This window comes from Zingiber officinale, chromosome 2B (assembly GCF_018446385.1).
Source record: "Zingiber officinale cultivar Zhangliang chromosome 2B, Zo_v1.1, whole genome shotgun sequence".
NCBI lineage: Eukaryota > Viridiplantae > Streptophyta > Magnoliopsida > Zingiberales > Zingiberaceae > Zingiber > Zingiber officinale.
The window spans coordinates 97379807-97451895 of NC_055989.1; the positions used below are offsets into that span (position 1 = coordinate 97379807).

Below are 72089 nucleotides of genomic sequence, written 5' to 3' on the forward strand. Positions count from 1 at the left end.
CATGGGCCTGCTTCTTGACCAGCCGTGATTCTTCTGGGTCAGCCGGTAGGATACCTTGCCTAAGATAGTTGATCATGGGTGTCCGCCAATCAATAGTTGCTTCCCTATTATTCTGCAGATCCATTTGAGCTATAAGAAAGGTTTGCGCCGTTGACCGGTCCAACACCCAAGTGGTTAAGGAACTGGCCATTTTTGCTAGCTCATCTGCCTTCTCATTCTCCGCCCTGGGGATCTTGGTTACTGTGACTTCTGAAAATTCTTCTTTCATCTTATCATAAGCTTCCCGGTATACTTGCAATTTATCACAATTTATCACAAAGTTGTCGGCTACTTGCTGAGTTACCAGCTGAGAATCTGAATAAATAATTACCCGGGCTGCTCCTACATGTCGGGCTGCTTGCAGTCCTGCCAATAAAGCCTCGTATTCTGCCTCATTGTTGGTGGCTCAGAAATTCAATCGGACAGCCAATTGGAGTATATCCCCTTGGGGAGATATCAACAAGATCCCGACCCCGCTTCCTTGGTGAGTTGCCGATCCATCCATATAGACCTTCCAGGTTTCTTCAGTGCTAGTCTGATGAATTTCTGTTATGAAATCTGCCAAGGCTTGTGCTTTGATAGCTGTGCGTGGCTGGTATTGTATGTCATATTCGCCTAACTCCGTCACCCACTTAATAAGCCGACCTGCAACTTCTACATTAGGTAGGGCTCTTCCCATGGTGTTGTTAGTTAGGACTGTGATAGGATGCGATAAGAAGTAAGCTCTTAACCGCCGAGCCATAAGGACCAATCCATAAAACAACTTCTCCAGGGTCGTGTATCGGGACTCGACCCCTTTTAATAGATGACTGAAGAAATACACAGGCCATTGTACATTGTCATGTTCTTTAACAAGCATAGCCCCCACGGCCTCGGGGGTGGCAGATAAGTAGACCCATAAGGGTTCTCCAACAACTGGCTTGAATAAAGATGGTAAAGCCTCCAAATACTTCTTCAACTCCTCAAAAGCTTGAGTACATTCTTCATCCCATTGGAACTTGGAGGCCTTCCTTAGCACCTTGAAGAAAGGAGCGACCCGGTCTGCAGATCTAGAAATAAATCTTGACAGGACTGTTATTCTGCCGACCAGCTTTTGAGTCTCCTTCAAGTTTTGGGGAAACTACATATCACTTAATGCCTGAACTTTTTCTGGATTAGCTTCTATTCCCCGCTCAGTCACCAAGTAACCCAAGTGTAGGAGGATCGGTGGCCGGCTTGAAGGGGGGTTGGATAGACGGTGCCCCCAAATCCTTGCTTCCTATGATGTTAGCGCAGTGGAATACAAACGAATACAAATTGAAAGCTAAACACCAAATACAAGAATGGAAATGCAAACCGCTAACACGTTCGTTTACGTGGCTCGGAGATAACTTGCTCCTACTCCACGGCGTGTCCGTAAGGTGGACGATCCCTCAATCCGTCGGTGGATTAGTCCCTGGCAAACTTCGGCTAGCTCAACCTCCTTGTGGGTGGATAAACCTCACCACAACTGTAAAATACCGAAAATAGGCGAATATTAATAAGGGAATTTTTCCGGAATTTTTGGAAATTTTTCGGGAATTTTTCGGAGCTCGTATGGACGAGTTAACGGGGATGAAAACGGGGCCCGGAAAAGCCTGTTTAGGCTACCCAATTAAATGAGGAAAAGTTTTATTTATTTATTTCCTTTTCCTTTTCTTTTTTCATTTCCTCCGGTTTCCCTCGATGCCGAACCCGAGCCTTCTTCTCCGCGCGAACCCGAGCCCTAACCGCACGGCGGTTTCCTCCACCTTCTCCTTCATTTTCTTCCTCCTGAGCCGCACACCCGAAGCCTTCTTCTTCTCCTCATCTCCCTCGCGCGACGCCAACCCCAATCTGCCGGCGACAACCGAGCCCTAGCGCCGACACCGACCCTTTCCCCGATCCGCCGGCATCCAGGCCCCAGGGTCGGCCACTCCTCTTCTTCGAGCGCCGGCCACCAGATCGAACCTAGCGCCGACCACCGTCCCTCTGTGCCCTAGCATCTCCGTCGACGCCGAGCAGTGCCGGCCTTCCTCCTCATCCCTAGCGCCGGTCACGATTTTGTTCCTCTATGCTCGTGCCCTAGCTAGCCTCACTGTGCCGCCTCGCCTCTGCTTCTGCTGGTTCCTGATTATTACCGATCATCTTACCTGGCTGACGGCGTGAGCACGAAGTCGTCTAGCAGTAATCTTGGAGGTAGAAGATCTATTTGATTTCCAGTCATCTTCTTACTTGATTCTTTCCTTGATTTGATTGATTCCAGTGGGTTGTGATGTTCGGTGGATTTAGCAATTTAGGTGTTGTGGGTTGTTCCTGGTTCCGGCAGCAACTCCATCTAGCTACTCTCTTTGATTTCAGTAGCAAGAACCACTAAGAGTTTGAGGTAAGATGAGTAGATTTTGTTCTTGAACTAGGTTATTGTTGGTTTTGGATATTCTGTTCTTGACCCAAACAGTGTAGTTTGTTCCTAGCTATGAGTTGGATTTTGGGTTAGGTTTATGTGATTGTTGATTAGGGTTTTGCCCTAATTTAGTGTAAGAGATTTTTATTTAGCTATTTATAAGAGTGTAGCTAAATAAAATATTTATTTATTGGTGACTCAGGGGTTTGACGCGAGACGAGCATCTCGACGTCCGAGTTGGACCGGATTGATCTTTTCTATTGGAGGCGGGTACTTTTGACTTATGTCATTTGATATACATAGTAGTGAATTTAACAAGTTGCATTAATTATGTTCTTATTTGTTCCGGTTAATCACTACCCGATACTTGTTACATGATTGATTGATTGCTTGTTTTGCATCTCATGTATTCCTTACCTGTTGATACATGCTTATAGGGGTAGTGATATACCATGCTTCACCATGTTCAGGACCTAGGTTTTATACCTTCTGTGTACCTTTGATTTGATTTGATTCGTTGACCTATGATGCACTTTTATATATATATGGATTAGGTCAGGATATTTTATGGTTAGTGCCATGCATCATTTGCATGATTGCATGTTGTGCGATAGTCCGCTCCATTATTGTTGAGCACATCGCCAGTTACATGGATCTGCACACACCAACACTCATGGGTTAGTGGTCGATTCAGGCAGAGTGTGTTGCAGCAGGGACTCTGTTAGGCACCGTTGGTCCGCTCATGGGTAGTGTGACACAACGTGTTATCCGGCAGGGATTCCTCCCCGTCATTGTGTACCGAGAGATGAGAGCATTACGCTCCCCCATTTATGATTTGGGGTAGGAGGATAGGTGTACTCTGACAGCATCCCGTCCACTCGGTCACTCATCAGGAGTAGTGACGACAGAGTGCACGGTTGTCACAGCCCTACCCACTCGGCCTCACTTTTGTGTGAGATGGTTGACTGGCGTCAGGGGTGACCAGGACACATCATTGGCATCATATGCAGGATGCATTTATTGCTTGTGTTTGTGTATGCTGCATATTGTTTGGATACCTATGTTTGACATGCATACAGGATTTCTATGCCACTCGGACTGTTTGTCCTTATACCCAGGTCCTGGTTAGTACAGTTTCTCTCCTGTTTACTTCAGTTGTATTTTATCTTTCTTATATCAGGAGACTGTACGCATGATTAGTGCTAGGTGTTATTTCCCTACTTTGTATATCAGTTGTACCTGCTGAGTGTTGGACTCACCCCGCCTCCATTGTTGTTATTTTCAGGTTGATGCTGTCAGGAGAGAGTTCCAGTTGTTGGTCCCCTGTAGACCACGAGGACTTGTTGACTTTTTTTGTTCTTTTAGTTTTTCTTCTCATTTGACTATGTTTAGACTTGGTTTGTTTGATACTTGGATATTGTATGGATTCTTATGATTGATGAATTTTTGTATGATTTGGATTTGTTCTACTACATGCCTGCCTGGACGGCAGAAGAGGTGAGTTTGTCGGATTTATGTTTTATGAGTGTAGTAGAGTAGGAAAAATCGGATTTGAGTTTTATGGGTGTAGTGGAGTAGGGTTGTTTTCAAGTCATGGTATTACTGTTTTGTGTACTTATTGTTAAACTGCGTGGTTGTGTCAGCCAGAGGCTGAAATTTATATAAAAAATGCGTGGGTGATTGTTTATTTACTGTTATTATTCCAGCCGCATGTGGCTGAGATATATGGATATGTAGAAAGTTTCAGATTGTCCGCCGTACAGGGGAGATGCTGCCAAAATTTCTTCGGACAGGGACTCCTCTGGGGCGTGACAACAACACTCACCAAAAACACTTGGACACAAGGGAACCTTTGAGCACTTAATGACTACTAATTAGACTTTAACCAAGTCTAATTTCATCACCTTGGCCGGCCATCCCAAGCTCCTTCTTATAGAGCTTGGAAGAAATCAGTAAGCTGATTTGCCCGTTACCAGTCGACTGGTCCTTGCACCAGTCGACTGGTGCCAGCCCAACGGCACTCCAATGGCTATCTATCAGTCGACTGATCCCAGCCGTTTCGGGCACAGAAAGCTTCTGTGCTCACCACCAGTCGACTGATCCTAGTACTAGTCGACTGGTACAACCCTATACCTAGGGTTCCCATCCTGAGTACATTTCTCTCAGCACTCGGACCCTCACGACTCATTTGACTCTTCTTTGCAGCCTTGACCTCTTGCCTTCAAGCCTACTTCCTTTGGCTCTCGTCCCTTGGATGCATCCAAGCCCACGGCTCGTCCCAATGTCATCCTTCGTGTATGTCTCAAAGTTGCTTCCCTCGGCCATTGTCCTCGCTGCCTTGTCCACGGTCCCTCGGATGCTCCATCCTTCACCGGACCTGAAGCCGTCAACCTGAGTCACATGTTTATCCTGCAGTCCTGCACAACTCAAGTACACATATCAAATAACGAGGGCAATCATAACTTAAACCCTTTGCCCAAACACCAAAACACATGGTCCCGCGGACCATTTGGATTGCTCCAATAATCTCCCCCTTTTTGGTGTTTGGCAATACGTTTAAGTTAGGGAAAACAAATAGCAAATAACAATGCTAATAACAAATGAACTTACGTTGCTAAGGCTACACACTTGGACTTACACCGCCGAATGGACTTACGTTGCCAAGGCTACACACTTGGACTTACACCGCCAAATGGACTTACGTTACCAAGGCTACACACTTGGCAACCGCCGAAACAAAATACAACATGCATTAGAATCTATCGCAAGGCTCCCCCTACACCTACATTCCCCATTGAGCTAGGAATTTTCCACACAGGGATTTTTAAGAACCTATCCCAAGGCTCCCCCTACACAAAGGCACTAAGGTTTTCCCAACTAAACCTTACTTCTCCCCCTTTGCCTAACATCCAAAAAGTTCTCCAACAATATCCCAATTGTTGAAAACTTATCATCCAAACTGACCCTAAACTCATGTATTTATCCCCCATGGATCTCATACATCTAAACGAGTTGACATGGTCAAGATCAGCGCTGAAAAATACTTTCAGGCTGGTATCAGTCGACTGCCCCCTTCGACACAACCTTACAGAAGCATTCTGTGGTCGAAATCTACTGTTACCAGTCGACTGGTATCTGTACCAGTCGACTGCCCTCATCAAAATGAGCTTACAGAGCCATTCTGTGCTCAAAAACACTGTTACCAGTCGACTGGTATCTGTATCAGTCGACGGGTACCCTATTTTAGTAAAAATCAGTCTTTTCAGGCCAACTTCAGAAATGTACCAGAAATTCCCTAGAGCTCCAAAAATTCTCAAATTTTATGGAGAGGTCTATTGTGCCCTTGTCTACTTGGGAAAAATACATTACAAAATGTATCTATAACCAATCCCAAGATTGACACAAAATCCAAAACTAGCTAAATTGTTCAATTGAACCTTGACCTAAAGTCCTAGTTTTGACTTCCTCTTGATGTATTTGCCTATATCAACCCACAATGCATCCCTAGCATTGGTTTATATGACATCTATACATCCAAAACTAATTATCATGCAATATGACCCCAATGTCATATTTTCTTGCATGAAACACAATCCATGTGTGCCAATTAACTAGGTTTGAGACTCAAGTCCGTCTCTAAACCACTTGGCACACTCCATGGCTCCTTTAGACTCCCAAGTAAAATTCACTTGAGATCCATTTACCATGGATCCCAATTTGACTCTTTGAGCTCTCCCTAGAGCTCTTAGCCTTAACCATCTTCTTAGATACTTTCTCCATTATGGCTAAACCACAATGGTGCACCTTAGACACATCATCCTTGCCATAATCATATGCAACCCTAGCATATTTATTCTCATTGGATTTAGATGACTCTCCCTTGCCCTTATCATGTGCCACCCTAGTATATGGTCTCCTTTTGCCCTTGGAGGGACTAGATCGGTATCCCAAACCCGATCTATCATTGTTGGGTTTTTGGCTACCCAAAACCATACTTAATCCCTTAGATCCAATAGTGAATCTCTTAAGGAATTTCTCCAATTGATCAAGCTTTGCCTTCAAAGCATGATTTTCCCTTTCTAGGTTCCTAAACCTAGAATCAACATGTCCACCATGGACATTACTAGACCTACCCTTTCTAGGCATATATCTCCCCTTCTTGGGATTAATGCCTTGGTTCTCCTTAGGTTTACCATTTCTAGGTTTATCATGCATGGGTTTCCTAGGGTTTTGATTGACATTTATCCTATTTTTATCATGATATTTAAATCTAAAAATTTACATGGGCATACAATGATAATCAAAATCATTTCTCCTAGCATGCATGGGAACATAAGAATTTGAATTACATTTCAAGTTAGGGTATACCTCCCTTACTCTTGAAGCTCCCCCTAGACTCAAGCTCCTCCTCTTCTTCTTCTTCTCCCATTTCTTCAATTGCTCCAACTTCTTGAGCTCTCTCTTCCTTGGGCATTTCGTGTGGTAGTGCCCCATTTCACCACACGTGAAGCATCTAATGTGCTTCTTCTCCTTCTTCTTCTTGGCACCATAATTTCTACAACCCACATTAGTATCTAAAATAATTTGAGTGGGTTTAGGAGTTACCTTCTTCTTACCCATAGGACATCTACTCTTGTAGTGCCCCTTTTCATTGCACCCGAAGCACACAATGTGGTCCTTTAACTTTGCTTCGGTGGAGGTATTCACTAGGCTGACTTCTTCCAAGATTTCTTCTTCATTTGTCTTGGACTCTTCTTCAACCCTTGAGGATGTAGATGCTACCTCATCTTCCTCATCCACACTTGTGGATGGCCTTTCTTCATCCTCCTTGGAAGTTGAGCATGAATAGACTTCCGGTTGCTCCTCCTCTACTTGAGCCACTACATCATTTTCTTCGGATTTTCTTTCTTCTTGTGTAGGTAAAAGTTCTTATCCTAGAACTTTCTTTACTTTGCTCCACAATTCATGGGCGTTCTCATATTTACCTACACGACTCATAACATCATTAGGCAACATATCAATTAAAATTGATATTACCTTTGAATTTGCCTTTGATCGTGAGATTTGCTCCTCCGTCCAATATCGTGGTCAGAGCTTCTTCCCTTTCTTGTCTCTAGGGACTTCGAACGGGTCCTTGATCACCATCATGGTGTCCCAATCCGTGTCGAAGAAGATCTCCATCTTCATCATCCAATATGTGATGTCCCCAAGGCTTCCTCCTTCAAACTTTGGAGGTTCAATCAAGCCAGTCATCTTCTTAAGCGTTGCTCTTCTCGGCGGTTAATCCGATGGAGAGCGTCCTCGCTCTGATACCAACTGTAGGAGGATCGGTGGCCGGCTTGAAGGGGGGTTGGATAGACGTCGCCCCCAAATCCTTGCTTCCTACGATGTTACCGCAGCGGAATACAAACGAACATAAATTGAAAGCAAAACACCAAATATAAGAATGGAAATACAAACTGCTAACACGCTCATTTACGTGGTTCAGAGATAACTTGCTCCTACTCCACGACGTGTCTGTAAGGTGGACAATTCCTCAATCGGTCGGTGGATTAGTCCCCGACAAACTCTGGCTAGCTCAACCTCCTTGTGGGTGGAGAAACCTCACCACAACACTCACCAAAAACACTTGGACACAAGGGAACCTTTGAGCACTTAGTGACTACTAATTAGGCTTTAACCAAGTCTAATTTCGTCACCTTGACTGGCCATCCCAAGCTCCTTCTTATAGAGCTTGGAAGAAATCAGTAAGCTGATTTGCCTGTTACCAGTCGACTGGTCCTTGCACCAGTCGACTGGTGCCAGCCCAACGACACTCCAACGACTATCTATCAGTCGACTGGTCCCAGGACCAGTCGACTGATCCCAGCCGTTTCGGGCAAAGAAAGCTTCTGTGCTCACCACCAGTCGACTGATCCTAGTACCAGTCGACAGGTACAATCCTATACCTAGGGTTCCCATCCGAGTACATTTCTCTCAGCACTCGGACCCTCATGACTCATTTGACTCTTCTTTGCAGCCTTGACCTCTTGCCTTCAAGCCTACTTCCTTTGGCCCTCGTCCCTCGGATGCATCCAAGCCCACGGCTTGTCCCAATGCCATCTCGCGTATGCCTCGAAGTCGCTTCCCTCGGCCCTTGTCCTCGCTGCCTTGTCCACGGTCCCTCGGATGCTCCATCCTTCACCGGACCCGAAGCCGTCAACCTGAGTCACATGTTTATCCTGTAGTCCTGCACAACTCAAGTACACATATCAAATAACGAAGGCAATCATAACTTAAACCCTTTGCCCAAACACTAAAACACATGGTCCCACGGACCATTGGGATTGCTCTAACACCAAGAACTTTCCTCCTTTAGCCCCGAACAAGCATTTCAAGGGATTCAACTTCAGCCCATACTGCCGGAGAGTCTTGCAGGTTTCTTCTATGTCTTTGACCAGGTTCATAGATAACGGGGACTTAATAAGTATATCATTTACATAAACCTCCACATTGCGCCCGATCTGCTCCCGGAATATTTTATCCATCATTCTTTGGTAGGTGGCTCCTGCGTTCTTGAGACCGAAGGGCATAACAGTATAGCAGAAGGTACCATCAGCTGTAATGAAGCTAACCTTTTTCTGATCCTCCACTGCTAAAGGTATCTGATGATATCCCTGGTATGCGTCCAGCATGCAGATCCTCTCACAGCCGGCAGTAGAATCCACCATTTGATCGATCCGGGGTAGGGGATAACAATCCTTAGGACTAGCTTTGTTGAGATCTCAAAAATCTATGCATACTCTCCACTTATTATTGGGCTTCTTCACCAAGACCACATTGGAGAGCCATGATGGGAATTGCACCTCTCGAACATGACCCGCCTTCCTGAGCTGATCCACCTCCGCTCGGATTATTTTGTTCTGGTCAGCTGAGAAATTCCTTTTCTTTTGCTTGATGGGTCGGGAGTCTAGAAATAAATGCAACTTATGTTCGGCCACTTCCGGCTTGAGCCCGGGTAACTCCTCTGTAGACCAGGCGAAGACATCCCGGTTACAGATCAAACATTGAACTAACTCTTCCTTAAGAAGAGGGGGCAGATCACTCGCCAAGCGAGTTAGACTTTCAGGGCGGTCAGCATATAGTTGCACCTCTTCCCAAGGGACGAGTTCTTCAACCATAGGCAAAGGCTCTTCTTGGACAGCATAAATGTCCCCATCTTGCATCCTTTGATTCTTCCTGGCCTCGATCCGCACCATATCAATGTAACAGCGGCGAGAGACCTTCTGCTCTCCCTTGACTTCCCCGACTTGCTCGCCCACAGGGAATTTGATTTTTTGATGAAAGGTAGAGACAGCGGCCCTAAATTCGTGCAGGGCGGGCCTTCCCAAGATGACATTATAAGAGGAGGGGGAGTCTACTACTATAAAAGTGCTCCTTCGTGTGCGCACCAACAACTCGGTGCCTAAAGATATGGCCAACTTAATCTGACCCATTGGCTTCACCTCATTGCCTGTAAAGCCATATAGAGACGTAGCTACAGGCTGTAGCTCAGCTGCATCAATCTGCATCTCCTCTTATGCAGCTCTAAACAAAATATTAACCGAGCTCCCGGTGTCAACGAAAACCCGAGCAACTCGGCTATTGGCGATGATAGCCTTGTTGATCAGGGCATCATCATGAGGCAGCTCTAGACCTTCAAGGTCTGCGGGCCCAAAGCTGATAACAGGGCCCGCAGCCTGCTCTTGACTGCATCCCACAGCGTGCACTTCCAAGCGCCGCACGTGGGACTTGTGCGCTCTTCCTGAGTCTCCATCAGTTGGTCCTACAAAGATCATACTGATCTCTTAGACAGTGACGTTGCCTCTATTCTCGGCTTCCCGCGCTCCTTCTGGCTCTTTTCCCCGACCAGGTGGCTGAGTACTGGGTCCTGCTAGGTTGGGGCGGGGTTGCCCGGCCTGTCCAGCCGCGGCTTGTTGCCCTTCCATCATCTTGAGCACTTGAGGGGCTAGTTCTGGTGGTGGTAATCCCAACTCTGCAGCCCGCTTGGAGTTCCGAGTAAACTAGAAACAATGATTAGTATCATGCGTGTGAGATCAATGATAGGTACAGTACCGAGTGTTCCACGGTCCAGGTCGGGGGGCATGCACGGCTGCGACTCGGGGGGCTGGTCTGATTTCTGGCCCGGGATGAAAAGCAGACCTGACCTCCCTAACTCGCGGCAAAGGTTAAGGAGGTGGTTGAGGTACCATTCTTTCTGGCTTGTTGGTGGAAGGAGGTGGTCTTTCGGCTTTCCTCTGAGCTGCTTGTGCTTCTTCCACTTTGATATAGCAAGCAGCTTTCTCGACCATCTCATCAAAGTTCCGAGCGAGATTTTTAATGAGATCTTTGAAGAATTCTCCTTCTCAAGGGCTCGACCATCTCCATGAGAAAAGGTGCTCATCAGAATTTTCGAAGTGGCAGTGGGTACATCCTGAGCCACTTGATTGAAGCGGTTGATATAACTTCTTAAGGGCTCGGTCGACCCTTGCTTAAGAGCGAAAAGATAGTGATATGTTTTCTGATATTTTTTACTACTGGTAAAACGACGAAGAAAGACCGTCTTGAAATCCAAGAAACAGGTGATGGATCCTTGAGGTAGCCCATCAAACCACTTCAAGGCAGAGCCAACCAAAGTGTTCAAGAAAACTCGACACTTGACAGCATCACTGTACTGGTGCAACAGGGCTGCATTTTTAAACTTGCGTAAATGCTCTTTCGAGTCTTTTCTCCTGTCATACTCTCCGATCGACGGGGCCCTGTAGCCCTTGGGCAATCTCTCGTTCAGAATCCTAGCAAAGAATGGCACTCTCTCGTCTGGATCTTCCGGGAATATTTCGGGTATGGCGAGAGCTTTCCCTTTTTTTGAGTATAGGGGCAAGGAACTCTCGGCCATGGAGACTTGAGGCTATTCTCTCTTAAAGCTGGGGCCCTGGGGCTCCGGCTGATAATAACCCCACGCCCGACTCGCGATGAGGAACCTGAGGAAACCCCTCAGGCTGTTTTCTCTTAGAGCCCCTATCTGAAATAGGGAGAGGCTCCTTGGAAGCTTCAATAGGAGCTTGGCGCGGTCGTGAAACAGTCGCTTGTCTCTTAGACGTCGCTCGCCTTTTGGCTTCCTTGAAAAGTTTATATTCTCCAGCAGTCATGGTGACGTTGATACGCCCGGACTCCTCCATCTTCACGTTCCGGATCAGGTTGTTGTGTTCCCACAGATGGCGCCAAATTTGATCCCGTCTGGAAGCTGAGTCGGATGAAGGCGGGCCTTGGTGTAATGGAAGTTGACGAAGAGTCGCTGCGACATTGAATCTACTTGGCACCCCCCGGAAAGGCGGCTGACGGGGGAAGATGATCAGGAAGGTGACAGTACAACTCTGCGCACACTCAGACGAGCCCACGAGTCGTTAGAGACCAGAAATCAGGGAAAAAGTCCCTGGGTCAGGCCCTCCGATGCTCAAGTTAGGTACTTTTTCCCCAGAAAACACAGAGAAAGGATGAAAAAGTAAAGAGAGTGAGAAATGACGAGTGAGCGTACCTGCGTAAGGGATAAGACATCCCTTTTTATACTGCAACGGATATTTCTGGAGCCTGGCGGATGTTAGGGAATGTCGGCTGGCAGGCTCTGTCTGCCTGTGGTCGACACATGGCCTCCTCCTATAGGCTGGCGAAGGAATCATGAAGCAAATGAGCCCCAAACCATTAGAATATTCTCTGCATAGAATATTCCCTGACATGTGATGATTATTTCCTGCAAAGCGGTTACCCTTCCCTGGCTTGCTCGTTTGTCCTGTAGTGCCTAGACCCTAAGTTTGTATTCCTTGACTGTATTCTGACCCACATCTGCTTGCTATTATCCGTGGCTTGCACATCCGGACCTGCACGCTGGGTCTGTCTCCCGACCCGTATCTGTCCGTTGTTACCACTGGCATGTACGTCCCGACCTGCGCGCTGGGTCTGTCTCCCGACCCATATCTGTCTGCTGTTACTCATGACATGTACGTCCCGACCTGTATGCTGGGTGTGTCTCCCGACCCGTATCTGTCCGCTGTTACCTATGGCATGTACGTCCCGACCTGCGCGCTGGGTCTATCTCCCGACCCGTATCTGTCCGCTGTTACCCATGGCATGTACGTCCCGACCTGCACGCTGGGTCTGTCTCCTGAACTGTATCTGTCCACTGTTACCTATGGCCTGTACGTCCCGACCTACACGCTGGGTTTGTCTCCCGACCCGTATCTGTTCGTTGTTACCCATAACATGTACGTCCCGACCTGCATGCTGGTCTGTCTCCCGACCCGTATCTGTTCGCTATTACCCATGGCATGTACGCCCCGACCTGCACGCTGGGTCTGTTTCCCGACCCGAATTTGTCCGCTGTTACCCATGACATGTACGTCCCGACCTACACGCTGGGTCTATCTCCTGACCCGTATCTGTCCGCTGTTACCTATGGCCTGTATGTCCCGACTTACATGCTGGGTCTGTCTCCTGACCTGTATCTGTCCGCTGTTACCTATGGCCTGTACGTCCCGACCTGCACGCTGGGTTTGTCTCCCGACCTGTATCTGTTTGTTGTTACCCATGGCATGTACATCCCGACCTGCACGCTGGGTCTGTCTCCCGACCCCTATCTGTCGGCTATTACCCATGACATGTACGTCCCGACCTGCACGCTGGGTCTGTCTCCCGACCCATATCTGTCCGCTGTTACCCATGGCATGTACGTCCCGACCTGCACGCTGGGTCTGTCTCCTGACCCGTATCTGTCTGCTGTTACCTATGGCATGTACGTCCCGACCTGCACGCTGGTCTATCTCCTGACCCATATCTGTCCGCTGTTACCTATGGCCTGTACGTCCCGACCTGTACGCTGGGTCTGTCTCCCGACCCATATCTGTCCGTTGTTACCCATGACATGTACATCCCGACCTACACGCTGGGTCTGTTTCCCGACCTATTTCGTTTCATCAGAGGCCTTTCCTTCGGTGCCTCTATCTGGCCAGTAGGCTTGCCCCTGAGTTTCACCTAACCCGTGGGTCCCGTTCTCAGCTGTATTTGGCCCTGTGGGTCGGTCATGTTCTTGATTTCTATTGAGGCCAGGTATGGCCCAACTCGTAACGCTATCCTTTGATTATCCCGTCAACCGAGGATTTGACCATAGCCACGTGAACCTGACTCTTGACCTCCATGTAAACTTGACTTCTGACCAACCACGAGGGTTGGACTTCTGATCGACCACGAGGGCTGGACTTCTGACCTCCATGCTGGCATGATTTCTGACCAGCCCTGGGGGCTGGACTTCTGACCTCCATGCTGACATGATTTCTGACCAGCCGCGGGGGCTGGACTTCTGACCTCCACGTTAGCACGACTTCTGATCCTTCCGTAGTCTTGACTCCGGGCCACATCATCTCACTAACCCCACGATAATATACCGTATCATAAGACATGTATATTTTATCATTTGAACCTTCTCTTGTGAAGACATGTATCTTTACTGGCTAACTAGCAAACGTGATGTCCTTGAATTTTTCTACCATTTGTGTAAGTATTTACATATCTCACTCAAGTCTCTCTTTGATACAACTCATTTTCATGGGTGTGTTCATTCTTGACCATGAACACATCTAGTTCTATGAGAAGTTCTAAAGAATTATGTCTTTTAATTCTCTTCGAAGCGACCCTATTTCTTTCTCATATAGGTGATCTCTCAAGAGTAATCCACGTTACTCCATTGCATCATTAAAAGTCACATATTTAACTTCCATCCTTTAAGGATATCACTAGTCCATTGAGTAGTTCCCCCACAACGATCTACTAGTAGGTGTAGTTAGGTTGTCCCATTGAACATAGTTGTTGGAATTTTTAGTTAGTATAGATTGAGTTTATTTTGCACCAACATATTTCATAGGCATCAATTTCATTCCTTGTGATGAGCTTGCAATTAACTCTCTATTTAACCTTTTAGTTAATGATTCTGCTAGGTTATCCTTTGACTTTAAATAGTCAATAGTCATAACTCCTATCGAGAATAGTTATTTAATGATATCGTGTCTAAGATGCATATGTCGAGACTTATCATTATACAAATGACTTTGTACTCGATCAATTGTCGATTGATTATCAAAATTATGAAAATTATCAGCATAAGTTTCAACCATCTATGAATATTTTCTAAGAATTATAGTAGGTATTCAGCCTCTTGATCACACTTGTTAAGGACATCAAACTTAGATTTCATCATGAATCTGATTATAACAGTCCGCTTAGAAGATTTCCACCACTATCTCAGATTTGAATCTATCAGGTTCACCATTGAGGCTACAACTCAAAGGTCTATCTTTGAAACTCTTCCGAGCTAGATTGGCCTCTCAATTCTTTCTCAGCTTTTTGCATTCCTGTGACCAACTCAATCACACTAGCAAAATGTCATGAGTGGCACAACATGTCCGAGTTTGGACTAGCATAGCCAATAACAGTCCATATCTCAAGCTGAGTAATAAACTAATTAGAATCATTACGCATCCAACCAGAGCAAGTCTGAGCTAGGACCATGAGCATAGTCAACCATGGTCCATGTCCCAAGTCATGTAACAAAAAAAAAACTAGAGTCATTTCGTATTCGACTGGAGCTCTCCATCTAGTCCCACAATTCCTTAGTCATTTTCTTTATGTTATACCCATTATATAGCGAATCAACAAGGCAAATGAGAAGCTGCTAAAGAGTACACCGGTGGACGAGAAGGACACTTGTGGCATATCCGAGAGAAGAGAAGCCGAGGAGGAAGTCTGCTCGAGGAGAAAGTCGAAGTTCGATTCCGGTGAGCTCAACTCCAAATAACTGGAGCATCACCCAAGCGAAGAAGAACAGCTGGAGGCTAATATGCATGTGGAAGGCACCTTCCATAGCTTATGGAAGGCGCCCTCAAATCCTTACGGAAGGCGCCTTCAATAGTAGTTAGCCGAAGATAAAATTTTATCTTCGGCGGATAAAACCTATCTTATTGAAGGAGTCTTGGACCATCTTGAAGGAGCCTCTGAGCAATGAATAATATTTTTCAGGAGCTATAAAAAGACCCCTTGACCTAGGATGTAAAATACCAAAAAAATGACAAATAATGATAAGGGATTTTTTTGGAATTTTTATAAATTTTTATGAAATTTTTCGGAGCTCATAAGGCTTAGGTTACGGGGATAAAAATGGGGCCTCGAGAAAGCCTATTTAGGCTACACCATTTAAATGAGAAAATGCTTGATTTTTATTATTATTTCTTTTTCTTTTTCTTTCTTTTTCTTCACAGTTTCCTCCCGTGCCCGTGCCCGTGCCCTAACCTCCTCGCGCTCTTCCTTCTCCTCTCACGCGGCGGTTCTTTTTTTTTTTTTTTCCCTTTGCCTCTTCCTCTTAGCATCTACCCTAGCGCCGGTGCCGCCGTTTCTCTTCTCCTCTGCGCGCCACTGTTGATCCATCGTCGTCGGCCCGAGCGCCACTCGGGAGTCGCCTTCCAGAACAACGCCGGTGTGGCGCTGTCTTCCCCGTGCCCTAGCGCTGGTGTAGATCCAGCAACTCTTCTTGAGCATGCCTTAACGTGGAATCCTTCGCCCTAGTCTCACTTCTCGTGCCCTAGTTCGTCAGTTCCAGAAGCCGAGGACCCTTGCAAGAGGTCGGTGATTTTCATCTCGTGCTCGCAAAGCTGCAGAGTTTTTCTCTCTTCCATCTCTAGATCAGTAGAAGCATCGCCGTGTCAGATTGCTGACGCCTTCTATTTGCCCTAACAGCTGAGGCCTCTTTCCGATCCAAGTCGCCATCTTTTGTCTGTCGACGACAGTAGGCCATGGTTTCTGTCGGCGGTTAGATCGGAGATATTGCCAGCAAAGATTGGCTGCTGATCCTTAGAGTGGAAGGGACTGTCGGCACAGAATTGGGTATATATAGTTTGTATCAGATTTTATGCTTGTTTGGTCAGTATAACTTTGGTTAATACTACTTACGGGTGATTCACAGTTCCGGTGATCCAGCTTCAGCGGTGAACTCCTTGGGTCGTATTCCACCAGCAGTAACAAGGTTGTGATTTGAGGTAAGAAGTATGATATCAGATTGGTAGTGATGCGAGTTTAATTTATAGTTGAAGGTTGTGATTGTTTGTCTACTAGCCTTTGTAGCTTGGCCATCATTGTTCACTGGCAATCCACAGCACCGGTCATTCTGTTTTGGGCAGGGAAACCCTTTTGACCGTGAGCCATCAGCGACCATCCTGGATTTTTGGTGAGTTCTTATGAATTGGTTTAGATTAGGTTGTTGTGATGGATTATGCTTATTACAAGTTCTAATTCGTATGAATTAGTTTAAGTCGGTTGAGGAGTTAGATGATCCAATTAGGGTTTATAATTGGATCTGGATTTATGTTAGCTTCTCGAGGATTTGATTTAGCTAATTAATTTATATGTAATTAGCTAAATATGTATATCATGTATTACAGGACTCTGATTCGAGACGAGCATCTCGACGTTGGATTTGACTGGATTGGACCTTCCTATTGGAGGCGGGTACCTTGACTTATCTTTGATAATGTCATGTTGATATGTTTAGTAGGTTATAGCCTTTAGTAATAACTATGTTCGTCCTTGTTTTGATTGGTCACTACCTGATCTGTTACATGCATGTTTGCTCCCCTGTTATGCATTTTATGATAGTACCCACATGATTGTATATATGCTCATAGAGGTAGTGACATACCATGCCTTATTGTGCTCAAGACCTAGGATTTTGATAACTTATCTGATCTGTGTACCTTTGATTTGGTTCATTGTCCTATGGTACACATTTTATATATTTATATATGGATATTGTTATGTTGTTCAAGATATTTTCATGTTTAGTGTCATGCATCATCTTGCATGATTGCCTGCTGTGTGATAGTCTGCTCCATTATTATCGAGCACATCGCCAGTTACATGTATCTGTACACACCACCACTCATGGGTTAGTGGTATATCAGACAGGTGTGTGACAGTTCTGCTGTTTGGCTCCGTTGGTCTGGTGACTCAGCGTGGTAGCCGGCAGACAGTTCTACTCTGTTTGGCTCCGCTGGTTTAGTGTAGCAGCGTGATAGCCGGCAGGCAGTTGGACTTTGTTTGGCTTCGTTGGTCCGCTCATGGGTAGTGTGACATAACGTGGTAGCCGGCAGAGATTCCTCCCCGTCATCGTGTACCGGGAGATGAGAGCATTGCGCTCCCCCATTTATGATTTGGGGTAGGAGGATAGGTGTACTCCGACAATATCCTGTCCACTCGGTCACTCATCAGGAGCAGTGACGTCAGAGTGCACGGTTGTCACAGCCCTACCCACTCGGTCTCACCATTGTGTGTGAGATGGCTGACTGGCGTCAGGGGTGACCATGTCATTGGCATCATATGCATTTACTGATTGTGTTTGTTGCACTTATATGCTGCATTTGGATGGATGCATATATTTGACATGCATACAGGATTTATGACATTCTTGGTCTGACGACTTGACTATTTCTGATAAGAGGCCCTGGTGAGTACAGTTCTCTTCAGCCTTTTCTATTGTGCATTTCCACTTTTTGTCCAGGAGACTGTACTCCATAGTTATTACTGTCTGTTATAGCTTACTATACATGTCAGCTGGTATCTGCTGAGTTGTTGAACTCACCCCCGTGGACACTATCTTTTTCAGGTAGCAGGTCATTATGGAGTCACTTGGAGTATCCTGTCTGCCGGTCCCCATGTCACATCAGAAGACCTGTCTCCGCTTTTGTTTATTTATGTTTTGGTTTATGAATTTGTGTATTTAGTTTTGTGTTCCAGCTTTGTTCCTGGAGTGTTGTTTTGTTGTGTGGTGTAAGCCTAGCCGGCTAGCAGTTTGTGTTTTGGTTTGTATGTGTAGTCCATTGTATTCTGTTGTGTTTGATTTTGGTACAGCTGAGTGGGCTGTTAGTTTTACATATAACTGCGTGGTTGTGTTTTATCAGCCGAGTAGGCTGCATATAAACTGCGTGGTTGTGTGTAGATTCCAGCTGCCTGTGGCTGAGGTATATTGTGCATGTAGAAATAATTCAGATTGTCAGCCGTACAGGGGAGGTGCTGCCGAAATTTCTTCTGACAGGGACTCCCCCGGGGCGTGACATATAAATTCAATAACAACTTTTGTATTAACTCCCTAGTTACTTTCTGAGTTATCAAAGAGTGTAAGAGGTTTCTCCACCTTTAACGAAAGAGAATTTTAGTGCACTTTCAACTATCTTTGATTAATAACCTCCTCGGTTGTAACAAAGTAATTTGTAATGTAAATTGTTTATGCTTAACTATTTTGCATCCTTGCTAAGTTCAAACAAGAGAAAATTCTAATTTTCGTTTCAGGGCTATCCCCCCCCCCCCCCCCCCAACACATAGACACAACCCCTCTTTAGCTGACTTAACGCGGATCAACAGGTAATGTCCTGAATTGATTGTTAAACTATATTAATCAATTTAAAAAAATTAATTTGTATTGTTGCTCTATTGTATATGAAAATAATGTTTGATGACATGGATGTAATTAGCAGAACTAGATGAACACATAGGATCAAGTTCTATGTCATTCTGAGCTCTCTAGGTCTATCAACCAGTTTCGTCCAAAACCTATTGATAGACTTGAAGAACTCGAAATGACATGGAACTAGGTTTCTTGTGTTTATCTAGTTCTCCTGATTATTTTTATACCCTCAAACATTATTTTCATATGTCATATTGAGATCAACAAATTTTTAAATATGAAATAAAATTTTTATACATATTTATGTTTATAAAATCATTACTCTCAATATAGTATGTCAAATTGATATTTGAATGTATGAATATAATCAGGAGAACTAGATAAACATATAGAACCTGATTCTATATCATGATGAGTTCTCTATGTTCATCAGCTGATTTTGGGCCGGTTTCGACCAAAATCGACTAATGGACCTAGAGAGCTCGGAATGATATGAAACCAAGTCCTTTGTGTTTATCTAGTTCTCTTAATTATATTTTGTTAGTGCAATTTCCCTAGGTCAAGGTTGACCAGTTTGACTAAGCTTGAGTTGACTTAAGATTGAGTTTTGATGTTTGAGTTTTGATATTTGACGATATATGAAAATTGCAAGTGTAATTGTCCATTTGGAGAGATTGGTCAAGGTTGACCAGTTTAATATGAAAAAAAGTCAAGTAGGTTAGGGTTAACCGGATACTTGACTGGGAAGTCCTAACTGGAGGTTAAGTAAGGGCAAGTTCAACGGGAAGGTTGACAGAAGAAGAAAATCAAAGTGGATCAATGTTGACAGGACACTTGGTGTGAAAGTCCTGGTGAGTGAAGCCAGACAGTTGAAAATTTCTAGTGAGTGAAGCTAGGTAGATGAAAATCTTGGTGAGTGAAGCCAGGTGAAAAGTCCTAGTGAGTGAAGCTAAGTAGATGAAAAATTCTAGTGAGTGAAGCCAAGTGAAAAGTCTTAATGAGTGAAGCTATGCAGATGGAAAATCCTAGTGAGTGAAGCCAGGTAAAAAGCTCTAGTGAGTGAATAGATGGAAAATCCTGGTAAGTGAAGCCAGGTGAAAAACCCTAGTGAGTGAAGTTAGGCAGATGAAAATCCTAATGAGTGAAGGTAGGTAATGAAAAGTCCTGGTGAGTGAAGCCAGGTGAAAAGCCCTAGTGAGTGAAGCAAAGCAATGAGTAAGTCTTGGTGAGTGAAGCCAGCCAGTTGAAAATCCAAGTGGGTCAAAGGTTGACTGGACACCCGATGATTGGAAGTCCAAGTGGGTCAAGGCTGACTGGATACTTGGCATAAGATGGTAAGTCCAAGTGGATCAAGGTTGACCGAACACTTGGCATGAGGAAAAAAGTCCAAGTGGGTCAAAGGAATGACCGAACACTTGGTGGAGAAGTCCCAGCAGGTTAATGTTAACAAGATGCTAGGCAATGAGGAGTCCCAACAGGTCACAATTGATCGGATGTTAGGTAGAGGAGCCCTAGACTTAGGTTTGGAAGTTAGAGTTTAGTAATTGATTAGGCTAATTGATTATCATAGCTTAAGTGATTACCCTAATCGCTTAAGCGGTTGATCGTAGAAACAGAATGGAACTAAATAGATTGGGTTAATCGATTCAACAAGCCTTAATCGATTAGGTTAATCGATTAAGGCAGATTCTATGAGGAAACAGAATGTTTGGTAAGCGATTAAGCAGGGAGGCTTAATCACTTACGAGGTTTCTCACGATCAAATAGAAGGTTCTTAATCGATTCGACTAATCGATTAAGAACGCTTAAGCGCTTAGAGTAATCTCTTAAAGTTGAAAATATAATCCTTCTAATTAGGCTAGAGAGGCATAAGTGATTAAGGAGATTTTTAATCAATTAAGATACCAACGGTAACTCTAGAAAAAGATTTTTCATGCACTGTTTCAAAAACTCTTCACTCCATCTTCTCCACCAGTTCTTGAAAGCTTAGGGTGAGGTGTTGCTGCCTTTCCGAAGCTTACAAGAGGCATTCACAAGTAATAAGGGATCAAGCAAGAAGATTTTTCATTTGTATTTGTGTATTTACTTTTTGTTTTGAGTTGTATTCCTTGTTCTTGAGTTGTAGAGGTTTCTCTACCTCTGAATTGTTTCGAGAAGGAGTGTATTTCATAGTGGATATGTGAGAGAGGGTCGGATCCTTAGATTAGTCACCTCCTCTTGAGGTGGATATCAAGTAAATCCTTATATTAGCATTGGGGAGCTTTGCTTCAAGTTTATTCGCTGTAACAACATCTACGAAGTGAGTAAGCGAGCGAGACGAGCTATTCACCCCCTTTAGCTCCGAAGTATCCCAACAAGTGGTATCAGAGCGAAGCTGCTCTTCACTGGACTCATCGCTGAAAGGGCAAAGAGCTAGAGGAAGAAGAAGAAGAAGAAGTTGAAACCCTAATTTCAACAAAGTCAAAGACTTTGTCAAAATGCTCAACTTCAAAATGGATTTTAAAGATGAACTCGAATATGACACAAGGATACCTCCACCATTCACATCTACAAGCTTTGATTCTTATAAATCAAGAATAAAAAACTTATTCATGATGGAGATAGAGTAATGATTTGCTCTAATGGAGGGATTTGAGGCTCCAATGGATAGCAAAGGTAAAATCCTCAAGAAAAGCAAATAGAGCGAAGAACAAATCAAAAGAAGCGAGGTCAATGACAAAGTGACCAAATTATTGGTCAATCTATTGTCGAGCAACATTTTGATTCAAATTGGAGACTATCAAGATGCCAAGGAGCTTTCGAGCAAGTTGGCAAGAATCCATGAAGAACCCTCCACTACACCAAATCAAGAAGAATACAAAGAGGGCAACTCATTGGATTAAGCGGAAGATGAAGAGGGTTCGGAGGTTGAGAGGTGCTCAACATCCAATGAGAAGATTGAAGAATGTTTTATCCTCAAGAGAGCACAAGGACAAAGGCAAAAGGGCATACTCTTTGTTTCACTCGGATAAGGAGGATGAAGAAATTAAAGAGGCCTCCACCTCAAGGTTGAGGGAGAGCGTCATTCATTGACATCAGAGCAAGAAGAGACTTCTACTTCCTGGTCAAATGGAGAGGAAGATGATGCTACATCCACAAGTTAAGCAAAATTAAATAGAGGATCAAGTGACATCCCTACATGTGAAGGTATAAAAATTTTAAATTATAATAATAAAAATCACATTTTATGCTTTGAGTGTAGGGAAAGAGGACACTACAAAAGTAAGTGTCCAAAGTTGACCAAGGAAAGGGGTCAAGTGGCACTAAAGGCTAAGGAGAAGTCAAGGAAGGTTGGCCCCATGATAAGGAAGGGCAAGGAACACATTGTGTGTTTTTTGTACAAACAAAATAGATATTATTAGAGCCAATGCCTGAAGGGGAAAAATTCGACCAAAGTCAAAGGAGGAAGTTCAAATCAAGGGGGAGCTCTCAAGAGCAAATCCAAGGTATCATTTGTTGAAGCTACTCCTTTAAATCATGATAAAAAGCATGTTAGATCATATTTATATCATTTTAATATCATTTATCATGAAAATAGGAAGCGTGATAGGGTTAAAGAAAAATATGCATCATATCATGCTAGAACAACTCTTCCTAAGGATAGGAAGTTAGAAAATGGGTCAGGCAATAACTCTAAGAATTTTAGGTATATACCTAAAAAGAAAAATGTCCAAGGGAATCAAGAAAAATCTAAATCTAAGGATTTAAGAATGGAAAACCAAGCCTTGAGGTAAATGCTTGATAAATTAGAAAAGACATAAAAATAATGAAAAATATCTTTAAGGAGTAAAATGAGCATGACCTAGGTTTAGGAAAGCAAGAGTCATCCAAAAGCCATAGAGATTTGGGATACAAAGAAAGATATCCCTTCTTATCATAGAGTTCCATATAGTTATGGAACTAACCCTAGGTTTAGGAGTCAAATTAAGATTACAAGGGAGGTCATCCCTAGAGTTATCCTTGAAAAGACAGTGTGACTAAGACTTCAAAGAAGGCTAACAAAGTCACTAAGAAGGTCACAAGGAAAGTTATTCCTAGAGTTGACCGTGAGGAGTCAAGTATGATCAAAGCTTCTAAGAAGTCTAGAAAGGTCATTAAGAAGGTATTAAGGGAAGTCATCCTTAGTGAATACCTAAAATACCCAAGGAGAACCAATCAATTTTGGATTCCTAGGAGTGTGTTCTCTACACCCTAGATGAGTTTAGAGAGTATCAACTCTAATTGTAAGGGTAGTTAACCCAACCTTAGTGAAGTTGACACTTGGAGGTGTTTTTATGGTTTTGTTAACCTTTGAAAATGTAGGTTTGAATGTTTACTCTTTGGAAGAGTAAAGTGCGTCAAAATTTGAAGATTTGAGCCTAATTAAATTGACATAATAAGGATAAAAGCAAAAGAATTTCAAGTTGGGAGTTTGACATTATCTTGGGTGATGAGGGCAACCTAGGATTAGGTTTAACTTAGCAAAAATAGATTAAGGACAAAACTAAGATGAAAATCTAGGTATTTTCTTTATAATAAATTGTCATGATTGTTTACTTATCATATGTCATGACATCATAAATTTACATTCATAATTATTATGAAAAATAAAAATACCATGTCATGTCATACATACATCATGTAGCTATAACAGATTTTGTTTTGAAAATACTCATTTTGATATATGTCATAATACATCATGTATTATTTTAATTCCTTGTAATTAAGGATAATGACATTAATCAACAAGTGACATCCTAGGTCGATGATCAATTTTAAAATGCCTAGATAGAAATGCATGATCCCTTAGAATAGGGCAAAACCAATATCTACATCTCACAAGGACTATAAGTTGGCTTCTATGTGTTTTAGTACACATTATATATAAGTGAGATGTTAGGACGATGAACGTAACTCAAGATGTTGATTTAGTGCATCTTTTTGAGTTTTGATTTCATCCAAACATATATATTATATGTTATCCAATCATTGGGAAAGCTAATGTACAAGTCATGTGCATTTAGCCTAAGGAACATAGTTGGAAATTGATTATAAAAATCATTTCAAAATACTTTTGGAAAACCTTGGTGAAGACTATCTTTTCATAGGAATTACCATTGTATAGTTAAGCACAAATTTGGAAGAAACATTAAATTTTTTAAAAGTTTCCAACTTTGTGTTAATTTTTAAAAATATGATGTATTTTCTTATAAAATTATTTTTTTATAATAGTATATGATATAAATAATGTCTGCATGAATTTTCATAATTTTTAAAATTTTATAGAATTATTGGGGTATTTATGAAATTCAGACAGAATTGATTTAAGAAATTCAAAAATTGTAATCGATTAGGGCAATCGATTACAACACCTTAATCGATTAGGTTAATCGATTAAGGTGAATTCCCGTGAGCACAGTGGCTCACAGAATCGATCAACATGATCGATTAAGGGTCTTAATCGATTAACACTCGATAATCGATTAACACTCGATAATCGATTAAATCCCAACTTTAATTGATTAAGGCTAGTTTTAAGCGATTAAGAGATTTTCCTAATCGCTTGAGGCCCTGATTTCAACTTAAATAAGTTTATTTAAGTTGATTAAGTAATATTTAGTTGTGTTAACCATTTCTAATCCTAAGAAGTGCTTAAATAAGCATTTAAGGGTAGTTTTCTTGGTAAAACAAGAAAGGTTTGGTTAAAAGAAAATTAAGTTAGATTTTAGGATGAGATTTAGTTTCAAGGTTGAATTTTGAACCTCAAAACTTTAAATTTTAGATTTTCTAAAAGTTTAGAAATTCCAAGTCATTTTTGGTGTAATGACGAAAGTTTTGGAGCATATTTTGAGGGTGAGCTAATCCTTAAAGACATGACTTAGATTCTTTCTTTCAACTAAATAATTGAAGGTTGGAAACCATCATTGTTATGAATGCTCTAGGATGAGCATATGATTAATGCTCAAGGGTGAGCATTGAGCACAATGAAGGATATGAGAATTTCATTATGGTATTGTGAACAACAAGTGAGGTTGTGAACAACATGAGATAACTCTTAAGGAGAAGAGTTTTTTTATGTGTGCCAAAGGGGGAGAATGTAGGGTTTAAGTTAGCAAATTCTCTATATTCACAGGGGGAGATTGTGAAACCCTTATGTTAAGGGAGAGAATAAAGGAAACCCTCATTCATTCTTTGACATAAAGAAGAAGTTGAGGTTATGAGATGAGCCTAACTTAAATGTATTATCAAACATCAAAAAGGAAAAAAATTGTTGGTGCAATTTTCCTAGGTCAAGATTGACCAGTTTGACTAAGCTTGAGTTGGCTCAAGCTTGAGTCTTGATATTTGAGTTTTGATGTTTGACAATATATGGAGATTGCATGTGTAATTTTCTGTTTAGAGATATTGGTCAAGGTTGACCAGTTTGATGTGAAGAAGAGTCAAGTAGATCAAAGTTGATCGGATACTTGACTGGGAAGTCCTAACTAGAGTTTAGGCAAGGGCAAGACCAACTGAAAGGTTGACAGAAGAAGAAAATCTAAGTGCGTCAATGTTGACCGGACACTTAGTGTGAAAGTCCTGATGAGTGAAGCCAGACAATTGAAAAAACCCTAGTGAGTGAAACTAGGCAAATGAAAATCCTAGTAAGTGAAAACAGGTGAAAAGCCCTAGTGAGTGAAGCTAGGCAGATAAAAAATCCTGGTGAGTGAAGCCAGGTGAAAAACCCTAGTGAGTGAAGCTAGCCAGATGGAAATCCTAGTGAGTGAAGCTAGATAATGAAAAGTCTTGATGAGTGAAGCCAAGTGAAAAGCCCTAGTGAGTGAAGCTAGACAGTGAGAAAGTCTTGGTGAGTGAAGCCAGCTAGTTAAAAAATCCAGGTGGGTCAAAGGTTGATCGAACACTTGGTGATTGAAAGTCTAAGTGGGTCAAGGTTAACCGGACACTTGTCATGAGATGGTAAATCTAAGTGGATCAAGGTTGACTGGATACTTGACACGAGGAGAAAAGTTTAAGTGGGTCAAAGGATTGACCAGACACTTGGTGGAGAAGTCCTAGTAGGTTAAGGTTGACCAGATGCTAGGCAATGAGGAGTCCCAACATGTCACGGTTGACCGAATATTAAGTAAAGGATAACTTAGGTTTGGAAGTTAGGGTTTAGTAATCAATTACCATAGCTTAAGCGATTACCCTAATAGCTTAAGTCATTTGATCACAGAAACAGAATGAAGCTGAATCGATTAGGATAATCGATTCAACAAGTCTTAATCAATTAGACCAATCAATTAAGGCTGATTTTGTGAGGAAACAAAATGTTTGGTAAGCTATTAAGCAAGAAGGCTTAATCGCTTACAAGGTTTCTCGCGATCGAATAGAAATGTTCTTAATCGATTCGTCTAATCGATTAATAACACTTAATCGATTAGAGTAATTGCTTAAGGTTGAAAATATAACCGTTTTGAGCAGGTTGCAGAGGCATAAGTGATTAATGAGATTCTTAATTTATTAAGGTGCCAATGGTAACCCTAGAAAAGGGTTTTTCATGCACTATTTCAAAAACTCTTCACTCCATCTTCTTCGCCAATTCTTGAAAGCTTCAGGCTGAGGTATTGTTGCATTTCCGAAGCTTATAAGAGGCATTCACAAGCAACAAGGGATCAAGCAAGAAGGCTTTTCATTTGTATTTGTGTATTTACTTCTTGTTTCGAGTTGTATTCCTTATTCTTGAGTTGTAAGATTTCTCCACCTCCGAATTGTTTCGAGAATGAGTGTATTTCATAGTGGATGTGTGAGAGAGGACCAGATCCTTGGATTAGTCATCTCATCTTGAGGTGGATACCAAGTAAATCCTTGTGTTAGCATTATGACTTTACTTTAAGTTTATCTGCTGCAACAACATCTACGAAGTGAGCAAGCAAGCGAGATGAGCTATTCACCCCCCTCTAGTTCCAAAGTGTTCCAACATATCCATACCATCAAATATCAATTTGACACACTATATTGAAAGTAGTGTTTTTTTTAATACAAATCGATTTGATTTGTGTTCAAAAAATTATTGCTCGGTGTATTTCAATAATGTTTGAAGGTATAAATATAATTAAGAGAACTAGACGAATATATAGAACTTAGTTTCATGTCCTACCCAGCACTCTAGGTCTATTAGTTGATTTTGGTCAAAATCAGGTCAAAATTGACTAAGGGACCTAGAGAGAGCTCAAAATAATATGGAATGAAGTTCTATTTTTCATCTAGTCCTCGTTATTATATCTACACCTTCAAACATCAATTTACCATAATATATTGAGAGCAATGATTTTTTTTTTTAACTCATTTTTGATCGAGTTAAATTCTACTAATCAATTGCTACAATGTAGTAATTAATTGATAGAATGTTACATGACCACATAAGCATTCTCAATCGATTGATAGTTCTTCTCCTCAATTCTAAACAAGTCCTTCTTCAGTAGTTCTTCATGATTCTTTCCATTTCTCAACTTAAAATTATTACACTATTCACTAGACACTGTCTGTGTAGGAGGAGGATCTTGTTTGAACCATTTTGAAACAATGCTATCAATCTTTGGCCCCAAATGTTTGAACTCCTCATTCTGTGACTTGTGGATTTCAAAACTCTTGGATGGTTGAATTGTATTTTGTTTGATAGACTCTTTTGTATATATGGCTTGTACTTCTTGAATTTCTGAAGGAGATTCCATCCAACTTTTGTTCGACCATTCATGGAGGTTCAACACCACTTGATCAATTAACATATATGCTTCATCTATACTCTTGTCCATAAAAGAACCTCCAACTGATGAATCTAACAAACACTTATCTAAGAAAGAAATTTTCCTATAGAATATGTACAGAGTCAGCCATTTTTCCAAACCATGATGAGGGCACTGTCTTTGTAGACTCTTGAATCTATTTCATGCTTCAAATAATGATTCTCCATATGCCTGAGCAAAATTTGTGATGCAATTCCTCATATAAATCATTCTACTTGGAGAAAAAAATGATTCAGAAATTGCTTCTCCAATTGTTCCCAACTTGTGATGCTTTGAGGACAGAGAGAATATAACCAAGTCCTTGCTTTATCCTTGATGCTAAAATATTTAGGGTTTAAGTTGGATTATAATATTAAAAAAATTAAATCGATATATATATATATATCCTGCGGATCGTCCCTTGCCGAACAGTCCACGATTTCTTTTTTATTTTTTTTTATTTTTGGTCGAACGACTGGATTAAATCCATGCGCCTCGACTCTATTTTTTTTTTAATTTTTTTTTTATTTTTTTTAAATTTAAAATTTCTTAAAACATTCTAAATTCATATATTATACCCTATAAGCACCTAAAATTATTTATTTTGAACACTATAACCCAAGAGAAGTCTGAACCCTAGAAGAAAATCTTATTAACTTAAGATACATATAATATACATTTTGAACATCTAAAATTTTTAATCTTGAACATTGTAACTCAAAAGGAAGTATAAACCCTAGAGAAAAAATATTATTAACTCAAATCTATTATAACCAAATTTCTAAATCCTAAAATTTTAAATCATAAATATATATAATATACTTCTAAATAAAAAAAAAAGTACTAAATGAGTCTAAACGCAATTCCTTCCGAGCACTAGACCTTTCACCAACGAATACCTGAATCACACCCCAAATTCAATCAGGATCAATGGTAAAGATATATATATATATATAAAAGAGTAAAATTAATCTATGGGATAGAGTTTGGATTGAAATGGACTTAGTGAAGTCCATCAATGACTTAGATGCTTTTTAAAATTTTAAAAATGACAAAATCAGGATAATACATACAAACTGTTAATACTATCCTAAAGTAAATCAGAGAATATAGGTACAATATGATACTATATAAAAGTTAAAATGGTTGAATTTTTAAACTTTTTATTTTAAAACTGATAATTCCGGATATCATTGATTTTTTAAAAACAAAATCACAGAAATAGTAATATTTTGAAGAAATCAATATCAAAATGGTGATGTTTTGACCAAAATAGCAGCACCAAAATATTTTTTTAAAAAAAAATTGATTTTTTTTTAATTTGATTTATGTTTTATCTTATAAGTAGCTATCAAAAAGATAAAAATAATACATATATATTGTTTACTTTTATTAACGTTCCTAGCTGACCCATCGGGATCAGATTTGGATGTTGTTGTAATCTTCACTTAATTTTATAATTTTTTATTTTTAATTTTTTATTAAAACTCTAAATTAAAATAATATAGATAAATTTAGATGATTACGATATAATTTTTTTTTTTTTAAAAAAATGAACTTTTTAGGTCATCAAAATATAGTGGTGGTGTTTCTTAGGCATTACTCTTAAAAGTATATCTTATATTATGAAATGAAAATTGATATGATCATTAATATCCCGCTAACAATAATTAAGATTTAGTTCTCAATTTAAATAAAGAACTCATTTTTAATTTAGTTTAGGACTGAAAAGGCGTATTTTAGGAATTAGATGCATCGTTGATAAAAATTAAAGTACGGTGCACTTTTGAAAAATCCAGAAAACTAAGTACGCCCATTAGTAAAATGACACTTTTTTTTTATGTAAAATAGATAATACAACCGAAGCTATTGAAATTCAACTATACTTATAAAACACCAAACAACTAAAAAACATGAGTTTTGAAAAAAATGATAAATGATTTTTTTTTATTAATGATGGATTTGAATTTATAGATGCCTTAAGTAGACAATTGAGTCCATTCAGGCTTTTAAGACATTTTAAATAGTTTTAACATGATCATGTGATCATTGTAATTAATTTTAATCAAAACTACTCAATAAAGTCCTCAAATGAAAATGTGACTTACAACTAAGAGATATTGGATTTCTAGACTATCTACTGTTAGTACTTCATAATTTACCTTCGTGGCTCCGTGGGATCGAACCGATCACCCCAGGCTCAATATTACTTAATCATTTTTCATTTTTTCAAAGGATAAAAACTAAATTTCGAGCAACTAGTTCTCAAACTACTAAGTACTTTCAAAATCACTAAAATCCACTCAAAATAATCATATAATATTTTTAGATAAAATTACAAATAAAATTTTTGACTAAATGTAAACGTAGAGATGCAATTCTATTCAAGAGTCTATTAGACTTCATCTATCCTTTTAAAATATCAAAACAATTATAAAAATAATCATATAATTTTTTTTTATCAAAATTATTAGATAACTAATTAATTTTAGTCAAAATTGTTAAATGTTTTAGGAGGAATAGTAGGCCAAGAGAGAAAAGTAGGGCAAGAGGTGGAGGAAAATAGAGGAACGGAAAAGGAGGAAAAAGGCTCAAAAAGAGGCAGGGTGAGTAAAAATTTAGTTAAATCTAATAAACTAATTCAATTTAAAAATCCGGTTCTATTATTTTGATAGTTAATTTTTTTTCTAAAAAATATTATTTTTTTATTAGTTCGATTTTGATTTTTAATTTTCTTATTGGAATAAATCAAAATACACAAAAACTGAAAATTTTCCCGTTTAAAAAAAATTCTAATTTTGATTAAATCTATCATTAGTAAAAAATCAGTTAATTTTATTTTTATTAATTAAAAAAATTAATTTATTTAATTTTTGATTAATTCAATTTGATTTTAATTGAATAGTCACCAGAGACACTGACAACATATTTAGGAGTTGTCTTGACAAATGTGCAACTTGGACAAATTAATTAGGACGGTTAGGGTTTAAGGTTTAATCGATTATATTTTTTTAAAACTGATTTTGAATTTCAATTAGTTTAGAGGACATTTAGAAATAAAAACGAAATGTAAATTAGAAATAAAAAATAAAAATCGATCAGAAAAAAAAAAGGATCGGAGTAATAAAAAAAAACTCTGTTCTTTTAGTCCCATCCAAAGGACAAAACGAGAAGAATATATGAAAATAAAATTTATTCTTTAGTTTACTTGAGCCACTGGTTATACGCCGGAAGCTTTGGGTTAAATTACCCCTGAAACAAACTAACTTGAAGCTCAACAATAGCCTTTTACAAAATTTACCTTAAAATTATTTAAAACACTACAGCCCAGCCCAGCTCAGCCCAGTATGGAGAAGCCCATGCCATGTCTATTTTACAGCGTCGTTGAGTACATCACATCGTCTTTTGGATCCGCCCCTTTCCTTGGTGACTCGTGGGGGCAAGGCAAGTGACGGCGGTGTTCTTCAGGGAAATCTGGCAAATATATTGTTGGCAAGACGTGGATCCGTGAGTTTCATTTTCATTATTTCTTTTTTATTTGGTTTTCGTAGATCCTTTTTGTGCTTTTAAAATTTTGGTTAATTTTTGTTGTAGCCTTCTCTACTTGTCATAGGAATAAGTGAGTAGGGATTGTGATACAAATGGATTACCAGATGTTATTTGTTCTCGATCAATACTACGGGTGTGGTTAGGACGATGAAATCTATCTGATCTAAGTTAGGGTTTATTTTGCTAGTGTCAATCCCACGCTAATCTGAGATTTTTACAGAGGTGTTTGTAGACGCCCTCTTGATAAAATTATGCGAAATGAAAAATTATGAGAATAGAGGGAAGAAAAATATATGACCCTCAGCTCTTTAAAATCTACTAATTCGTCCCAATGTGACAAAAGCACATTATTCCCATGTCGAAATTTGGTCTGACCTTAAATTAGTAAAAAAAAAAAAAAATCAAATTAACGCTAATCACCATGACTACCCAATGGGTTTGTTTGAAAACTAACCTGACTTCAATTCAATGCCAAAATCGAATTTGTTGGTTTGGTTTGACTTATTACATCGTCTAAAATTTTACAATTAATTTAAGATGCAAAAAAAATTAAATACAATAAAACTTGATATATCAGATCTATAAAATATTAATTTAAAAGAGAAATTATGGTATAAGGAAACCAATAATGACTGCAAAGTATTAGAAGTTATATAATGCCCTCTGCTCTGTTTCCACATGGCCACAATATGTTTTGGGTGTTTTGAAAAGGGCATTCATGTATTGAACAACAAAAGGGGTATGTTGCCTTGTGGACGGTGCTTTAATTGGTTAATAAAAATTTGGTGGTTGAGTTATACTCTACACACTGATGGATGATTTTATTATCCAGTTCTTTGCATATGATTTCAATAGTGACCTTATTACATATGCCTTCTTCCAGTGTTTCATCATTCACAATTAATCAGGATTTATTGAATACATTGAAATAAGATATACTGAATTGGTAAATCTAAATTTCTTTTATTTCAACAAAGTAATTGCAAAGTTCCTAGAAAAAGATTAATAGAAAACTTGAAAGCCATATGAGACCTATGTTAATAAACATAACCCGTGGAAATTTTGAGCCCATTCATGAATTCACTCCAATTTGTCCTTCATCAAAAGGATGAATTTCCATTTCATCTTATTTTATAAATAAAAGATGAGTGATTGCAATCTGCAAGATGGAAGATTTTAATTGCTGGAGCACTTCTGGCAACCAGAAAATTTCATTTTAAACCTTTTCTTTTTGGATGTCGAAACCATATGTTATTTGAAACTCATCATAGGAGCCATGAAAAATTAATTTTTATGCATTAGATTCCACTTAAGTGTATGGATTTCTTTTGGTTTTGGATTTCACATTGGATTGTGTTTGGTAGATTTTTTTACAGCCCCATCTATCCCTCTCCACCTAAGTCTAATTTACTCAACTCTAATTATAGAACCTACTGGTTTTTGTTGAACATGCACATAAATCTAAGCTTATTTCTCTTATTTTATCATCTATTGAACATAATACTACTAGGTTTTCTTACTTTATTTTATTTAACAACCATACACATCCATCTTAACGTTGTCATCTCTACTTCATTAACATTTTAATCAATTTGTTTAATCACAATCTTATCAAAACTTATTTTATCAACAAGTCTCTAGAAGTTTCTCTCAGTTTAACCACCTTGCTTATCGTATTAATAACATATTCAATAAAATTTATTAGTTCAATAATTGATCAAAGATATTCAAAGCTTCTTACAAGGATTTCTAAGTTGTCCTATTAAACTAATCCCCTCTTATGTTTTGTTTAAATGAGATTTCATGTGTTTAGGGTTTAATTTACAGTGCTTCAAACCTTTAGTTTATAAAGTTCCTCTCCAAATTTTTTGTTTCAAATTTATTCCATTTCAACTCTCATTAACTAGAGCTATAGAGCAAATTTCTGCTTATGTGCTTTATCTGTGTATCATTGGAATTTTTAAAAATGATGAATCAAATGGTTTCTGAAATCTTGTGATATCATGCTATGCAGAGTTTTACAAGGCATTTTTAGGCAATAGGCAATCGACCCACTCCCTAATACATATCTATTCACTCCCTACTGATACAAAAATTTATGACTTGACATATATATCCAACAAAGTATATTAATCAACTAAAACATGTTCAGGGGTATACTGATAAAGAAGCTCAATACATACAGTTCATTGTTCCACATTAAAATATCTAACACAACTAAACCCTTATGTACATAACATGATAATGTAATTAGTAAACACAGTATCCGCAAACGTCTTTCCAATTTTCTCCTCGATACAAAAATTCGCTCAAAATCCTCTATTAATAAAAAGCCCAAAACCCTCTATTAATAGTATTATACCCTTTTTTGATAATTTTATTAATAAAAAATCTTATAATATCAAATACATCAATACCTTTAAGTTGATTGTAATAAGTTTACCCAAATATTTTAACAATTTATTTTTAAAATAAAACCTAATAAGCTCCTAAAACAATTTATAAACTGTACAAGTTATAAGTTGTTTTTATAAGTTTAGCCAAACTGTCAGTCGGTAATGCCAGATTTTGTAATTAGCAAATTTTAAAAACACTTTATAATCTAATTTCAGCCATGGTCTGCCCTAAAGTGGACAAAATAAACGAGGCGCTGACGGAGATGGCGGAGCAGCAGATGAGACTGAGCATGGGCATACTCATCGACATCGTCGACGACGAGTGGATGCGTGACACCCTCCCCGACGACGGTGATGCTTCCTTCCCCACACCTCGCTCCTCATCTCGCCTCTTCTTGCTTTGTTCTTCTTGCGTCCTCCGGTTTTCTTCATGTTTGTTTTGTACATTTCAGATATCCCTCTGCCTTCTGTAATGGCTGACAAGGCAGATGATGCCGAGGACTCGCGTAAGCAAACCCTAACAATATGTTTTTTCTTCGGCGCCAGATTGGATTCATATAGTTGCTTCATCTCCCCCCTCCCCTAAAATTAGTTTTTTTTTTTAACGATTTCCGTACTTGATGATAGTATGACTATTTTACAACTGACATCCCGAAATAGACTCCAGAAAACATGTTAGATACATGGAATTTTTCATTTACCAAATAGGGAATGGGTTGCTTGATGTGCACTTTTCTCTCCAAATTTACCGCGAACTAGGGGAAGACAGTCTACCTGGATGAATTGGGCGAAGCCCCTGGATTAACAAAAAAGAGAAGAAAAAAGAGAGAGAGAGGAGATAGATGGATGTCCAGGCACATCTTGCATTGTAAACAGCAAACAAAGTAGAGGTGGATATGTACCTAAATATCTAGTTATTATAACAGGAATCAAGAAAGTGTACACATCTTGGGTTGATGGTTATCATACCATATCTCATTTTAGATGGTCTATATTCTCAGTTTTCAGAAAATGTACATTCTGATTAAACTGTTATTCAGATTACAATGTTATCATTATTTTCCAAATGTCAAGGTATCAGGATTGTTATTTTTGGAGTTTGAAAATCTCTGCCTGAAAATTTGCTTCCTGGTCAGAATTTCCTACATGTGCCCATTCTATAAGAAACTTATCAAATAGGTATATTCTTCCGGTTAGTGTTTGATACTCTAGTATTTGTTGGTTTTATACACAAGTTGCTTGTAGGCCATATGACCATGTACCCTTGTAAAACTTTTGTGCCACTTACCAAAGTAGTGTATGGCAGTTTCAAGCGGTAGGTGGTTGACCCACTACTTGGCGCTTATGTGATAGGTAGGGACCTAGGTCGTCGGTATCAAATTGATATTAAAAGAAAGACTAAGATTAATGTATAGATATAAATTATATTCTTAAACAACACAAATAATCAAGTTATTATTGATGAATAAACACTAAACACATAACTACAATAAAATATTTTATATTTTACATTTCAGCCAAAAAAACATAAATCAACATTAAAATTTGAAATCATGATCCATCGTCACAAATACAAGTGGTATGAAAACACCTAACTTATAATTAGTGTCATACTAGATTATCAAAATAAAGGTAATATAAATAATGTCAAATGTTAACTTAGGTTTTTTTCCTTACACTTGCTTAGTCACCTAGGAGGAAAACACAAAAAAGCAAGTGAAATGATAAGATTGCTAAGACAAGGAGAAAGAGTATGAGTACTTGTCTTTTTGCTCCTCCTTTGTCCCATATATATAGGCCATCAAACCTGCCTTCATTTAATCTTCATTTTGTTTTCGTAGTGCTAATTTAGTTAATTGTTTCCTGTTGCTAATCATGACCGGATCTCTTTTCCACAATGGTAGCTCCAGTCAACTGAATATGCCATCAGTTGCAAAAAATTTTAGATTAGAAAGCATTATAATAGAATAACACTTTCCATTGGCTTATCAATCAACTTAATTTGCCATTTTACAACAGAATGAGGTCTTGTTTTGTCTAGTTCCATGGATAATCCTTTATACAAATACACTCAACTCTCAACTTCACCTGAAGATATGCCAAGAGGATCCCCTTAAGGATTTCATGTGCTAAGATGCCTTGCTTCTATCTCGTCTATGCCAAAGACCTTGTCTCCAAGACTTCAATCTGTCAAGCATCTAGTTATCCATCACTTGCCAAAATTTTCATTATTGCACTTGTAATATCTATGTCAAGTAATCAATACTTGCACATTTGACACATCATATCAATAATCATAATATAATTTAACTTAAACTGCTGCTCAAATATCAAACCGTTTAAGTTACACTTTGGTTACATTACTATTTCTTCCCCTTTGACATATCAAAAAGCTATTAAATTTTACAACATTTCTTAGAAATGTTTTAATTTTATTAATGAAAGATTCAACTTTTCTCCCTCAAAAGATAATAATTGAGTTTAATACTAATTCGTGAAGGAGATTGTGCAATCACGCTCGTACTCCTTTAGATTTTGGTGCTTCGACAGAGGGTTCAAGTTAGGTTTTACCTATGTACTTGATATGTGTGTTTGAGTGTGCAAGGACTTAAAGGAACAAAAATGGAACTTAGATAGCTCATGGTTTGATGAGGTCGAATGTATGGATGTTAACATGGTGTGCAAGGTAGCATGCTTAGTGGCTTATAGGTCCAATGAGATGAGAGAAGGATGTTATGAGACATATGTGGAAACCCAAGAAAAGGAGCATTGAGATTGTGTTGGAGTAACTCTGGAGTGAAGACTTAGCGTGACTGGGTTTGTAGCTCAATGGTTCGAGGTCCATAGGTGATTAGAAAGGGTTGCATGAGACAAACCAAGGTATCATACGATAAGGAGCATTGAGGTAACAAGGATAATAGTTGTTGGAGGTGAACTACATTGGCAAAGAGACATGATGAATGGCATGTGGAAGGGTCTCGAGATCGGTGCATCCGAGAGACGTATGACTTAATGTGAGATGGTCAAAGGTGAAGTCAAGCTACAAATGGTAACTTTTTGGTGAGCTGTGAGTGTTGAGTGACATGTATGCATGAGGATGAGAGTAAAACTCAATGTAAGCGAACTCGACCTTAGAGGTAGACATAGTCAGGTTTTCAGTTGATTGGTGATGAATAATAGTCAGCTGGATGGAAAATCTAATACCCTAAGTTGATTTTGGGTTTGAGGTTTGATCAATCGGCTGGTGTGGAATTCAATAAAGCAAGTAGTCAAGTGATAAACTAAAATTCTAAAGTTGCGGTAAATTAGGGTTTGAGGTTTGGTATAGTCAACTAATATGGAATCAAGTTGCATTTAATTCGGTCCAAGGAGCCAACGAGCATAATGTTTTTATTTGTGGCATAGTTGAATGCGGACTTGACTAATGGCGAGCAGTCCACTGATGCTAAGTGACTAGTCGACTAATTGGCGACACGGTGAGTAAAAAGGAGTCGTTGCTATGTTATATTAACCGAATCAAATGAGCAATCGATTGATGGTGCAGACTAGTCGAGTAATAGATGGCAAACAACAATTGACATTGGAGGATTGAAAGATATAAAAGGAGATGTCGGTGGAACTTGAAGGCTTATGAAAATAAGATTGGTTAAGTCTAATTGGAATTTCTCCCTTATACCCTGGTTTAAATTTTGAACCATATCAGAGTTTTGATTTATAATCGGAACAATACGATTTTAGTACTATATTGTGCCGATATAGTTTCAGTATTTTTTAAATATAAAATATACAACAACAACCAAGCCTTTTCCTACTAGGTGGGGTCGGCTGTATGAATCCTTTTACGCCATTGAGCTCTATCTCCTATTATATCATCATCTATATTTAAATAAATTTTATCTTATTTTATTATTGCTAACCAAGTCTTTTTTGGTCTTCCTCTTCCTCGTTTAATATGCATGTTTATCATAGTTTCACATCGCCTAACTGGAGCATTTATTGGTCGTCTAAGTACATGTCCGTACCATCTTAAACATGTCTCTCGGAGTTTTTCCTCAATAGATGCAACTCCGACTTTCTCTCTAATGCTTTCATTTCTTATTTTGTCCATCTTCGTATGTCCACACATCTACCTTAACATCCTCATCTCTGCAATTCTCATCTTCTGCTCATGTGCTCGAGTCATAGCCTAACATTCAGCTCCATATAACATAGCAGGTCTAACTGCGGTTTTATAGAACTTACCTTTAAGTTTAAGAGGTACTTTACGGTCACATAAAACACTCGACGCTCCCTTCCATTTCACCCATCCTGCTTGTATTCTATGTAAGACATCTCTCTCAATCCCTCCATCATTTTGTAAAAATGATCCTAAATATTTAAATCTCTCGGTTCCAGGCAACTCGTCCTCTCTTATCTTAACAATTGTTTCATTACTTCTAATATTGCTAAACTTAAATTTTATATATTCTGTCTTTAATCTACTAAGCTTAAAACCTTTCCGTTCTAGTGTTTCCCTCCAAGATTCTAACTTAGCATTTACTCCTTCACGTGTCTCATCTACCAAAATAATATCATCTGCAAACAACATGCACCACGGTACTGTGTTTTGAATGTGCGCAGTGAGTTCGTCCATAATTAGTGTAAAAAGATAGGGACTTAGAGCTGATCCTTGATGTAACCCTATCTTTATTGGAAATGATTTAGTTACTCCGCCTGAAGTCTTTACTCTGGTCGTTACATCCTCATACATATCCTTAATTAGTTCAATATATGTTACGCTAACACCTCTCTTTTCTAAAATTCTCCATATAATTTCTTTTGGGACTCTATTATATGTTTTTTCTAAGTCAATGAATACCATGTGTAGATCTTGTTTTTGCTCCCGATATTTTTCAATTAATTGTCTAAGAAGATGTATAGTTTCTATTGTCGACCTTCTAGGCATGAACGTAAATTGATTTTCTGTCACTGTGGTCTCCTTCCTTAATCTTTTTTCTATTATTTTTTCCCAAAGTTTCATAGTATGACTCATTAGTTTAATATCCTATAGTTTACATAATTTATACGTCTATATAAGGGAACTAGAATACTTATCCTCCATTGATCATATATTTTTAATATCATGTTAATTAATATTTTGTAAGACATTCAATACCTTGTTTCCCTAAGCACTTCCATACCTCTGTCGGAATATCATCTGGTCCAACGGCTTTTCCATTGTGCATCTCATTTAAAGTTTGTTTTACTTCTGAAGTTTGAATTCTACGATAAAAATTAAAATTTCAATGCTCATTTGACCTAATTAAATTACCTAAGTTAAGTTGGTCTCCTAAACCTTCATTGAAAAGTTGATAAAAATACCTCTTCCACCGCTCTTTTATTTCTCTATCGCTTACTAATACCCTATTACATTCATCTTTAATACATTTTATTTGGCTAAGATCTCTTGTTTTTCTTTCTCTTACTTTAGCTATTCTATAAATGCCTCTGTCCCCTTCTTTTGTATCCAATTTTTGATATAACCGCTCAAAAGTGTCATTTTTTGCTTCACTCACTATTTTCTTAGCGTTTTTCTTGACTATTATTGTATATTTTTTTAAGTTTTCCTCGTTCTTACAAATATATAATTCCTTATAAGCTATTCGTTTTTCCTTCACTTTCTCTTGTACTTTCTCATTCCACCACCAAGATTCTTTAATTAGCGGTGCATGCCCCTTTGACTCACCGAGGACACTCTTAGCTACTATTTTCAACTTTGATACCATCTTATCGCATGTTGTATTAGAGTCATCGTATATTTCACCTAATGCTTGTACTTCTACCTTCTCCTTAAATATATGTTGCTTCCCATCCTTTAACTTCCACCACTTAATTCTAGGAATTGTATATATTTTCTTTCTATTGATACTATGTTTGAGGCGTATATCCAACACTACTACCCTATGTTGGGTAGTTAAGTTTTCTCCAGGGATGACTTTGCAATCTTTATAAATCTTTCTATCCTTCTTCCTAACCATAAGAAAGTCATTTTGCGATTTATTATTCCCACTTTTGAATGTGACTAAGTGTTCTTCTCTTTTCTTAAAAAACGAATTAGCTAATATAAGGTCATATGTTATCGCAAAATATAATATAGTTTTCCCTTCCTCATTCCTCGTTCCAAACCCATAACTCCCATGTACTCTCTTATATTCCTCATTTTTCACTCCGACATGCCCATTTAGATCACCTCCTATTAAAATCCTTTCATTTGGTGGAATATTTTGTAATATTTCATCTAAGTCCTCTCAAAACCTTGATTTGGTAGCTTCATCTAATCCTACTTGTGGTGCATATACGCTAATTATGTTCATAGTTTCTTTCGCCACTATTATCTTAAGGGCTATAATTCTATCCCCTTTTCTAACTACTCCTATAACTTCATTTTTTAACAAACTATCTACAATAATACCTACTCCATTTCTTGCTCTACTCTTTCCAGTGTACCATAACTTAAAACCCGAGTTCTCTATCATCTTTGCCTTCTCACCTGTCCATTTTGTCTTTTGTACACACAAAATATTAATTTTTCTCCTAATCATCATATCTACTACCTCCATTGATTTACCAGTGAGAGTTCCTATGTTCCATGTTCCAAATCTTAGATTATTAGTTTTCCTATCATATTTGTTTTTATCTAACCTACGGTGTGAGAACTCTTGCCTATTTAACACTACATCCAAGTTCTCATGGAGATGTAGCGGTCCTTGCTGAGACGTTACAGTCGGACCCTGTAACGGGAACTCTTGCATATTTATCACTACACCCAAGTTCTGGAGATGTAGCGGTCCTTGCCGAGATGTTACAATCGGACCCTGCAACGCGTTCCTTCCGGGGAACAACCTAGCATTAGCACAATAGTTTAATGGATTCATTCATGAAATATTTGCCATAGTTTGACGTTGGCTGGCAACCTAACGCAACTCTCCTCCTTTATCCGGGCTTGGGACCGGCCATGACCGGTCATCATGGGCGGAGTTTTTAAATATAAAATATATTAATTCAAAATAAAAAAAATAATCTAAATATAAAAAAAATAATATAAAAAAATTAAATAAAATATTTTTTAGAAATAAAAAAATATATGAGATCACGAAGCCTCCATATGGTAAATAAATAAATAATTTATTATATATATTTTAAATTAAAATAAATAATATATGTATATATTAAATTAATGAGATAGTTTTATTAGAGTTTGATTAAGTTTATTTTATACTTAGGAGTTGATTGAAATTATTAATTTAAGTTTAGTTATTAACCTAAGTTTTCTTCTACACCCCACCCGCTCATCTATGGTGTCCCCGCCACAACCCACGGAGGTTGCAACGGCCTTCACGAGCCTATGGAGGTCACCACAAGATCACGGTGCCTCCACGATCATGCGGGGTGGCCCACGATGTTAGTGTCGCATGGGTGCAAGAGTAGGGCGGCGGGCAAAACGACAAATTTAGTTTGTTTTGCCCAACGTGAAACAAAATTTTAAACCATGTCTTATACTAAAGGTTTTCTTGTAAACCAATTTTGTTGTACTTATAAAAGGTTTCTCCACTTCTACAAGAGTTCCAAGAAGGAGAAAAATAGTGGCATCAGAGCTATCCACTGACATATCATATGTCGTGGAATAGGAATTCGAGATTGTTGAACCACGTAAATATGCATGTTTGCAATTGTGTAAGTGTTTCTTGTTTATGTTTATTCTGTTGTGCTAATTGTGTTTGAGACCTTGCTTTATAAAATTGCACTTGCAAGTTGTTGATTGCTATTCACTCTCCCCCCTTTAGCTGGTCCCATTGGTCTTAACAGAGATAACATACGATATCATTGAAAGTTTGTTGACATCTGAATGGAGGATCAAAACTTGTAAAACACATTCAAGAACATGCTCCTGCATATTCTTTGCAGTCATTAAACATCATTCCAATTTTGGCTTTGGTTAGCTTATCTTAGTCTTCTGTTGAGTTGTTGATCGTTTGAACTGCCTATTACAATTTGTATAATACCGTTTTTCCTAACTGTACGACATTGTAATTCGAATTGGAAACTAGGATTCAGTGTGCTTAAATTTAAATTCCTTTCTGGTGCTCAGAATCTACGAGAAATCAACCCCATTCAACAATCTAGAAATGGTAGCATGGAATAATTAGTTTTTATTGACCTTCAAAATGTACTTATGCTAATATCTGATGTCAATTGACTTTGCTGTGTCCTCGTGTTGATTTTCTCCTTTAAATTCCAGATCAGGAAAGTCAGCAAGCTGAAAAAGATGAGTGGCGTGATCTTGCCTTAGAGAATCTTCAAGCATGACGAAACTCCAAGCTGATGAGATTTACCTTGAATATCCATTACTTGTTTTCTGCATTTGTGGGGCTCAAGAGAAGCAGTGGGTGCTAACTGAATCATACTGTTCTTTGGTAGTTTCTGAAGCCTTCTTGCAATGTTTTAGACTACAGTATTTGTTAATCTATGGAACTTGGTGCTGGACTTTGTATCTTGTCTAGTTATAATTTCCAAAGGCTTGCTAGTTGAACCCCCCACACAGTTGCATCATCCAGCTTCTATGGTGAGAATTGGGGGTTTGTTATCTGGAGTATCAAGTGATGAGATGCTACGGATCTTGTTTTTGCTTTATAGTCCAAGAGATGTTAATGGATTTGTTAAGGTTTGCCCCTACTAGATGATAATATCTTCCATTCGAAGATTAGAGCAAAGCTTGAATGGTTCTTCCATTGGCTTGGGATTATCTCAGTTGTTGCCCCTGCTTGCTCGAGGGGGATGGGTTCGAGGCTGGGATGGTAAAAGAGTATCATCAATTTAGGTTAGGTCTATTAGATTGACTCGTCTCGTTAAATAATTTATTAGTAAGTTGAATTAAAATTTTATTAATTCATTTTAAAGTGGGTTCAAATGGACGGACTCGCTTGGGCTCGTAGCTTGCACAGGTTGATCAGTGGTGGGCTTTATTGGCATGTGGGTTGACAAAACAAAATTTTTTAAAATTTAAAATTAAAGTGAAAATTTTAATGTGTGCGGGCTTGACCTATTCAATCCATAACTTAAATTTAAAAGTTTCAATATTTTTTTAATATATTTTATTTATATTTTTTAACGGACTCATGGGCTAACCCGTTTAACTTGTAATCCACTTTAGGTTGGATTGAGAATTTTTCAATCCCCTAGTATGGCGGAGGATCAGCTCACCTCGCCCTATCATATCATGGATTTTTGATGGGTCAGCTCGTCCCATCATATGGCAGGTGTTTGATGGGTTGATTCGTCCTATCACGGGTTGACCCATTTCATAACATTGTAAAAGAGATATTTGTTTAGTTGCAATGACCTTTTTTTATATATATTTTTTCTCTTCCCCTAATTTTGCCTTTAAGGCCTTTTTTTATCCGATCCAACTAATTCTGGAGATAGATGACTCAGTCTCACAAACCCACTATCATGTAAATTCGAGAAGTAGAGGTGGATCTTAGTATGACACCTTGGCGTCACGAGTAGCTCGCACTATGTGAGTATTCAAAAATGTCCAACGTGAAATTCGAACCTTTGTATATAGAAATCATCCTCGCATCTTACCAATGCTCACCCTGGGGCCTAAAGGGAGCATCCAAAGTTTGAGATTGTCCAAAAAGATTTGAGAATGCTTAAAAGGCACACCTCTTTCCAGTTTTACCCTATGCTAAAGTTGATTTTTCCTTCTCTTTTACATGCAATAACTTTCTTCTCTTCTCTTTCCCCTTAAATTAAGTTAAACTTTTTGCTCTTTTTTATATACATGCAACAATCATTGTGATGCTGATTTTTTAAAAACATCACAACTTAATTACACCAACATTGTTGTGGTACTGGTTTTTAAAAACTAGTACCACAGCGGTGCTTGTGTGTTAAGCTATGGTGTTGAATTTTTTTTTAAAAAAATAAAGAATGACATATTTAGACTTCGGGGCGCTACAGAAATCTACAAGAGTTGGAATATGTTCAATCAGAGCTCTCTTAAAAAATGATTAACCAGGCTGGGTAACGTCGAGTCTGGGATGATCGGCCCGGCCCCACGGAAGTTTTCCACCGGCCACTAGGGTAAATCGAGAAGTGCTCGCAGCGGGCAGCCCAGGAGCCCATCATTTTTTAGTTGCGTGCCCCATTTGGAGGAAAAATTCCTGTAAATTCGCTATAGCTGGGACTCGAATCGCAGGTGCCTGGGTGACAACTTGGATACCCTGCCGCTGCACTATAGCCTCGGGGGCTTCAATCAGAGCTCTCTAGATCCATCAATGAGTTGTGACTGAAATTCATTGATGGACCTAAGAATTTAGATTTTGAAAAGTTGACATGTAATGGAAGAGAGCACTGCAATGAAGATATTTATGGTGTTTATTCCTAGTTTTGACATCTCTACTTTGAAAACCTTCTGATATCTCTGGACATATATAGACTCCGAGGCACTTTAGAAACTTGTACACTTGGAATGGATTTGATTAGAGTTCTCTATGTCTATTAATAGATTTTGAGTGAAATCCATTATCTGAACGAGCTTCGATTCGAACCAATGATCACTTCGTTTTGATATCCAAGTCAAAAGTTATGATATATTTTTTTATTGTTCATTTTATAAACACCCCCCCCCTTTTCTTTTTTATTTTTGCTCTTGTGAGTTCTAGTAAAAAAATAATGCAATTAGTACTATAACATTATCATCTTCAATCAAAACTAGCACATATGTTCATAGGACTCATTTATTTTTGAAAATGTCAAAGTCCACTTAATCTCAACACTCTATGGCTATCAGCGAGTTTTTGTCAAAACTCACTGGTAATCTTAGCCATCTCATAATAAGTTTAAGTCAAAACCAATGCATTCTTTGTAGTCTTTTGAGTCTTATGATGCCCTTAAACCTAAATTCGTAAGTCAAGATTATTTTTTTTTGTAGGTTTTTGAAATCTACACAGCCTTAGTAATTTTGACATAAACTCACTGAAGGGGCATATACTCATCATATTCACTCCAAGACACCACCATTTGGCTTCCTTGCAGCCACACCATGCCTAATATTTCAGCATTTGGACACTATGCGAGCATTAAAGAATTTTGATTGAAGCTCACTAATGACCCTAACCATATCAAAGTCGACTCAAATCATGACTAGTGCATTCCTTACAGCCTCTTGGGTTTGCCCATGCCTTTAAATCTAAATTCCACAGCCTAGATTATATCCTGTGAGTTTCTAAAATTACACAATTTTGAGTACTTTTGGCATAGACTCATTGAGGGACCTAGGCCCATCATATCTACTCTAAGACACCACCTAAATTTGAGATTCCTTACAAGCTCCCCTAAATTTGAACTTCCTTTCTTATCCTTATTTGGGGTTCCTTCCCCTTGAATATTGACTTCGATAATATCCTTGTTGGTTGTATGAGAAACACATTATGTGCTCATTGCCTTTTCATACTAAAGCTTTGTTTATTTGAAGGTGTGGACTAAGGAAGGAAATAAATTTAAGAAGGAAAAAAAAAATCCCTGTAGGAAGGGAAGAGAAATGGAAAAAAAAGAAAAGCGAAGGGAAAAGTGTTGGCGTAGCGGGGCCGACAAAAGGGAGGGGTGAATTGCCTAAAAAAAACCCCTTTCTCGATCCTTTGATTAGTAGCATAATTACAATAACAGTAATAAAACTGAACTAAATAACTTTAAATAAAGACGTAAGAAGGTCAAAAATTAACTTGGTTACAACCTAGATGCTTGTTAATCTAAGGTAGTGAAATACACTAGAAGATATCCTTCGTTGCAGGCGGAGAAACCTTTTACAGACGTTGACAACTCAAAAAATAGACTAGGAAAGAGTACAAGAGTTGTTATTCAAGTTGTTGAATATTTCCTAGCTCCAGGAGCCTTTTTATAGCTCCTAGAAAATCCTATCCGTGGGTGGAAGACACCTGCAAAAGGGTTCAAGGCACCTTCAAGTGGATAAAGTTTTATCCATAACTCAACAGAAACAAACGGTTACTTGAGGTTGATACTGTTCACTGAAGGCGCCTTCATACTATTCATAGAAGGCGCCTTCCAAGCCTTTGAAGCCGCCTTCGTACTGTTCATGAAAGATGTCTTCCACGTCTTTGAAGGCGCCTTCGTACTATTCATCCAAAAATGATTAACTTCCCTTGTTAACCATTTTTTACTTCGCTTTCTTGGGTGATGCTCCGACCATCCAAAATTGAGCTTACCCGAACCCAACTCTAGCCTTCTCCTCGAGCAGCCTTCCTCCCTGGCTTCTCGTCCCTCGGACCGCCACACACGTCCTTCTTATCCGCCAGTGTACTCTTCTACAACATCTCATCGTTCGGATGCACCGAGCCCGTCGACTCCCTTCCCGTGTCATTCTTCTTGTTAGCTGTGTCTTCCGCTCGACTTCTTGTGTTCCTAAGCTCCTGCACACTTAGACACAAGGATCAAACACAACAGGACCAAGCTGAACTTGGTTGACCACATCAAAACTACCCTTGGGTACTTATAATCTTTCCTTTTTTGATGTACATCAATCCAAGTTCAAGTTAGGGTTAAAAATGTAATAACATAACTAGAGTAGATAACAAATTGCTTGCAAATTAAGTAAAAAAGTCTAAATATAAAAAAAAATCCTAACTCCGCCTGTAGCTATTTCTCCACATTTGATCATATCAAAAAATAGGGAAAAATATAATAAAGTGTTAAACAAATATTTTTATGGGTATATTACAAATATTACTAGTAGGCTAATATTTTTCAGAAATAATTTTCAAGCATATTTATTTTTAATAATTAAGCTTCTGTTTTGTCATAAATAATATTTAAAATTACTTTTTTATTTTGAAAAATTTTGAAAATATTTTTCGAATCTAAACAGAATAAATTAGATTAGTAGAAAAATTTACACAAAGAAATACTTTGTGTTCGAAAAGAAAAAAATTATTTCATTATAGAAACTAATTTTTGAAAATAAATCTTTAAAAATATTTTTTCAACTCTAAAAATTCTATTATTTTTCCTGGATGTATGAGACATATTGTTTAATGGCATAAAAAAATAATGTTTTCAAAATTTATATTTTGTTAAATTTTTAATATTAATAATTATCTTTTAGAAAAATAATTTATAATAAATGAGACATTATTCGAAAAAAAAATTAAAAATATTTGTAAGGATAGAGAATATTATGTTTTATCACAGAAAAATAAGATTTTCAAATTTAAGTTTGTGAAATAAATTTAAATGTCAAAGTATAATTTTTGTTAATAATTTTATAAAAATAACTCAACAGTAAACAAAATTAAAGATTAAATCATCATAAGAATAGAAAATTTTTTAACTCGAATTATGAAAAAAAAAATTTAAAAATATTTTTTTTACTGAGATAATAAGAAAATAGAGTTTAATCTAAAAAATATTTTGAAACACAATATAGGTTTCTGCCTACTGGATTTACTAAAAATTTGGAAGGTACATAATTTTTAGAAATTTTCGTAATTTATCCATGGTGATTTCTAATATATCAGTTGATTCTACCATAATTTCTAAATTTTAGTTTAAGATTGTTTGAATATGCATGTTCATTTTTCAACTTTTCAATTTCTATTCTCAATTTTTCATTTTCTATTTTTAAATTATCATACATTTCTAAGGGACATGATTTGGTTAAGGTCATTTTTATCTTAGCATTTTCTTTTTCTAGTTGTACTATATTCTTTGAAAGCATTTTAATAAAATTAAAAGACTGCTTGAGAGATAGTATGTGTATCTCACTTACCTTGTATTGTGATGCTCCTTCTTCATCGTAGCTTTCATCTAAGGATCTTCCTCCTTCATCGATGCTCATTTTTTAGTTGCTTCCCTCTTCTCTTTGATGGTCTAACAATAGGGATAGTTCGGCGTATTCTTCAACTTCGAATTTTGATGATGATGTTTCATCCCACGTCACCTTCAGAGTTTTGAGCTTCGATTTTGTTGGTCTTTTGGCCTTGTTCAGTTTGGGGCAGTCGTCCTTGATGTGCCCTTCTTCAATGCAGTTGTAACACCAGACCTTCCTTTTCCTTCTAGATTGTTTCTTTAGCCTTACTTTTTACCTACCTCCAGGGGCCTTTTTATAGCTCTTGGAAAATCCTATCCATGGGTGGAAGGCGCCTTCAAAAAGGTTCAAGGCGCCTTCAAGTGAATAAAGTTTTATCCATAACTCAATGGAAATAAACAGTTACTTGAGGTTGGTACTCACTAAAAGAGCCTTTAAAGCCTGAAGGTGCCTGTATTGTTCATAGAAGACGTCTTCCAAACATTTAAAGAGCCTTCGTCTTGTTAAATAGAAAATAACAATACGATAACTGAACTTAGTTGATATATAAACTAAAACTACCCGGATACAAAAAAAAAAAAGAAGGAAGGAGGTGCAGGAAGAGGAAGAGGAAGAGGAAGAGAGAATGGAAGAGAAAGAGAAGGAAAGAGGAAGGATGGATGAAAAAAATGATGAAGTAGTTGATGGTCGCATGGGGCGATTAGTAGGGACACCCACAGCTCGTAGCCATGTGCAGCTACCTGTTGCTCACAACGAGCGCATGACCCCTTGCTACTTGCGATGAGCATGTGAGAGTGTTGCCACCAACTACTCATTGTGGGGCGGCACAGGGCCGCTTGCTGGTCATGGAAAGTGTGTGAGAGAGTGATCGCTCACCGCAAGGCCACCCTTGGCAAGCACAAAATGGTAGACAGAGATGGTGACAGGGAAGGAAAGTCGTTCCATCTGATTTGGGTGGATAAAAAATTGTTCATAAATCAATCTGCAGATAGATTTATGAATCCATGCATTGATTATTTTGTAACAAGTAAATGATGGAAAGAATAAAGAATCCATCCTTTATCATGAAATAAATAGTGGAAAATTATTCAAGAAAAATACTTTCCTCAATTTTTGAATCTATCCTCTCAAGTAAATAGGACATAAGGTTTGATTTCCTATGGCTTCTCCTTTGCCTTAGGTCACACTTAAGCTTTCTTATTTGTCAAATTTGAATACTTGCTCTTATAGTCCATTCTCCTTATACTCAAATCATATAATATGATCTTTATTTTAAAAGTTTAAACTTGTTTCACCTGCATGAGTTGAGATATCTACACTCGTAAAGATGGTACAAGCCTCCTCTTCATTGGCTCTGGATGTCGAGGGTTCCTCTTGTTCTAGTGTCAATGGCTTATACTCCCCCCTCAATCCTTTAGATGAATGCTTCTTCATCTTCCATCTCGGATGTTAAACACCTCTCAACCTCCAAGTGTTCTTATTCTCGAACCATTGAGTACTCTCCCTTCTTACGCTCGTCCTTCTCTTGTGTCGGTGAGGGTTCTTCATAAAGTTTTATTAGTTCCATCCATAATTCCTTGGCATCTTGGTACTCATCTATCTTGCACAAAACATTGTTAGGTAAAATTTTACAAGAATTTATGTTTCCTTGCTATTTGTCTTCGATTTTTAAACTTGCTTCTTAGTTCATTTCTTTTTCTTTAAGTGTTTTTCTTTGCTATCCTTTGAAGTTTCAAATCTCTCCAGTAGAATGAACCAATTATTAATGTCCATTATCAAGAAATACTCCATTCGTGATCTTCAATACTCAACATTTTCTATTTTGGATAGTGGAGTAACTCGGGTCTCGTATCCAAATTCGTCTTTGGGATACATTCTAATTTTTATTTTGATATCACTTGTAGGCATCTAAGGACTCAAAATCATGACTTTTTTTCCTCTAGTACAGTGCTCCTTCAACGTAAACTCGGTCTCACTCTTATACCACTTGTTGGATATCAAAAAAATCCAAAATCATATCTTTTCCTCTTCGTATAGCACTATTACTCTCTTGACATTTAGTCCAATGAAAAGTGACCTTGCTCTGATACCATTTGTTAGAACTAATTATGTCGCTAGAGAGAGTGAAAAATAATTTGTTTGTTTTGTGTTTGTTAATCATGTGATCGTCTATAAAAATGTTAATATGCAAGAGTAAATAAAATAAACAAATATAAAAATAACACACAAGCACAACATCTCAATTTTATGTGGTCCAGAACTCCGAGTTTCTATTCCACGGTCTAACATTTCTCTTTCCCAGATACTTTCTAGGGGAGGAAAAACCTCTTACGATCTCTATTCTTATAAGTAATGCAAGTAAGAATACAAAGATATAATAACAAATATGAACAATGCAAATGAAATCACTTTACAATAATAAATCTTTTCTTTAACTACTTTTGGTTGCTTTGGATTGTCTCCTGAAGGTTTGGAATATAACAACACTTCTCCTCAAAACTTTGAAGAACTAGCTAAGAACCAGCAACTCAAAACCTCCACAAAACTCTCTTTTATAGGGTTGCTATTGTGATTGCATTTCACTCAACAGTCAACTGCTAACACCTATCAGCCTAACGACTCCATTTAGCTCAGTAGCAGTCGACTACTATACCAATAAAAGTCAACTATTAATTATCAATTGAATTTCATGATCAATTACAAATTTTTTCGTTTACTTCAACGGTGTTATGAACATAAGTCAAGTGCACCACTTGAGTAACGCATCAATCAACTACTAAAACACAATAGTTAATTGATCACATTGTAAATCCCCTTAAACTTCTAACTCATGGTTTATGGTTCATCAATCAACTACTAATACTCAGTAGTTAATTGCTAATATCACAATAGCACCCCTAAACCCAAATTTATGGTTTTAGGTCATCAATAGACAATTGAACTTTTATCAGTCGACTGATACCTTTGTTTTAGCCTTACCAAGGTTGAACTCTCACTTTGTCTAGTATACAGTTGAGTGATCACATTGTAAATTTCCTTAAACTTCCTCAAACTTCGAACTCATGGTTTAGGGTTCATCAATCGACTACTAACACTCAGTAATCGATTGCTCACATCACAATAGCACCCCCTCCTCCTTAAACCCGAATTTGTGGTTTCAACTAATACCTTTGTTTTAGCTTTACCAAGGTTGAACTCTCACTTTGCCTAGTATCTAATTGACTCCAATCTACCAAGACTTTCCTTGCCTTGGATCTGGTCAATTTTGACCTTTGGGACTTCATAATTATCAAACATTCAGTCTTTCTTGACTTGGTTGACTTTTCATATCATGCTTAACATCTGGTCAACATTGACCTACTAGGATTTGACCATTGCAAACTGTTAGATATGGTAAATTTAATAATAAGTATTATTTAAGTAATAACCTTATTAGATTTTTCAGGATTTAAATGGATGCAGTACAACATGTTTAAGGGGATGGATCTATTGGACAGAAGAAAGTCTGTTTGGAATTACCATTAAGTGGGAGTTGATTAAGGAGTGGACTTAGAGCTTAATTAAGTTAACCTAAGTATAAAGGCTAATGCTACAGTACCCTAGCCTTAAAATGTCGTGCTCTCCCTTTCTTCTCCATGATTTCCTTCCTTCCTCATTCGAGCACTACGATCGCTCATTCCACTCAATTGTCGATTTCTTCCTTCTCCCCTCGGCATTCCTCGCGAGGATCTACCATCGGAGCTTCGAGAGGGAGCCAACCTCACCCGATCATCCTCTTTCCCTGATTTCTGCAAGCTTCAACGCCGAGCCTTCTGTCTCTTTTTCGTTGCCACACCGATTTCCTTCGTCGAAGAGAAGTTGCAGCCACCGGTGCTAGATCTCGGCAGACGCTGGCTAATTGAGGGTTAGCAGTATCCTTGGTACTCTGCTTCACAGATCGATCTTTCTTTCCACTTGATTGCCAGGAGTATTAGGCTTCCTGGTCACAAAATTGTAAGTAGAAGTTAACCCTAGCACAAGTTTTGGGTATCTAATCCTTACGTGGTGTTGATCTAGGGGTTATGTTTTTGAAGGCAGAGGATTTGCTTGGTTTTGGCCACCACATCACTGTTAGCTGGAAGTCAGCTTCGCCGGATCTGTGCCATCACAAGTTGCTGAAGAAGAAGAGGTAATAAGAGTAATTTGTTAACTAGAATTGAGTAATTAACAGATTGTTGGATGGTTTTCTTTACCTGGTAATGTGGATGCTTAGCTAGTGATTAACCAATGGAAGTATGTGGATGGATTGTTGAAATTGTATTGGTAACATATTAGGTGTTTTAATTGATGCTATTGTGTTTGAGTGAAATCAAGAGGTGAATTTTACTTGAACTTAATCTAAAATGATTATGGAATGTTAAGGTTATTCCATTATAAGCAATTATGGAAGGATTAAGGGTTAATAATGATTCATGTGAGCTGAGCATTTGGATGATTTAAGCTGGGGTGGGAGAAATAGTTTGATTTAATCAATAGAGGGACAAATTAACCAGTACTAGCTAATGCGCTAAAGATAGCTATTTCTTTTGGTACACGATTCATATATTTGTAATATATATAATTTGATACATTATATATATAACACATGACCTTGATCAATGACGAGAAGCGTGATGTGGGATTGGTTTATCGCGATCGATAGATAAAGGTGGATATTCCTTCCTTGGCCTCTATATAGTTCTTTGAACTTAGTGCATGATTTTTATTTATTAGATTAGGTTGCTTTACCTTAAATCTCTTCGTATTGTTATCCTACTTGATACTTATGCTTGACCTTTGAGATAATCTATTTATTTCATATACAGTCTTAGCTTTTGGATATATAGACTCTGTTGTGTATATACATGTAGAGTATGTATGATAAGGGATATCTTTTGACTGAGTTAACATGCTGATTATGCAAATGATGCTATGTGTACACATGTTTGGTATGTGTCATAGGAGTTATCATGTTGACCGTGCATTTATATATATTGTATGTGTACACATGTCCGGTGTTATTTATTGGAGGTTTCATGTTGATTGTATTTATGTTGTGTGAACATGTGTCTGATGTGTTATCTATTGGAGGTTTCAAATTGATTGTATCTATGTTGTATGTACATGTGTCTGATGTGTACTATTGGAGGATCATGTCGATAATATCTATGTTAGTTATTGTATGTGTTTGGTGTGATATTGGAGGTATTATGTTGATATACCTACGTTGTAGATTGTGTACATATATGGTGTGAACATGTCAGTGATGCTACTTACTGTAATTGATATTTAGTAGACACTTGTTGGATCTATCCTTACCTATAGATATAGGTGTTTGATGGATCATGTACCAGAGGTATTTATGATGGATTGAGGTGTTGCATTGATGATGATTGTGTCGATATCGTGTTGGTATCATGATTATTTATATCATGTGTATCTTTGCATCAATGCACACTGATGACCATTGCTTCCTTGTGGTATGAGCTAGTTGACAATCATATATACATATGCATGTTGACAAACATTGCTCCCATGTGGTATGGGTTGGTCCTACGACCATTGCTCCCTTTTGATATGAGCTAGTTGTCAGTCAAGTTAGCTATCATTTGGCCACTATAGGAGAGTGGTAGTTTAGAGTGGAGCTAGTTTTGTTGTGTCATCCGACCACTCAGCGGTTGGAGTGATATCTGACATTGTGAGCAGTCAGGGACCCTGGTGCTATGTAGTTAGATAACTACTTAGTAAACTGTTCACCTCGGCCACTATATAGTGATGGAGGGTAGTACAGTTGTCATCGACCCAAGTCTCTCGGCCATACAAGGGTCGTGATGTCTGGAGAGGTGGCAGGGTGACCATGTGGCATGCATGCGCATTTGTATATGATGTGCGGTGCATCTATGGAGATATATTTGCATACATGTGTAGTAGATATTTGCTACATGTGATTGTGATATGTTGCACTTGTATGAGATATGATTGTTCCATATGGTTGTCATGCTTCATACATGTCATTTATTATACATGTATATGCTGTCGGTTATATTGCTTAAGTGTTACGAGCAGATTTGTTGATGATCTCTGGTGAGTTTACTGTTTCTTACACTATGTGTATTTGACCGATTCGGGTATGTGCATTTATTATGTCATTTTTGATATTGACCTTATGTGTTAGATCCAGATTGGGTATGCATGTTTATTATGCTAGGGGCGATCATGATATTATGTGTTGTATCCAGATTGAGTATGTACATTCATTATGCCAATTTATGATCATGTTCTTATTTCTCTAATGAGACTGTATATTTTGACCTCCATGTTTTATTTAGACCATGCACTATCTTATCTATTACCCGCTGAGTGACCCGCACTCACCACTGCATTTGTGAATTCTTTTTCCTCAAGTAACAGGTAGATGATTGTGAAGTCGCCTGGTGTATCCTGTCTGCCGGTTCCACATCACATCAGAAGGCGGTCTTTATTTGGTTTTTGTTTTCTTACATATTTTCCTTATAGTATTGGCATTGTATTAGTGTTTAGCCGTGTAGCTACTTTATCGTTTTGGTATTCAGTTGTGTTTAAGCCGTGACGACACACATTGTATCATTTTGGTTTGTTTGGGCTTTCCTTTCATTTTTTCACGGTGTTTTTAGTACAGTCGTGTGAGCTCTTATCATATAACTACGTGGTTGTGATCATTTTGTTCCAACCGAGTGAGCTATATATATAACTGCATGGTTGTGTATGTTCCAGCCGTGTGGGCTGATGATTATAGCTTGTGGTTGTATTCATGATTTATATTGTCACAGTTACAGGGGAGATGTTGTCCATTTGTCAGGCAGAGACTCCTCTGCACCCAAATAATAATTAAATAATAAGGTTATTTGAGAAATAATTTTATTAGATTTTCTAAAAATTTTTAGCAATTTTTTGAGAATTAAACAGAGTCCGTATGATATATTTAAGAGGATAGAGCTATTAGGTATAGGGAAAGTCTATTTGAAATATCCCTTGAGTGGGAGTTGATTGAGAAAGTAAGTATATAAATGCCCAAAACTTATGAATTCATTCTCATCTCACTGATCCCCTCTATCCCTACTCGATTCCCTATTCTTTCTCCTCTGCTTCCGAACTTCTTCTCCTCTCCTTCTCACACGATCGGCGCAGATGCCACCCCGTGCTCTAGATCTCTCCCTTCCACTCCGATCGACACCGACCACCTCGATGAGCCAATCGTCGCCAGTACAGTTCTCCTTAGCCGGCGATGCCCTTGTAACCTCAAAGCTACAACATCGCCTCTCATCTTCCATGCGACGCCGACCGTCCGACTCTCTTTTGAACTTGTTGACGCTGGTGCCACTCTGCTAGGTCGCCTCATCTCCGCCTTCCCATTCCTAGCCGCGGACATCAAGCACTCGCCGAAAGTTGAGAACCCGAGCTTCCTTTCTAGCCGTACCCTAGATCCCTCCAGCTGGCCGCCGACGATTCAACTCGAGTCGACATTCTACAGGTACGAGCAGGGGCACGTTGTGGTGCCCTAGATCTCTACTTTTAGCTTACTTCTCTGCATCTAGCTTGACATCAGATCGACACATTTTGGATTTTAGATTTATAGCTACGCCCATGTAATGTTGGATTCATGCCACCACTGTGGACCGACGATCCCTGAGGCGGTGAGGGCTGTTGGACAGATTCACCATCTCCAGAAGAGCTGAGAACTGCTGATTTGGGTGATCAACTGATCTGACTAGAAGGTGAGCGTTGATTGGGGTAAGTGGTTAGTTTGAAGGTTGTGGATCAAGAATTTGGTCTTGTGCTCAATTGAAATAGTTCTAATTGTGAATTGGGCATTGGTTCTATGCTAGGTGCTGATTTTGGGGCATTGATTGGTTGGACAGCGATTCCACCTTGTTTCGCTTAGTATTTCCAGCTTCAACCTCCTCCAACAACGGGTCAAGTGGCTGTGCTACGAATTTAGGTGAGTTTTGTAGTTGATTCAGGATGGTTATTTCATGATTAATTGATATAGATGGCAGTATGATCGTTAATAGGATCATTGGATTAAGTGACAATATGAAGTTATTATCCAATTGATACTGTAGATGAATTGAGTGTATCGATCCTAAAAGATTTCCATGATTAAATAATTGGATTAATTGATGTATAAACTAATTTGATTAGGTTGTAATATGTTTAAGGTTAATTGGGGGATTACTCAAAGATCATGTTTGATTAGAGTTACTCTAATTAAATTGGGGATTTTATTTAGCTATTTGCTATATATATAAATAGCTAAATACATTATGTGATCGCAGGACTTTGGTTTGAGACGAGCATCTTGATGTGAGGGTTCTTTCAGAGGCGTATTATATAAAGGCAAGTATTTCTTCCTTGGTCTCTTTAATTCTTTGAATTTAGTGCATGGTTGCATTTACTTGATGGATTAAGTTACTTTACCTTAAATCTATCTTTATTGTTATCCTGCTTGATATTTATGCTTGACCTTTGAGATAATCTATTTATTTTATATACAGTCTTAAGATTTGAATATCTATACTCTGTTGTTATATTCACATGTAGAGTATGTATGATAGGATACGTTTTGTTGACTGACTTAACATGCTGATTATGCAAATGGTGTTATGTGTATACATGTTTGGTATGTGCCATAAGAGTTATCATGTTGACCGTACATTTATATGTTGTATGTGTACACATGTCCGGTGTCATCTATTGGAGGTTTTATGTTGATTGTATCTATGTTGTGCGTACATGTGTCTGATGTGTACTATTGGAGGATCATGTCGATAATATCTATGTTAGTGATTGTATATGTTTGGTGTGATATTGGAGGTATTATGTTGATTATACCTACATTGTATGTTACGTACGTATATGGTGTGTATGTGTCTGGTGTGTATGTGTCTGGTGATGCTACTTACTGTATTTGATATTTAGTAGACACTTGTTGGATCTACCCATACCTATAGATATAGGTGTTTGATGGATCATGTACTAGAGGTATTTATAATGGATTGAGGTGTTGCATTGATGATGATTCTGTCGATATCGTGTCGATATCATGATTTTTTATATCATGTGTATCATTACATCATATGCACACTGACGACCATTGCTCCCTTGTGGTATGAGCTAGTTGACAATCATGTATATATATATGCATGCTAACGACTATTGGTCACATATGGTATGAGCTAATTATGCGATCATTACTCACTTTCGATATGAGCTAGTTATTAGTCATGTTAGCTGTCATTCGGCCAGTGTGGGAGAGTGGTACCTTGGAGTGGAGCTAGTCCTATTGTGCCACCCGGCCACTCAGCGGCTGGAGTAATATCCGACCTTATGAGCAGTCAGGGACCCTAATGCTATGTAGTTAGATAACTACTTAGTGAACTGTTCACCTCGACCGCTATATAATGATTGGAGGATAGTACAGTTGTCACAGATTCAAGTCTCTCGGCCATACAAGGGTGGTGGTGTCTCGAGAGGTTGTGGGGGTGACCATGGAGCATGCATGCGCATTTGCATATGATGCACGGTGCATCTGTGTAGATATATTTGTATACATGTCTAGTAGATACTAGCTACATGTGATTGTGATATGTTCCACTTGAATGAGCTATATTTGCTGCATATGGTTGTCATGCTTTATACATGTCATTTATTACACATGTATATGCTACCGGTTATATTGCTCAGGTGTTATGAGCAGATTATTGATGATCTCTGGTGAGTTTATTGTTTATTACACTATGTATATTTGACCGGTTCGGATATGTGCATTTATTATTACATTTATGTTCTTGACTTTATAAGTTAATACCAGATTGGATAGGTTCATTTACTATGACCATATGATCATGATATTATGTGTTGAATCCAGATTGAGTATGTACATTCATTATGTCAGTTTATGATCATGTTTTTAGTTCCCTGATGAGACTGTATACTTTGATCTCCATATTTTATTTTGACTATGCACTATCTTATCTATTACCCGCTGAGTGACTCGTACTCACCACCACATTTGTGTATTCTTTTTCCTAAGGTAACAGGTAGATGATTATGGAGTCGCTTGGTGTATCCTGTCTGCCGATCTCACGTCACATCTAAAGACGGTCTTTACTTCACTTTTGTTTTCTTATGTGTTTTCTTTATGATATTGACATTGTATTGGTGTTTAGCCATGTGGCTTCTTTACCGTTTTTAGTATTTTGTTTTGTTTAAGAAGTGTCGGCACACATTGTATCCTTTTGGTTTGTATGGGCTTTCCTTTCATTTTTTTGCAGTGTTTTTAGTATAGCCATGTGGGCTGTTTATTATACAACTGCGTGGTTATGATCATTTTGTTCCAGCCAAGTGGGCTTTGTATGTAACTACGTGATTGTGTATATTCCAGCCGTGTGGCTATTGATTATTGCTTGTGAGTAGTCTTGTGGTAATGTATATATGCTTCATATTGTCGCAGTTACGGGGAAGATGCTGTCCGTTTGTTTTGATTTTGTGTTTTAGTTTTCTCGATATGACTTTTCGATGTTTTGGGACCAGATTGTGACAGGACATCTCCAAGTTATAAGAGGTAAGTTTATATCACTCTTATCATACATTTTTGTTGGTATATGTATAGTTGTCTATGATAATTATGACATGTATTGATATTCTTCTGTTAGTACTTGTCTAGTTGTTTGTATCATGTATTACATGTGTGGGTCAACTACTGTTCAGGTCTACCTAACCTTGTTGGAGATCAAAGATTGCAGTCTCAGGGGATTCCTTGTACCATACACCTGTATTACTAGTTTTTGTTACTAGTAGTTAGTTGAGAGTTAGAGTCGCATATCAATTTCTGTTATTATTAGATGGGTAATTGATAGTATCTGCATATTCAGGTTGACTCAGTCAGTAGAGTATTGATTTACCTTAGTTGGTTTGGTCAGTAAAGGACCGATTTACTTTTGTTGATTTAATCGGTAGGGGACCAACTTACTCTATTTTATAGAGATTTTGACTTTTGGGTTACTTCTACTTGGTTAGATAACCTAGAAGGTACGTTTAGATACATGATTTGTTTAGACGTAGAAAGGACTGAATTTGATGTATACCATTGTTAACTCAACCAGTCTATAGTGGATCGATGTATCCTATCCCATGGAGACTTTAACCATGGACTGTATGTATCTGAATGGATAACTTAGAAGGTACATTTGGATAGATGCCTCCACTAATGTGGAAAAGTGTAGAGTTACCTTTCTTAACACTTGTGAGATACAACCGTTACTAGATTGTATAACTTGTAGAGTACATTTGGATATACGACTTGTACTAGTGCGGAAAATATAAATTTAGCTACTTATCCTTTACGTGACCTGGCACTATGTGAAGGAAGAAGCAGATGATGATTTTTGGAGGTTAAGACATCACTTGATGATTATCTTGGGGTGTTTTGAGAGAGTACTTCTCTATCTTCTTTGGTAGCTTAACAGTTTATAGGGCGATGTCTAGTCGATTCGCCTAATGCTATTCCATGGGGGATCCTGACTTATGGACTGATCGCGGATATCCTCGATGGTACCTAGGGATTTATAACTCGCAGTGATGCAAAGAAGGTGATGTTATTTGATTAATACCTAGGAGGTTCCACCGTCACTGAGTGGAAATATTAGATGATGATCTTCGAGGGGCACAACGTCGATTGACAGATATTTTAACTAACTATCCAACGATAGTGCTCCTCTACCCTTGTATGCATTGCTTGTCACTAGAGGTTGCTGAACCTTAGGTGGAGCCATCGTAGTATGATGGGTTATAAGACAGTGGTTAGACGACTTAACTAGCATTGTCTCCATATGTAGCTCAAGACCTTGACTGCATGATCTTTTACCCAAGGTCATGAATTCTATATTTCTGATCAGAGTTTCGACCTTTTATCGATGTTTATCGAGGGACATTTACAGAGACGATTAGGAGAGTTATGGAGATACCCTCTTAATGGGTAGACTCTCAGTCAGAAGGTTGAGTGACTCTTTGGACTTTGGATTGATATTCCTTTATAGTGGATATTGAAGTATCTAGTATGATGATAATTGGTCACTAGAAAGTTATCAGGTTGGATGGATGTTGAGGATGATTTATGATTGGTGGATGTTGTGATATCAGTTATTATGATATGATATCTTCTGATGATTTATGAGTGGATATTTGACTTGATAGTTTATTATTTGGTGTTTGTTGTTGATAGTGACATGGAGAGTAACATGTCTGTGATATTTGTGGATTTGGTGATTTATAGTTAGTGATTAGATTACAGACTCGTTGCCAGTGATCTTGCGGTTGAGTGTACATGTTGTATAGATATTATGAGTCCTTAGTATTGTCCTTTAGATACCAATGTCGTAGATGTTTTCATAGACTCGATGAACCAAGTATATCCAGAGTATTTGGATCAGTTTAGTATTGTATTCATTGATGATATTGTGATTTATGCCCGATCCGAGGTGGATCACAAACGTCATCTTCGCATAGTTCTAGAGATGCTTCGACGAGAACATCTCTATGCGAACTTTAGTAAATGCGCATGTATGGGCTATCTTCTGTGGAATTTCTGGGGACATATCGTCTCTAGCAGGTGCTTGTTAGTGGATCTACAGAAGATAGAGACTATTACTAATTGGGAGTAACTGAAGTTTGTACAGGAGACTCGCAACTTCCTTAGTCTGGCTAAATATTATCGGAGCTTGGTTGAGGGTTTCTCCAACATTGTTATGTCATTGATTGGATTGACTAGGAAGGGTATGAAACTTATTTGGACAGATGGTTGTGAGTAGAGCTGTCAAACGGGTCAACCCATGGCAGGGCGGGTCGGCCCGTGGCGGGCCAACCATTTGGCGGGGCGGGGGCGGGCCGACCCATCAACTTGGCGAGTTGGAAAATTTCCAACCCAACCCAATTTAAGGCGGGTTGCGGGTTTGGCGGGCCAACCCGCGGGCCCATCAATTTAAAAAAAAAATAAAAAAATGTTTAATATTTTCAACATTTTACTTCGGAAATGTTTTATTAACCAAATGTATCCATAAACATGTATATTACATATAAATGAACACAAATGAGTAGTTATGTGGGATAAAAAGTATTATTTTTATTTCAAAATTATAACAAAAAAAGATAATAAATTGGTAAAAAACTTAGCTTACATGTGTTTCTCAACCCGTGGGCCAACCCAAGCCCATCGCGGGTCGACCCGTGCGGGTCGCGGGCCTAGGCGAGTCTGCCCGTGGCGGGCTTGAGTTGATAACATTTCAACCCAACGCACTTAAATTATTTGGCGGGGCGGGCCAACCTGACGGGCCCAACCCAAATTGACGGCTCTACTTGTGAGACAAGTTTCAGAAGCTAAAATGAAAATTGATAACTGCACCTGTCTTAGTTTTACTTTCTAGTGTAGACGGATTTGTACTCTACATAGATTTATTGTACCAGGGGTTAGGTGCGGTTCTATAGTAGCATGATTGAGTAGTTCCATATTATTCTTGACAGTTGAAAGATCATGAGAAGAATTATTCGACTCATGATTTGAGAGATAGTAGATATCATTTTCATGTTGAAAATGGGGAGACATCATTTATACAAGATTCATTATTTCCGTGGGAGATTGTATGTGTTCCTATGTTACATTCTATCAGGGAGGAATTACTCCAGAAAGTACTGATCCAGATTTACGATACATCCAAGTGGAACTCGATGTATAGAGACTTGGAGCGTTTCTATTTGTAGCAAGTGGAGGCTGAGCATCAGACACTAGTAGGATTGTCTCAGTAAATACGTATACTAGAATGAAAATGAGTACATGTTATGATGGATTTTTGCTGTGGAATTACTCAGGACATAGAGAGGAGATGATGTGATTTAAGTAATCATTGATTAGTTGATTAATTTACTCCATTTCTATCGATTTGTAGGATGGATTCTTTGGATCACTTAGTGGGTTATACTGTAGAAGAGATTACCGGACTTTATGGTATATCTCTAAGTATTATATCGAATGAAGATCCATGATTTACATTATGATTTTGGCAGATTTTACAGTAGATCATGAGTATAGGACTCTGTTTTGGTATATCTTTCCGCCCTCAGACAGATGAACAATCGGAGCGGACTATACCGATATTGGAGGATTTGTTGATAGTGTGTGTTATGAGTTTTGGATGTAGTGGTGAAGATCATTTATGTTTAGGCGATTTTACCCATGGTTGACTAGATAGCAGTGTGGTAGTAGCAGAAGTAGGGTGAGCTCATAATCCACAGAGTCATCCCTTACGGTTGGAGATTTGTTCATGATACTTGGAGTGGTATATGAGTATGTTACTTGGTGGTTACCTTTGGATGAGATCCCTGAGTTGAGAAGTAAATTTAGGGACCAAATTTTTATTAGTGGAGAGAATGTAAGATATGAAAAAATTAAATAATAAGTGTTATTGAAGAAATAACCTTAATGGATTTTTTAATTTTTTTTAGAAATTTCTCGAGATTTAAACGGAGTCTATATGACTTGTTTTGAGGGGATAAATCGGTTGGGTTGGGAGAAAGCCTGTTTAGATATCCCAATTAAGTTGGGAGTTGATTGGATCAATTAACCCAAGGATATAAAGTGTAACCTAGGTTTTATTTACCTCTTCCTCTCTCTCCCGATGCATACCTCTCTTTCCCAAGTCCAATCGCGCCCTCTCCCCCTCTTTTCTTACGATTTCCACTCGCCCGATCACTGGCTGCCCGTGAGCTCACTGTCGATGGAGGCCTTCTCCTCTAGCATGCCTACCACTGTCAAGCCCTCTTGGCTACTAGACTACCCCAATTTAAGTCGCCCTCTCCTTCCTCCCCATCGTCGATCCACCGCGACTCCTCTCCCTCTGTCGTCTTCGTCTCTGCTGCCGTTGACCTCGCCTAGTGCTGCCGTCGCCGGAAGGAAGGGTCAAAGCCAGCCCCTCACGCATTTTGCCCTAGATCTTCACTATCGCTGGATGTATCGCGTGGTCGCCGTCACTGTGTCATCACATCCAACACCAGCGCCTCCAATCGAACTTGCTTTAACGTCACGACCACTTGGTTTTCGAGCTCGACGTTGGTCGGTCGTCACCGATCGACTCGAAGCCACGGCGTCTCCTCCCTTCTTCCGTGTGAGGCCGATCGTCGAAATTTCTCTTGATCTCGTTGGTGCTGGAACCGTTTCGCTCGATCGTCACGTCGCCCTCCTCTGCCCTGACTCGACACCACAGTAGCCATTTCCAGTTATGGCCCCGATCGTGTGCCACCATTGGAGTGCCTCCTACATCCACCAGTCCACTCCAAGTAGATCGCCGACTCCTTCTCATCGATGATGCCTTCAGCCTTGGTGGCACAACCTGCCACCTAGCTGCCAGGAGTTGGTCTCCACATGAATCGAATTTGTTTTGATTTGTGTTGGTTGATACTCAGACGTAGTTGTGTCAATTGTGATTTATGGTGCTTGATTTGGAGATCATCGTTGTATCTAGCTCTGACTACATTTTTCTAGTAATGGGTGCTCCGTCGACGAATTAACATTGGGTGAGTTAAAGTTGATTTCATTACTATAGTGGATTGGATTAGTATGATAATTAGTGGTGATTAATTGTGGATTGGATTAATTGAGATGGATGAATTATGTAGGGTGGATTCATGATGTATAGTAGATAATACTATGGGTTGAATGATGGATAATTGATTAGTGGATTAAGGATAAACTTATCATTTAATTGGATTTGGATAATTCAATTAGGTGGAATTAAACATGGGTACGTAATCAAATTAAGATTATGTTTTGGGTTTAACTAGTTGTTGTATATGTGATCAGCTAAACCGTATATCATGTGATTTGTAGGACCTTGATTCGAGATAAGCGTATCGACGTGGGATTGATTTATCACGATCGATAGATAAAGACGGATATTTCTTCCTTGGCCTCTATATAGTTTTTTGAATTTAGTGCATAGTTTTTTATTGATGGATTAGGTTGCTTTACCTTAAATCTATCCATATTATTATCCTACTTGATACTTATGTTTGAAATTTGAGATGATCTATTTATATCACATACAGTCTTGACTTTTGAATATCTAAACTCTATTGTGTTACACATGTAGAGTGTGTATTGTAAGGGAGATCTTGTTGGCTGAGTTAACATGCTGATTATGCATTTGATGTTGAGTTACACATGATTGGTACGCATTGTAGGAGTCACCTGGTTGATTGTCCATTCTCATGTTGTATGTGTACACATGTTCGGTGTTTGCTATTGGTGGAATAATGGTGATTATATCTATATTGTGTGTACACGTGTCTGATATGTACTCTTGGAGGAATCATGTCGATAATGCCTATGTTGATGATCTTATGTGTCTGGTATGATATTGGAAGTATCTTGTTGATTATACCGACGTTGTAGGGTGCATACGTGTATGGTGTGTACGTGTCTAGTGTTGCTACTTATTATATTTGTGATTTAGTAGACACCTGTTGGATCTATCCATACCTATAGATATAGGTGATTGATGGATCATGTATTGGAGATGCTTATGTGGATTGGGAGGTTGCATTGATGATGACGATGTCTATATTATGATTATCATATCATGCCCATCATTGCACTGCATGCTGACGACCATTTTCTCCCTTATGGTATGAGCTAGTCGCCAGTCATATATGTGGATGGTTTGATGACCACGAGCTCCTTTAGGTATGAACTAGTCATCAGACATATTAGTTGTCCATTCGGCTACTAAGGAAGAGTGGTAACTAGGAGTGGAGCTAGTCCTACTGTACTCACTTGACCGCTCAGTGTTATACTCTGTCAACTTAGGCCACTCATGAGTAGTGGTATATGGAGGGTACAGTAGTCAGGGGGTTAGAGATGTGAGTAGTCAGGGACCTTGATGTTATGTAGTTAGATAACTACTTAGTGAACTGTCTGCCTCGGACGCTCTATAGTGGTTGTACTGGAGGGTAGTACAGTTGTCACGGACCCAAGCCTCTCAGCCATACAGGGGTCATGGTGTCTGGAGGGGTGGTGGGGTAACCATGTGGCATGCATGCACATTTTGCATATGATGTGAGGTGCATCTGTTGAGATAGATTTGCATACATGTCTAGTAGATACTAGCTACATGTGATTGTGATATGTTGTACTTGTTTGAGCTATAATTGTTGCATTTGGTTGCCATGGTGCATACATGTCATTTATTATACATGAATATGCTATCAGTTATATTGTTCAGGTGTTGCGAGCAGATCTGTTGCTGATCCCTAGTGAGTATATTGATTATTATATCATATATGTCGATTCCAAATTGGGTATGTGCATTTATAATGTCATTTTTCGATCTTGACCTTATGTGTTAAATTTAGATTGGGTATGCATGCTTATTATGCTATGGGTAATCATGATCTTATATCTTAGATCCATATTTGGTATGTGTATTCACTATGTCAGTTATGTTTAGATGCATTGATTATGTCAATATGATCATGTTCTTATTTCCCTGATGAGACTGTATAATTTGATCTTCATATTTTATTTAGACCATGCACTATCTTATTTATTACTCGCTGAGTGATCTATACTCACCATCGCATTTGTGTATTGTCTTTCCTCAAGTAGCAGGTAGTGATTACAGAGTCACTTGGAGTATCTTGTCTGTCGGTCCCATGTCATATTAGAAGACGATCTTTATTTCGCTCTTGTTTTCTTACATATTTTCTTTATGGTAATGATGTTGTATTAGTGTTTAGCCATGTGACTTCTTTATCGTTTTAAGTATTTTGTTGTGTTTAAGTTGTGCCGGCATGCATTGTATCTTTTTAGTTTGTATGTGCTTTCCTTTTTTTTCCGCTGTATTTTTAGTACAATTATACTTTTTCCGCTATATTTTTAGTACAATCGTTTTAAGTATTTTCCTTTCTTGGACTCCATTTATACTAACTCCCTATTAGACTTCCAACTGCAAGTGTCTGGTCAAACATGACCCTCTTGTACTTCTAACTCCATATTATACTTTTAATTGTCAAGTGTCTTGTCAAATGTGACCCATTTGGACTTTACCCTTATCAACTCCTCATTGGGCTTTCAATGCCAAGTATTCCATCAGTCATAATCCAATTGAACTTCTCCACTATTAAGTATTCGATCAACCATGACTTACTTGACTTTTCATCCAACCATCAAAACGCAAACTAAGTTTGATCAACTTTGGCTCGATGTTAATTGCACCAACAATCTTTCCAATAATCTCCCCCTTTTACTTGACATCTCACTTTCAACCATCAAACATATTGATTAAACATTAAAACTCAACAATCTCTCCAATTCGAGCTTGGTTAACCTTGACGAGAGATTGATTGCATCAACATGTTTCTTGGCATGACATGAATTTAACCTTCGTGTGGTTGAAATTAGAATGTTGGTTGGCTAATGAATTTGAAATTAAAAAGTTGTAGCTTGGAGGTGTCGACTAATGTTGATAGCAGTTGACTGGTAAAACAATTGACTAGGCATTCGACTTATGTTGAAATGCGAATGAATATAATATTTTATTTGGCATTAGTTGACTAGTCAATTGACTAGTGTTTCATGAAAATATTAGTTGACTAATGCTAAGACATGAAACTATAAAAAGTCATTGAGTGGATAAAGCTACAATAATGTTCAAATTCTTAGTCATACATGGGTCGGCTAGAGGATCAAACATGGAGCAATCAACTAATAAACGGATTCTAAACTTGTGCATAGGTTTATAAAAGTTAGTTTCTTGGAGGTTTTGGGGGCAATTACTATGGTATTCTAGGGCCTTTGGCGAGCAATCCAAAACCACTCAAAGAGAAAGCTTAATTTCTATTTTTTTTCTTGTATTGCATTTGTATGGCTATAAGAATATATCATCTTAAGATTTCTTTATCTCCGGGAGGTATCCGAAGGTGATTCTAGGATTAATTTAATAACAGATCATAGGTCAGGAAATAAGATTTAGAAATTCTAAATCATGTTAAAAAATTATGGTATTATTGTACTTACATCTTGTATTTTTTTCTATTTATTTTCACCATGCAATTAATAAATTATAGAGATGGGCACGATTTAAAAACAAAAATAATATGCACCTATTCATTTCCCCTTCTAACCGTTTTAATAGTCTCAACATTCATCCCCTCCAATCTCACCAAACAATTCGACAAATATATGATGCACAATTTTTACGACCAATATAGTGGAAATAAATAAGAAATAAAACACATAACAAGATGGTAGATATAATGTTGTTTTAAAATTCTCTACATTAGTATGATATACCGCTAGAACCTTTCAGAACATCCAATGAAATCTTCAATTAGATATTTTCCTACTTGAGCCACCTCTTGATCTAGGCTCTTCACTAGATCAAAAAAATTCTTAAGATAGGTATCCTCTATCTAAGTACATCGCTAAGACCTTGCTCACTTCTTGTAATCCCCTGACAATTATAACAAAAGATATAATTCGCCATCCCAACAGTTTCACATGATTAATTTTACGACTATTTATGAATAGATAAATCAAGAAGTTGTAATTGACCACTATGGAGGAAAGTTGTTCTTTTGGCTTTGCCACTTATAATCCCCAAACAAGCTGCTATTGTTGTTAACGATATGATAGCATGATCAAACATACTCTCAAGATGATTTATAATAGATATAAATGAGTAAAATCCTCTTCCTCACCTTATAAATAAGAGTCTAGCTAATTCTAAAGAATGGTACCCAAATGAACTTCATAAACAAGGACAAGTTTTTTTTTTTTTTTGCTATTTTCTAAGTCACCTTATAAAGTGTTTTTGTGTAAGCCTTAGTGCCATAAAAACTACTAACAAAGCCTTAAAAGTATCCCAACGGTTCTATCCAAGCACTTGTATCGGCCACATGTTAAATTTTGATCAACAAATCTAAACAAAAGCAAGTATCTTTTGACTATGCTTAGGTTGACTATTCAACCGTTAATAAACCACCTTATAATGCATGAGGCAGCCTCCTAAAAATTAATCCTATCAATACAATTATCTCCTTGAAATAAACACGATATATAATATCGATCCTATACAGATCAATTTTGGATCAGGATGGGCAAAAAAAACACAAATTAATTAGTAATTGAATATATATTTCTTCTATTCATATCCTTTTATACCGATGCACGCAGAACCCTAAACAAATTCCAACAACTCTGACTAAAAATGTCTTGTACAATATCCCAACAATGTCCGGTCCGGATGAGGAAGGCGTTCGGTTCATCGAAGACGAAGATTCTCGGAAACACCGAGGCGGCCATGAAAAATAATTCCGTTGACAGAAGAGAAAAAGAAAAAGAAAAAAGAAAAAGAAAAAGAATTTAAAAAGAAAATTAGACGGAATTCAATAAACGAGTGCCGCCGCCACATTAATGATTCTGATAATAGGCGGGGAAGGGATGAACATTGCGGTAACCGCAGAGCGATTACAGACAGACATTAGGTGGGGGATGAACAACTTTGAATGGTCAGAATAGATTTGAACGGTCAAATAAAGGGTCATGTGGTTGGATTTCTTTTGACTGTCCTGTCCTCTACACCTTTCCCAACAGTAATTAAAAGGAGCACTAAACCAATAATTAAGCGGGGGACTCCACCAGAGAAGAGAAGGGAAGGGAAGGGAAGGGAACGGAGCCCCTTTGCCTTCGGTAGGCCGTCGACCGGCGAGACTGGGGGGACTGGGAAAGTGGTAGAGTGGAGATTCACAGGCAGAGCGGCCGTTGAGTGTGCTGTGCGTCCTTCTGCGTGCAAGATCGAGAGGCGATCCAGGGATCCATGGTCGATCTGGTGAGATCTCTTCACACCTCTCAAAACTGAAAATTTTATGGCATTTTTTAGGCGTGTTGCTTGTGTTTATTGATGGATTGTGGTTTCCTGACAAGATCGGCGTATGTGTTTCCCTGATTAAGCCACAATCTCTGTTTCTTTGAATATGGTATCTACTGTAATCGGTCGTTTAGTGTTTGTGTGGCTTGATCGTCGGATCTCCTAGTTTCTTTCTCTCTATTCACTTTTTTTTTTCTTCCAGCGCGTGTGAAGTTTTAGTTTTTGTGAGAATCTATGCATTCCTTGTGTAAACAAAGATTCTGGTTGGATCCTTCTAACAGTTTCAAAGCTTTTTTTTTTTTTGTTGTTATTCGTATGGAATAAATGCGAGAATTTGTGGTCCTTCGTCTTTTTGGAAGGGAAAAATATGCGATCTGTAGGACTTTTTTTTCCTGGGGGAAGGGGAGGGTTTAAAGGTAATTTTGATCTCTTCATTTTGAGGTTGAAGATCTTCAATGATCTTAAGACTTGCTGTAAATATGAAATCTTATATGCTTTCCTTTTTTTTTGCCTGGTAGATAGTCAATCAGACCTTTCAGGTAGTCCATCGTTTCTTCCACTGCTAGATCTGTATTCTGCAATCTGCACGGGCATTGTAAGAGTAAAGTTGCATGCAGATGCAATGATGCAGTAAAGCAGTTAAGCTTGTGATTTAGCACCAATGGGATTTATCTTTATACTAGTAACGAAATGAAGATGTGGTGTGTTGTCAATCATAAAACTTAAAGTTGTATGATGCAGTGACACAATTAAGCATGCAATGCAACCCTATTTCTGGAAATGCATTGAAAGATGGTGACTTTTTATTTTTTGGCCTTGACCACACAACATTAGATATGAAACTATTTCCTATTCCGATTATGATTTTTATGTTCAGGATTGTAATTTATTGTATAACCTGTGAGGGCTTCCTTCGAATGTTTTTATTTTTCTGATAACCATGCTAGATAATTAGACCATTCTCTGAACTCTTCAGAGTTGCATGAAAACGTGTTTTGCTGCTTCATAGTGACAAGATTTGTTAACAGAGAAGCTGTATTAGCTGAATATATTCCACTGAACAGAAAAGATAAAACTGGTGCATAGCATGTAGTGACAGTTACTCTATTCCGCATTATGCCTAGAGTTTCATGGTTTTTTCAAACCTTTGATTTGCTGCACTCTTCTTGAGAACTCCTATTAGATACTAGATGTCTAGAATTAATAGAAAAACTGGATCAAAGATTCAAAATTCTCAAAGTAGATCATTTCATCTACTTTCTTCAATTTTCTGTTTGTCATCCAGTTTTGGTATGAATATGTCATTAAAAGTTCTTGCAAGAAAGAAAGAATTTTTCATTTGAACCTTTTTTCTTTTCTTATGTTTTCTCATATTTGAATGATTTTATGTGACTAAGATTTTGCGTACAGTATTGTTGCATTAAAAAAAAAGTTTGTATCTCTATGTTGTACTAATATTTGCCTTTCATTTCTTAACAGGAATTCACTTTTATTTTAACCAACATAAAATGAATTGAAATGCGGAGGTCCTTGCATTTATTGTTTTAAGTACTTGAATTCAATGAATCTTGCATCTAAAGAAACAAGTGCCACGGCTGGTGCCATGGACAAGTTACCAGATGAGATGAAAGAAATGAAAATAAGGGATGATAAGGTAACATCAGTTATTAGTCTGATGACAGTTGTACCGTATGCTATGGCTGAGATGATAGATCAGATATTTACCATAATCACCTAGTTGGTTGGATTACTGCAGGAATCTGAAGCAACTGTGGTTGATGGGAATGTGACTGAAGCAGGTCATATAATTGTGACGACGATCGGAGGAAGAAACGGTGAGCCAAAACAGGTAGATCTTCTTTTCCAATGCATGAATGCCACAATTATCATATTTTCCCTTTTTTTTAAAAGAGATTAATGTTTTTGGGGTAGACAATGGAATATCAAGATACATCCTAATCAAATATTGTCATCAATTCAATGATCTTAATGAATTTATATTATAAACAATTAACATCAAATATCCTTGTTTCTTCATTCTTATTTTCCTGGGACATTGCAAACTCATGTTCATTCTCAATACATTTTCCAATTTGATGGCAGACAATAAGCTATATGGCTGAACGTGTTGTGGGACGTGGATCATTTGGTGTAGTTTTCCAGGTCAGCTGTGAGATAGTCAAATGGCTAAGCTCTGTATTCTACTTCATTGCTTTTATGCCCTCAGTTAGCCAATATAAAAGCACACTGATTGATATTTGATTGTCTATTCTACTTAATGCTACATTAGTTTTCATATTAATATTTCTATATGTTTTCAGAGATTACAATATCAAAGTCAAGTTTTATGTTTTATAGGCCAAATGCCTAGAGACTGGAGAAACAGTTGCCATTAAGAAGGTCCTACAAGACAAAAGATACAAGAACCGAGAATTGCAGACTATGCGCATTGTTGACCACCCAAATGTCATCTCTATGAAGCATTGTTTTTTCTCAGCTACTGAGAAAGATGACCTTTACTTGAACCTAGTACTGGAGTATGTTCCAGAGACAATTCATCGAGTTATCAAACACTACAACAAGATGAACCAACGAATGCCACTAATATATGTAAAGCTGTATATGTACCAGGTTAGTAGGAGCCAGTGTTTTAAATTTTATTTTGTCAATTTTTTCTTTGATCTTTCTAATGTTGATGTGTTTTTTACAAACTATATTCTGCTTTGGTAAATTCCTTTCAACAATTAGTTACATTACCAAATCCTTTTCAGGAAAATTTTGAGGAAAACAAATTATCCCCCATTGCCATTCCCCACCTTTGCATATAATTTTCAGGACATGACTATAATATGCAGCCCTGCTTCACTCTTAATCACGTGAAGGGGGTTATTTGTTTGTGCATAAATCTTATAGAGAATTCATGTGTGAATCTCAAGGTGTTTTCTTTTCAAAACCCCAAGGTGGTACCAAATCAGTATTCAGGCGCCACCAAATGACTATCAAGGTGCCAAATGGTTATCAAAGTGCCTAACAATTTAGTGTGCAGAATTTTGAACTTGTGTTCATAGCCTCTAAGTGCTACCAAATTATTATCTAGGTGCCATTAAAAGTTATCGAAGTGCAACCAAATGATATCAAGGTGTCACCAAATAGCAATGCTACTCAATCCTTATCTAAGTGCTATTAAATGATGTCATAGTGCCACCAAATAATTATCATGCTGCCACCAATTCAAAATACAAAATATTTTTGAATTTATGTTCACAGCCCATAGTTAGCACCTTGATAACCATTTGGTAATGACACCTAAATACTCATTTGGTAGCACTTGGAATTTTGAATAAAAAAAGATAAAAAGCAGCTTCAGTTCTTTGAGATTCTCACATGAATCTACTATTTGTGCAATAAATAACCCATCAGTCATGTAACTAAACGTCAATGATGCCTGCATAGTTGTCCTATCTTATTTTTCCAAACCTAGCAAATTGTGAAAATTAGGCAAGATTTTCCCTCTTCTTCCTGCCCCTCTCTTATACGTTCATTCCCTTGCACTCCATTTCCCCTACCAAAAG

General features: G+C 38.2%; 3 protein-coding genes, 1 long non-coding RNA gene and 1 other non-coding gene across 7 annotated transcripts in view; 4 read left to right on the forward strand and 1 right to left on the reverse strand.

Annotated features, from left to right (window-relative positions):
- Nucleotides 1-9996: 9996 nt before the first annotated feature.
- LOC122048479 lies at nucleotides 9997-11354 on the reverse strand. Its single transcript, XM_042610043.1, has 3 exons — nucleotides 10530-11354; nucleotides 10344-10482; nucleotides 9997-10244 (listed from the first exon to the last, which is right to left on the reverse strand). Exons 1-3 carry the CDS (start codon nucleotides 11352-11354, stop codon nucleotides 9997-9999), a joined length of 1212 nt encoding a protein of 403 aa, XP_042465977.1.
- Nucleotides 11355-27854: 16500 nt separating this feature from the next.
- LOC122049824 lies at nucleotides 27855-27960 on the forward strand. Its single transcript, XR_006131080.1, has one exon. It is a non-coding gene; the product is annotated as a small nucleolar RNA R71 (small nucleolar RNA).
- Nucleotides 27961-31132: 3172 nt separating this feature from the next.
- On the forward strand, nucleotides 31133-42257 carry LOC122046463 (anaphase-promoting complex subunit 13-like). 2 transcript variants are annotated; one of them, XM_042607178.1, is made up of 4 exons: nucleotides 31133-31243; nucleotides 33898-34032; nucleotides 34134-34187; nucleotides 41960-42257. In XM_042607178.1, the coding sequence occupies exons 2-4, from the start codon at nucleotides 33900-33902 to the stop codon at nucleotides 42025-42027; spliced, it is 255 nt and encodes an 84-aa protein (XP_042463112.1). In that variant the 5' UTR covers nucleotides 31133-31243; nucleotides 33898-33899; the 3' UTR covers nucleotides 42028-42257. The 2 variants fall into 2 exon arrangements, with proteins under 2 accessions (XP_042463112.1, XP_042463111.1); XM_042607177.1 differs by lacking the exon at nucleotides 41960-42257 and adding an exon at nucleotides 34390-34748.
- A 12389-nt stretch (nucleotides 42258-54646) lies between these two features.
- Nucleotides 54647-57941, forward strand: LOC122046464. The gene is made up of 4 exons (XR_006130302.1): nucleotides 54647-55073; nucleotides 55171-55333; nucleotides 55429-55541; nucleotides 55879-57941. It is a non-coding gene; the product is annotated as an uncharacterized LOC122046464 (long non-coding RNA).
- Nucleotides 57942-68246: 10305 nt separating this feature from the next.
- The window catches only part of LOC122046462 (shaggy-related protein kinase gamma), a 5903-nt gene continuing 2060 nt past the window's right edge, over nucleotides 68247-72089 (forward strand). Inside the window, exons 1-5 of one of the 2 annotated variants that reach the window (XM_042607175.1) lie at nucleotides 68247-68478; nucleotides 69997-70171; nucleotides 70256-70366; nucleotides 70621-70680; nucleotides 70876-71148. In XM_042607175.1, the coding sequence (XP_042463109.1) occupies nucleotides 70079-70171; nucleotides 70256-70366; nucleotides 70621-70680; nucleotides 70876-71148 (537 nt within the window). In that variant the 5' untranslated portion in view covers nucleotides 68247-68478; nucleotides 69997-70078. The remainder of the gene's footprint in view (nucleotides 68479-69996; nucleotides 70172-70255; nucleotides 70367-70620; nucleotides 70681-70875; nucleotides 71149-72089) is intronic. The other variant, XM_042607176.1, reaches the window with a different exon arrangement.

Coding starts and splice junctions, on each gene's coding strand:
- LOC122048479 (XM_042610043.1), bottom strand. CDS start 11,354: ATGGCCGAGAGTTCCTTGCCCCTATACTCAAAAAAAGGGAAAGCTCTC. Junction 10,483..10,529: donor ACCGTGGAACACTCGGTACT/GTACCTATCATT, acceptor CATTGTTTCTAG/TTTACTCGGAACTCCAAGCG. Junction 10,245..10,343: donor CCCCAACCTAGCAGGACCCA/GTACTCAGCCAC, acceptor TGATCTTTGTAG/GACCAACTGATGGAGACTCA.
- LOC122046463 (XM_042607177.1), top strand. CDS start 33,900: ATGGTCTGCCCTAAAGTGGACAAAATAAACGAGGCGCTGACGGAGATG. Junction 34,033..34,133: donor TGACACCCTCCCCGACGACG/GTGATGCTTCCT, acceptor TGTACATTTCAG/ATATCCCTCTGCCTTCTGTA. Junction 34,188..34,389: donor AGATGATGCCGAGGACTCGC/GTAAGCAAACCC, acceptor TTTACCAAATAG/GGAATGGGTTGCTTGATGTG.